The 70553-nt window shown below is 36.1% G+C and overlaps 8 protein-coding genes across 20 annotated transcripts; all 8 read left to right on the plus strand.

The window, feature by feature from the left end:
• Positions 1–6431: 6431 nt before the first annotated feature.
• LOC100263920 (pentatricopeptide repeat-containing protein At3g09060) lies at positions 6432–13049 on the plus strand. 13 transcript variants are annotated; one of them, XM_059737520.1, is made up of 6 exons: positions 6438–8919; positions 9029–9273; positions 9386–9468; positions 10693–10757; positions 11914–12068; positions 12769–13049. In XM_059737520.1, exon 1 carries the CDS (start codon positions 6818–6820, stop codon positions 8891–8893), a length of 2076 nt encoding a protein of 691 aa, XP_059593503.1. In that variant the 5' UTR covers positions 6438–6817; the 3' UTR covers positions 8894–8919; positions 9029–9273; positions 9386–9468; positions 10693–10757; positions 11914–12068; positions 12769–13049. The 13 variants fall into 13 exon arrangements, with proteins under 13 accessions (XP_019076352.1, XP_059593503.1, XP_059593502.1 ...); XM_059737519.1 differs by having other exon boundaries at positions 9029–9142; XM_059737521.1 differs by having other exon boundaries at positions 9029–9142; positions 12021–12068.
• A 561-nt stretch (positions 13050–13610) lies between these two features.
• Positions 13611–21641, plus strand: LOC100246769 (protein DOUBLE-STRAND BREAK FORMATION). The gene is made up of 5 exons (XM_019220392.2): positions 13611–14217; positions 14294–14501; positions 15048–15191; positions 19502–19613; positions 21113–21641. The coding sequence occupies exons 1-5, from the start codon at positions 14117–14119 to the stop codon at positions 21289–21291; spliced, it is 744 nt and encodes a 247-aa protein (XP_019075937.1). The 5' UTR covers positions 13611–14116; the 3' UTR covers positions 21292–21641.
• Positions 21642–21672: 31 nt separating this feature from the next.
• LOC100251897 (LOB domain-containing protein 12) lies at positions 21673–26089 on the plus strand. Its single transcript, XM_002278085.5, has 4 exons — positions 21673–21763; positions 21942–22204; positions 25293–25465; positions 25588–26089. Exons 3-4 carry the CDS (start codon positions 25310–25312, stop codon positions 25921–25923), a joined length of 492 nt encoding a protein of 163 aa, XP_002278121.2. The 5' UTR covers positions 21673–21763; positions 21942–22204; positions 25293–25309; the 3' UTR covers positions 25924–26089.
• Positions 26090–29012: 2923 nt separating this feature from the next.
• Positions 29013–30628, plus strand: LOC100241511 (zinc finger protein CONSTANS-LIKE 7). The gene is made up of 3 exons (XM_002274643.5): positions 29013–29524; positions 29794–29943; positions 30085–30628. The coding sequence occupies exons 1-3, from the start codon at positions 29063–29065 to the stop codon at positions 30127–30129; spliced, it is 657 nt and encodes a 218-aa protein (XP_002274679.2). The 5' UTR covers positions 29013–29062; the 3' UTR covers positions 30130–30628.
• Positions 30629–33545: 2917 nt separating this feature from the next.
• LOC100246845 (UDP-glycosyltransferase 87A1) lies at positions 33546–35633 on the plus strand. The gene is made up of 2 exons (XM_059737522.1): positions 33546–34156; positions 34223–35633. The coding sequence occupies exons 1-2, from the start codon at positions 33646–33648 to the stop codon at positions 35113–35115; spliced, it is 1404 nt and encodes a 467-aa protein (XP_059593505.1). The 5' UTR covers positions 33546–33645; the 3' UTR covers positions 35116–35633.
• A 1330-nt stretch (positions 35634–36963) lies between these two features.
• LOC100251984 (UDP-glycosyltransferase 87A1) lies at positions 36964–39373 on the plus strand. Its single transcript, XM_002274384.5, has 2 exons — positions 36964–37583; positions 38292–39373. Exons 1-2 carry the CDS (start codon positions 37091–37093, stop codon positions 39173–39175), a joined length of 1377 nt encoding a protein of 458 aa, XP_002274420.2. The 5' UTR covers positions 36964–37090; the 3' UTR covers positions 39176–39373.
• A 23-nt stretch (positions 39374–39396) lies between these two features.
• Positions 39397–41769, plus strand: LOC100262142 (UDP-glycosyltransferase 87A1). The gene is made up of 2 exons (XM_002278051.5): positions 39397–40042; positions 40743–41769. The coding sequence occupies exons 1-2, from the start codon at positions 39550–39552 to the stop codon at positions 41630–41632; spliced, it is 1383 nt and encodes a 460-aa protein (XP_002278087.2). The 5' UTR covers positions 39397–39549; the 3' UTR covers positions 41633–41769.
• Positions 41770–47842: 6073 nt separating this feature from the next.
• LOC100244997 (UDP-glycosyltransferase 87A1) lies at positions 47843–50114 on the plus strand. Its single transcript, XM_002278013.4, has 2 exons — positions 47843–48431; positions 49099–50114. Exons 1-2 carry the CDS (start codon positions 47906–47908, stop codon positions 50001–50003), a joined length of 1431 nt encoding a protein of 476 aa, XP_002278049.2. The 5' UTR covers positions 47843–47905; the 3' UTR covers positions 50004–50114.
• The last annotated feature ends 20439 nt before the right edge of the window (positions 50115–70553 follow it).

Below are 70553 nucleotides of genomic sequence, written 5' to 3' on the forward strand. Positions count from 1 at the left end.
GAGGAGAGCTGGTAAGGGATGAACATGGCAATGTGGAATATATGGGTGGAAGATGAGAGAGTCTAAGTTTTGAACGATCAATGACATATAATGATTTTGTTTCAAGGATTTTTGGGAAAATGAACATCAATATAGTGGGACCAACATTTTCATATACTTTCCCGTTTGATTTATATGCACTTCAACCATTGAAAAATGATGAAGACTTGACAAACATGTTTCAATTTAGTGACCGATTTGCACATGTATATATATGTTTAGCATCAACAGTTGAAGATGATGAAACGATTAAGAATGGAGGACAAGGGTAAGTTATATAAAAAAAATATCTAATCTTAAATGACTCCGTGTATTTATTACAAATATAGTTTTACTCATAATTTGCTACAATATAAAAAAAAATTATGAAGTCCTAATATTTTATAACTTAAAATTAATTTGATTAGATAAATGATTAATAATTTTAATTATTTAAAGAAAATAATGTTAATAGAAAAATTGTCACCACATATTTGTAATAAATTTTTAGAAATCATATCTCAAATCAAATATTTGATATAAATCAATTTAGTTTTTATTTAAAATGTAATAAAATATGTTTTAATAAAAGTATTTTTTTTAATTTTAAAATAAATCACTTAAATTTATTAAATGAATTTATGCTAATTTTTTTATAAAACTTTAATAAACATTATATTTAATTGTACTTATATCAATTATATATCTTAAATACACACACACACACACACACACACACACATATATATATATATATACAAATTTTGCAAATGATGTACAAATGGTTCCAAAGTGTGTTTCGAGGTGGGGATCAACCACGAATCCCTTCCTTATGGGTTTCCAAATTGAATTATGGTCCATCCATATTTAGATGGGGGTCCCAAAAGCACTAAGATCGAATGTACCAAATTTAATGAAAGATGTACCAAATTTTGTGAAGGATGTACCAAGGGTCCGAAAGTGCATTCCGAGGTGGGGATTGGTCTACAATCACTTTGTTATGGGTTTCTAAATGAAATTATGGACCATCCATGTTGAAATGGGGGTCCTAGAAACAGTCGGATCGGATGTACCAAATTTAATGAAGGATGTACCAAGGGTTCCAAAGTGCGATCTGAAGTGGGAATCGACCCCAAATCACTTTGTTATGGGTTTCTAAATGAAATTATGACCCATCCATGCTCAGATGGGGCTCCCGGAAGTACTAGGTTCGGATGTACGAAGGGTCCAAAAATGTGTTCCGAAGTGGGGATCAACCCCAAATCACTTTGTTATAGGTTTCTAAATGAAATTATGGCCCATCCATGTTCAAATGGGGGTCCCGGAATCACTAGGCTCGGATGTACCAAATTTAATAACGGATGTACCAAATTTTGTGAATGATGTACCAAGGGTCCAAAAGTGCGTTTTGAGGTAGGGATCGACACCCAATCACTTACTTATGGGCTTGTAAATGAAATTGTGGACCATCCATGTTGAAATGGGGGTCTCAGAATCTGTTAGATCGAATATACCAAATTTAATGAAAGATGTACCAAATTTAATGAAGAATGTACTAAATTTTGTTAAGGATGTACCAAGGGTCTGAAAATGCGTTCCGAAGTGGGGATCGAACCCAAATCACTTTGTTATGGGTTTCTAAATGAAATTATGACCCATCCATGCTTAGATGGGGGTCCGGAATCACTAGGCTCGAATGTATCAAATTTAATGAAGGATGTACCAAATTTTGTTAAGGATGTACCAAGGGTCCGAAAGTGCATTCCAAAGTGGGGATATACCCCCAATCACTTACTTTTGGGTTTCTAAATGAAATTATGGACCATCCATGTTGAAATGGGGTCCTAGAATCTATCGGATTGGATGTACCAAATTTGGTACATCCGAGCCTACTGCTTCCAGGACCCCCATCTGAGCATGGATGGGTCATAATTTCATTTAGAAACCCATAACAAAGTGATTTGGGGTTGATCCCCACTTCGGATGGCACTTTGGAACTCTTGGTACATCCTTCATTAAATTTGATACATCCTTCATTAAATTTGATATATCCTTCATTAAATTTGGTACATCCGATTTGACTGCTTTCGGGACCCCCATTTCAACATGGATGGTCCATAATTTCATTTAGAAACTCATAAGTAAGTAATTGGGTTCTGATTCCCACCTCGGAATGCACTTTTGGACCCTTGGTACATCCTTCACAAAATTTGGTACATCCTTCATTAAATTTGGTACATCCGAGCCTAGTACTTATGGGACCCCCATTTGAGCATGGATGGGTCATAATTTCATTTAGAAACCCATAACAAAGTGATTGGTGCCGATCCCAACTTTGGATCGCATTTTCGGACCCTTGGTACACCCTTCACAAAATTTGGTACATCCTTCATTAAAGTTGGTACATCCGATCCGACTGCTTCCGGGACCCCCATTTCAACATGGATGGTCCATAATTTCATTTAGAAACCCATAACAAAGTGATTGGGTGTCGATCCCCACCTCGGAACGCACTTTCGGACCCTTGGTATATCCTTCTCAAAATTTGGTACATCCTTCATTAAATTTGGTACATCCGAGCCTACTGATTCCGGGACCCTCATCTGAGCATGAATGGGCTGTAATTTAAGTTAGAAACCCATAAGGAAGTGATTTGGGGCCGATCTCCACTTCATAACGCATTTTTGGACCCTTGGTACATCATTCACAAAATTTGGTACATCATTCATTAAATTTGATACATCCTTCATTAAATTTGGTACATCCGAGCCTAGTGATTCTGGGACCCCCATCTTCACATGGATGGGCCATAATTTCATTTAGAAACCCATAACAAAGTGATTTGGGGTCGATCCCCACTTCGGTACGCATTTTCGAACCCTTGGTATATCCTTAACAAAATCTGGTACATCCTTTATTAAATTTGGTATATCCGAACCTAGTGCTTTTGGGACCCCCATCTGAGCATGGATGGGTCATAATTTTATTTAAAAACCCATAACAAAGTGATTTGGGGTTGATCCCCACTTCGAATTACACTTTGGAACCCTTGGTACATCATTCACAAAATTTGGTACATCCTTCATTAAATTTTGTACATCCGATCCGATAGATTTTGGAACCCCCATTTCAACATGGAAGGTCCACAATTTCATTTACAAACCCATAAGTAAGTGATTGGGTGCCGATCCCTACCTCGGAATGCACTTTTGGATCTTTGGTACATCCTTCATTAAATTTGGTATATCCTAGCCTACTGATTCCAAGACCCTCATCTGAGCATGGATGGGTCGTAATTTAAGTTAGAAATCCATAAGGAAGTGATTTGGGGTCGATCCCCACTTCGGAACGCATTTTCGAACCTTTGGTACATCTTTCACAAAATTTGGTACATTCTTCATTAAATTTGGTACATCCGATCCGATAGATTTCGGGACCCCCATTTCAACATGGAAGGTCCACAATTTCATTTAGAAACCCATAACAAAGTGAGTTGGGGTCGATCCCCACTTCGAAACGCACTTTCAGACCCTTGGTACATCCTTAACAAAATTTGGTATATCATTAAAATTGATACATCCGAGCCTAGTGATTCCGGGACCCCCATCTTCGCATGATGGACCATAATTTTATTTAGAAACCTATAACAAAGTGATTTGGGGTTGATCCTCACTTTGGAATGCATTTTCAGACCCTTGGTACATCCTTCACAAAATTTGGTACATCCTTCATTAAATTTCGTACATCCTTCATTAAATTTGGTACATTCGATCCGACAGATTTTGAGACCCCCATTTCAACATGGATGGTCCACAATTTCATCTAGAACCCCATAAGTAAGTGATTGGGTGTCGATCCCCACATCGAAACGCACTTTCGGACCCTTGGTACATTCTTCACAAAATTTGGTACATTCAAGCCTAGTGATTCTGGGACCCCCATTTGAGCATGGATGGGTCATAATTTCATTTAGAAACCCATAACAAAGTGATTTGGAGTCGATCCCCACTTCAGAACGCATTTTCGGACCCTTGGTACATCCTTCACAAAATTTGGTACATCCTTCATTAAATTTGGTACATTCGATCCATAATTTAATATATGTTAAAAATTTTTTACATTATGGTAAGAATGATTGTCCTAACATATTCTTCTTATAGAACATGACATGTAAATATTTCAAAATTAATGATGGTTGGAATATATTCCTCCTATAACATTACATCAGGTATATGTACATAGGGTTCCATATATTGTGGGAATCTGGGCAGGAATATATTCCTAACCTACACTATGTAAGTCTTATGTACCAAACAGTTGTGCATGGAAACCTATTTGAAAGGAATATATTCTCCTTATGTGTAAGATAACAAGCCATTGTCTCATTAGTAGGAAGGAGAAGGTTGTGGACGTACATATGGATGTGAAAGGAGTAAGTGGAAGATACGGCTTGCAATGACTTTGTCACGACTAAATAATACCAAATGGATAATCAATTATATGCATGATAAAAGTGTATAAAATGGGTGAGGCAACAAATAGTTCATTCCATATGTGAAACATTTACAAAGCAGCACACATTTGGAGGAAAAATTTGGAGCCTTGCTTAACGAACTCCACACCGGAAAATAGTTCAGTTTGGTAGGGTAGGTGGTGGTTGAATGTGTTTAAAAATTGTGTTTGAATGTTTGTTTTGTGTCAATATTATAACATATGATTCGTAGCTCTTGCAATCATGTCAATCCACTTTGTTCATGCCAAAACCGTAATTTGAAATGAATTATTCTTATTTTGCAATTATTACGAATGGCTAATGATGTATATTATGTAGTTTTCGTTGGTTGAAAAAGAGGTATTTACAATTCAAGGCCAGAATGTCAAGAACAAGTGGTTGGGTACAAAGGAAATGTGTATAAGTAGTACAAAACATTCGAAGAGGCTAGACGGGCTTAGGTGTTCTATGAAGCAAGGGTGAACTGTATGGAAAGCACATCTACGCCAAACCTTGGAGATGAGGTGAATTTCCCAACTCTGATGGAACAAAAAGGGGATAAGGGAATGCATTGGGCAAAACATCAACCTTTCATAACTCTTTTCATTATGGGTTGCGTTTACACAATTGTTTTTATGTGGATAATATAAAAAATTTGAAAAATAAAAATTGATTTTAGGTCCTTCATGTAATATACATGTACTGCAAAATAGAAGGGATTTAGGGTTTGGTTCAAGAGAGAAGAAGGGATTTGGGGCTTGGTTCAAGAGAGAAGAAAGGATTTGGGGGTTTGGTTTGGTTCAAGAGAGAATAAGGGATTTGGGGGGTTTGGTTCAAAGAGAGAAGAAGTGATTTAGGGTTTTGATTCAACACAAAAGAAGGGATTTCGGGTAAATCTCACTGTTATATTTTAGTAAATATTTTTTTTTTAAATATTGCCACGTGGAGTGTCTAGATGGCTGATGACATGTAAATGAGTCATGTCATTGGCTTAAGTGGAACATGGCTTTTCTGAGCAATTGATTATGTCAAAGTACATGAGGGTATTTTTGGAAGGGCCTCAATATCACTATTACAGTGTATGAAAGGTCGTTTATTTTCCACAAAATCTACTGAATTTGAAATGTAAAAAGTAAAGTTTCCAAAAGACAAAATTTTGCCCCTTGGTGTATGGTTACATAAATTCCCCTAAAAGAAATTGTATTTCATTTTTTCGATCTCTTACTTTTGCTCGTTATCTTGTATCATCTTTTTTCTCTACTTTTTCTTAATTGAGTTATTTAAAAAATGATCAACACCCAATTCATTCCCTTCTTAGGTGTATAATTAGGTTTAAATTAGTTTTTCTTTATCAACTTAAGAATAATTTAGCTAAAAATCATTAAAAATCTTTAAATATTAATTCTTAAATTTGATTAAGTGCCCTATTACACTATATATTAAGTGAAAAGTAATTTCATGTAATCAAACTTAGAATAGTTTCCTATAATTTACTTGCAATGGTAATGAGACAAGTTTTATCAAGGACCCACCTCACTCTTAATGAGACAAGTTTGGTATTAAAATAATTCAATTAAAAGTGAGTTTGAGATTTTTTTTCTTTTTTTTTTAGAAATTCAAGTTTAAGGCCGGTTAGAAGTAAGTTTGAGATATTTTTTTAAAATTTAAGCAAGTTTAAGACATGTTTAAGTATTGCTTGGCCTCATTGCAAACTCATTTGATTATTTATTATGTGTATATATAATTAAATCAAAAAAGTTTAATTTAGAGTTTTAATTTTTAAATTTTTTTTTAATACATAAAAAATAATATAAAAGAAGATACTTTTTGACAAAATGGTCATAGAAAATTATAGTATTTATTTTTAATGTAATAAAATAAATAAATAAATAGGGTGGAATGGGACAAACATGAGAGATTCTGATACTTCAAACGGGACGATGTTGGAATTAGCTGTGGGAGGTTGCGCCCGAACTCGCCTCGTTGCAATCCCCACGTTTTTATCTTCTATAATATGAAATATGATACTTCGTGTAATATTTTTTAGGGAGGGAGTCATTTGTCATCGAAGAAATTTTCATGGGCGGGTAAGTTAGCCATCGATTTCAAATTTTTGGTACAAGGAATTGGTTTTAAAAAGAAAACACATTCCTTTCTCTGACATTTTCTTTTCAAAGCCATCAGAACTCCCTTTAGCCGGGGAATCGGGTCTTTATCTCTGATCTAAATCCAGCCGCCGGAACCCTACAAAACATGCCATAACTATTGGAGAAGGAGAGAGGGATTTAAATTGCTATTTTCTACCTCATGGCCTCAGCCCCAAAATCGCTCTCTCCAAAGCGAGTTATAAAGCTCCTCAAATCGGAGAAAAACCCTCACTCAGCTCTCTCTATATTCGATTCAGTGACTCGCTTCCCGGGTTATTCCCACACGCCTTACGTCTTCCACCACATCCTCAAGCGGCTCTTCGACCCCAAACTGGTCGCTCACGTAAGTCGAATTGTGGAACTCATTCGCACCCAGAAGTGTAAGTGTCCGGAAGATGTTGCATTAACGGTGATTAAGGCCTACGCGAAGAACTCAATGCCTGACCAGGCGTTGGATATTTTTCAACGAATGCACGAGATTTTCGGGTGTCAACCAGGAATAAGATCTTACAATTCACTTCTCAATGCCTTAATTGAGTCGAATAAGTGGGACGAAGCCGAGTCATTTTTTCTCTACTTTGAAACGATGGGTTTGTCTCCAAATTTGCAAACCTATAATATTTTAATCAAGATTTCTTGTAGGAAGAAGCAATTTGATAAGGCCAAGGAGCTGTTGAATTGGATGTGGGAGCAGGGTTTTAGTCCTGATGTTTTTAGCTATGGTACTTTGATCAATTCTCTTGCCAAGAATGGTTATATGTCAGATGCGTTGAAGTTGTTCGATGAAATGCCTGAAAGAGGGGTGACCCCTGATGTGGCGTGTTATAACATTTTGATTGATGGGTTTTTTAAGAAAGGTGATATTTTGAATGCTAGCGAGATTTGGGAGAGGTTGTTGAAGGGGCCTTCTGTTTACCCGAATATTCCTTCTTATAATGTTATGATTAATGGTCTTTGTAAGTGTGGGAAGTTTGATGAAAGTTTCGAGATTTGGCATAGGATGAAGAAAAATGAGCGAGGACAGGATTTATATACGTACAGTACTTTGATACATGGATTATGTGGGTCAGGGAACCTAGATGGGGCTACAAGAGTGTATAAAGAAATGGCTGAGAATGGGGTGTCTCCTGATGTGGTTGTATATAATACAATGCTTAATGGGTATTTGCGAGCAGGGAGGATTGAGGAATGTTTGGAGTTGTGGAAGGTAATGGAGAAGGAGGGTTGCCGTACTGTTGTTAGTTACAACATACTAATCAGAGGGTTGTTTGAGAATGCGAAGGTGGATGAAGCAATTTCAATTTGGGAGCTTTTGCCAGAGAAAGATTGCTGTGCAGATTCCATGACTTATGGGGTCTTGGTTCATGGATTGTGTAAGAATGGCTACTTGAATAAGGCTTTATCAATCTTAGAAGAGGCAGAAAATGGTAGAGGTGATTTGGATACATTTGCATATTCATCGATGATTAATGGATTATGCAGAGAAGGAAGATTAGATGAAGTGGCTGGTGTCCTTGATCAGATGACTAAACATGGCTGTAAACCAAATCCTCATGTTTGTAATGCAGTCATTAATGGCTTTGTCCGAGCTTCAAAACTTGAGGATGCACTTCGGTTTTTTGGGAATATGGTCAGCAAGGGTTGCTTTCCTACTGTTGTCACCTATAACACACTCATAAATGGCTTATCCAAAGCAGAAAGATTTAGTGAGGCCTATGCCCTTGTGAAGGAAATGCTGCACAAAGGATGGAAGCCAAACATGATCACATATAGCTTGTTGATGAATGGCCTTTGTCAAGGCAAGAAGCTTGACATGGCCCTCAACTTGTGGTGCCAAGCCCTTGAAAAGGGGTTCAAGCCGGATGTGAAGATGCACAACATTATAATTCATGGACTTTGCTCTTCAGGAAAAGTTGAAGATGCTTTGCAGCTATATTCAGAAATGAAGCAACGGAAATGTGTTCCAAATCTTGTAACCCACAATACTCTCATGGAGGGGTTCTATAAAGTAAGAGATTTTGAAAGGGCATCAAAGATTTGGGATCACATTTTACAGTATGGACCACAGCCAGATATCATCTCCTATAATATTACCCTCAAGGGCCTTTGTTCTTGCCACAGAATATCAGATGCTGTTGGATTCTTGAATGACGCAGTAGATCGTGGAGTTCTTCCAACTGCTATTACATGGAACATACTTGTCAGGGCTGTACTTGATAATGGGGCTTTGACATGATTATTTGGGCATGAAATATCTTGGGAGTAAGTTTTTAGCTTCTTGTGTTTTTTCTTTTCACATATATATGCCAACATTGCTGCTTCTGGTTATATTCTGCATAGAATGAAAAACCTATTAATGACCATAATATAGGCTTTCATTCTCTTTTCAGATTCTGTTTGGGGTTAGATTTGATGTGACAAGACCTTGCCCTAAAGGGATATATGGAACCAGTCTTTGTACCTGCATCCATGAAAGGAAATCCGGGTATGCAAATGAGATATTTTGGGTTTGTAAGTTTATGTTCCTCTTTTCACAAGTTTTCACGCCTGCATCCATCCCAAAGAATAACTGGTGGGGATATTTGGACTTGAAAGCTTATGTTTTTCATTTTTAAGGTTTGTGACAAGCTCTCAAGTCCCCTTGATGTTCAACAGCCTGTTCTCTGCTTATTTTTAGTTTCGGAGACTCTACGGAAGTCATTTCCTAATTTTATGTGCATTATTGCAGGTTGAATTTGATATTTTGGACATTTTTGTCAAATATTAAGAGTCGATACTCCAATTCATCCAGTCGATGAAATGATCAGTCAGGTGAGATAGTCGGTCTGCCAAAACAAGACTAGTGCTTGGCTCTCATTGAATGTCATTCATGTAAGTCTAGGTATCACCAGAAGCTCAATGGAAAATCATTCTTTGCTTAAATGAATTGGAATGACAAATAGAGTGGTATGTGTACTTGCCTGCAGTTGTGCATTCTCCGTCCAGAAGCCAGGTAAAGATTAGGGGCATCTACCTGGTCTTATAAACTGCATGGATCTCTAACATGAACAGTGTTATGTTTGGGTGGGGAGGAAGGACTTGGTGGTAGGAGTGGGTGTGGGAGATATACCTCATTCTGAGGTTTTAGTTTCATGACAGAGACCTCCTTATTTTTAAAAAAATACATTAAGTAATCTAGAAATGAAGTGCAACTATGTCATATACCTTTTTCATAACTTTATATTGTTTGTTCTCTCATATGAATGATTTATCCAGAGGTAAAAGGGTTATTAATTGAAAATAAAGCATGGCATCAACAATTTCCGTTAATTTAAGTGACAGTTGATGAAGGGGAGATTGCTGCAACTGTAACTAAGCCTCAAGGAAGGGGAGAGTGCTCTTTTTATAATTGAGGGAGGTCCCTAAAACTCGACTAATTTCACCAAACAGGGGTGTATTTTTGGGGTAGCTTGAAATAGCTTGTCAACTTGGATATCTCAGGTAGAAAGCATTATGCTTTTATTTGGTATTTGGATGAGATGCAGAAAATCTACATGCAATCATGTAGCTTGTCCACACTAAAAAAAGGTGTCAGAAGAATATAAATATGTATTTAAATCTCTTTGCATCAATCTCTAGATTGTTCTGCCCACTGAAAACTGATATATAAGCTTAAGTTATTTCTCCCCTTTTTTTTCAATATAACGATGAAGCGGAATTCATCATTAAGCATCATAATGTGGTAACCCAATTACCTGGGTTTTGGTGATTGTAGAGATATCACCAAGATCAAATCTTGATGATGCAAAAGCTAAGTGGCCTGATGTATCAAACCCAAGAAGTGAGATTTTGGTTGGGTTTATTAACTCATGCTATATTGATCCAAGATGGTGAAAAATGATTTATTAGAAATTAATTTACAGTAGAGTCAATAAAGGACTTTACTTTTTCTCTTCCAGTCTTTTCCTTTTCTGTTTTTTCTGTCTCTGATGATATCCTCAGCTCATAGATGAGTCTCAAAGCCACTAAAATTGCCCCCTGAACTGCAACTTTCAGCCAATCAGATGGACAAGAGATCAAGTGTCAGCAATCCCGATGACTAGCATGACAACTAATGCAAGGTAAATGTTACTTCTGATTTTTGATATAGAATTTTCTTTGGTAAGCTCTCTAATCTTCTCAATTTCCTCCTTAGTTTCTGCTTTTTCTTTAGGTGTTCTTTGCCTCAGGTTCTTGAAGAACAGCCCTTCATTCTGGTCTTTCTTGATTTGAACTTCAAAGTCTACTAAATTCATCTCACTCCACTCATACAAAAAAATTAAATTAATGGCGCTTCTAAATAGTGTCATTATTTATTCCTCAAAATGGCTATTATTGGCACTTGCACGTCCTTGGCACTTTGTAGGGAGAAACAATGATGCTTTTTAAATAAGGGCGTTTTTAGAAGTGTTATTGTACAATGAATTTTAAATAATTGTGCTTCTGTAAGCTTTGTTGTAGGAGAAGCTTAACCTTTTTCACACTTTAAAAGCACCACCTTCTTTTTATTTTAGAAATACCTTTACTTCCAAATTACAAGAAAATACAAACAGTCCCCACATTCAGGCCATGTAGTCCCAACACTCGGTACTTGATATCCATATTCAACTCCCATTGGCAAGTCCTCCTCTGACTCAACCAGTAAGCTACGGCCGATCTTACACTGGGAAAGTGCACTCACCGCTCTATTGCACTTTTTAACCATTTCTTGATATTGATGTATTCACTCTAGTTATTCTATTTCAAATATGTTTATTCAATTCGTGGGCCAGTTTTTTCCATTAAAGTTGAGCCTTCTTATAATCATTCTCTGATTACAGTTTGGAGGAAATATTCTCAAATTTAGAGGATGAGAATCATGTACAATGACAAAAAGCATTGACACCATCTCTGAAGAGCAACCACCTTGGTTTTGTCAAATCATTTTGGGAAGTAAATCCCTTACATGCATAAATAATGCCTTTTGGCATGTTCTGACTATTTGATACTTGATAAGTCGGTCTTTAGGATATTGTGTTGACCTTTTATTTTCTGATGAAACAGAAGCACTCTGGTGCTTTATTTGTAAACAGAAGCACTCTTCCTCAATCTGACTAGAAAGCCTGTATTTGTAAGATTTGATTACATCAATCCTGTTGAACGTAATAGCACATTTAAATAATATAAGAACATACTAACTTTGTTGTAGGAATCACCTATGCCTTAAAAATAATCATGTTTTATTTTTATTTTTATCAGAAACAAAATATTTGTTTATTATGGTTAAAAGGAACATGAGAAGGATGAGGAGTCCGCCCCACAGTTACAAAAATGTGATCATAAAAATAATCATTCCTTTTTCACAGAGCTTATTTGAATCTCGCTGGTCCAAGATTGCTATTGAAAGTCATCAGGTATCTCTCTATCTTTGTTCATTTATTTTGTTCAACAAGTTCATGATATTTATTATAAATTTGAATTTAGTTTTTTTTTTATTGGAATTTATCTCAAATAGTTGTGGTATAACTTGGATTTTCTGAACTTGTCGTAAATAATTATGCTCTCTTGTTCATCATTCAGGTAAATTTGTATGTGAGTTACTGTGTGCATGATTACATGTCCAAGTTGGAAATAGTTTTCATATTTATTTTTACTGTGGCAGTGGCTTAGGTTGTTTCAAGATGCAATTGTTGCCTTTCTGATTTACGAAATTGATTTTTTATTTCTTCCAACTCGAACTAAATTGTTGCCTTTTCAACCCTGTTTCTGCTGTGAGTTGTTAATTCGATCCAGACCATGTCATCTAGACTTAAAAAAAAAAGGAGAATAAATTCATTTTCAAATTTAAGATTGTCAGTGGATGAGTTTATATAATTTCCTTCAAAATGATTAGTTTATCTAACTTCAAATTCGAACCGTACATGAATTAGTGTGAATTTTATCTTGAGGAGGAGCAATGGTTTTGGCGGATGGAGGTGTTGTCTGCATTGATGAGTTTGACAAAATGAGTAGACGACAGATAATTTAAACTAGAATGGATCTTGATACCACTCTTTTTCCTTTTACATCATCGTAGTTACGTAGTTCTGACAAGTTCATCTTTATGTGGTTCAGAGTTGCCATTCATGAAGCCATGGAGCAGCAAACCATATCCATTGCCAAAGCAGGAAGAGCAACTGGGCCTAATTCTAGAACTTCAGGGATGATCTTAAGGTCCATGGCTCCTTTCTTGCTCAAATTGTTCTTTATTTCTTTTTGAGATGAAGAGAGCACTTTGAATATCCAACTAGTGCTGCAATATGAAGAACACTTCTTACATCTTATGTGCCTGTTCTTCGGTAACAATAATAATTCATCCTTTCTTTTAAAGAAAATTAATTTTCATATTTTCAGGATGGAAAGGCTTCTTGTTTCTATTTCCCTTGATAGACTTTTTCCTTTTTCACTGTCAAAAATTCATATACAGCTTTTGGTCATGGGTGTCAAAAACTCCTTTCGTCCAACAATCAATACCCGTATGGGATCTTTGTCTCCGATGAACCATCGAAACCTTCTGAATACATGCACAAAAATGAGAGGAGGAGAGGGATTTAAATTGCTTTTTATTTGTTTCAACTTTCAAGTTTAATTTTTTAAAACTTTAATTAATTAATTAATTATAATATCTTTATAATATAAAGAGTAAATTAAAATTTTAATTTTCTATGTATTTATTATTTTATTTAATGTTTTAATTATAAAATATTTTATACATTTACGATGAAATATATAACATTTTACATAGTTATTTAATTTTTTAAACATATTTATAATTTAAAAATATATTTAAAAAAAATTTAATATATAAAATTAATAAATTTGTAAGAGTTAAATCAATAAAAAATGAGTTAAGCCAAAATAGGATTAATTTGACATGATTAAGTGGGTGTTAGGTAGAACTTAATACTTATTATTTAACCATTTAAGTTGATTTTAAGTTAAATTATTAATTTGAAATTTATTATTTAATTCTTATTTTTAAGTATTAAAATTGTTTGATAAAATTAACTTAAAATTTATTTTAAATCATCAAATTGATATATTTATCTTTATAAATTAAAATTTGGATAAAGAAGATCAAATAACAATGGAAGTTGTGGAATAGTAAAAGAGATCGTGAAAGTAATTATGACAAATAAGAATAAAAAAGTAAAATAAAGATATAAATTTAAGAATAAATTAATTATTTTTATTTATTATTTAAAATTATTTTTTACTTTAATTCATATAATTAAAATATTTGATCAAACATACTTGATTTACTGCTGTGGTGCCGCCCCATTGAATTACATATTCTCAACTAATCAACTTTACAAGACAGCCAAATTGGGCCTTGGACCAACTAACTCGTTTTTCAAGTTCGAACTCCATGCCCACAAGACACTAAGCCTACCGGGCAGGGCCCAATTAGATCTCCATTTAAATGCACCCAAATCCAAAATCTCAACCGCCAATTCCCTCGCGAATGTCAGAGAGCGTCTCGCAGCAATTCTCTCTCTTTCGCTCCCAGATCAAGAGCAGAAGGTTTATTTTCTATGAATTTCTATCTTTCAAATTTTTCATCTCCTTTCGGAACCAAAATAACTTTTTATGTTTGCAGATTCGACGATGGAACTCTACGAATTCTTGAATCCGTTTTGGTTTCCAAGGACGTGAGATCGTTCCTTGAAGTACGATCGAGCTTGCGAGAGTTCATGAGATCTGAATCTCTCTCTGTTATTCGTGAAATTGCAGAGAAAAACGTTGAGCACAAGATTTTGATTCTTGATTTTTTCGTTCGTGCTTTTGCTCTTGCTGGCGATGTTGAGGCAAGAAATTTCTACTCTGCACTTTTATAACAGATTATATAATTTTAGAAATTGATGTTGTCAGTTTCTTTTTCTTTCTTGGAAAAATAATTTCGGCAGTATAAATAGCAGATTCTCTCTAATTAGGTGTTTGCTTGATCAGATGTTTATAGAGGAGCAGATTTACGAGCGTTCATTGTGAATACTGTATGTGTTCTGAAATAAAACTCCATTGTGGCCCTGGAATTTATTGGTTAAGTGACAGTGGTCTGTTAACCGTTGATTGTGCTATGATGATTTCTTATTGTTACTGTCATTATTTTGAAGGTTAATTTTTCAAATAATGATGGTATAAATAATTCCAAACTCATTAAAATTATAAAAAACTGCTTTCTTGTTTGCAGATTTGGTAGTTTGCATTTTCTTCTCTATAATAATTTTTGGTTATGCATGTATTGTATTGCAAATTACTATGCCATCGTAAAATTTTTGTGCCATTAAATCTAAATGTGTAGAGTTTTACACTAATATTTATTGCTAAGAGGTTTGTGTTTTACTTGATTTTAGAGTTGCCTGGCTTTGAGATATGAGGCCTTAGTTTTGCGGGAGCTCAAGTCCACAAGTTACCAATGGCTGCAAGTTTCACATATAGAATGGCTGACCTTTGCAGAGCAGGCACTAGATAATGGTTTTTATTCAGTTGCTGCAAAGGTAATTTCTTATTGTGGGATGCTCAAAGTTGAAAAAGAAAAGTATTCCTTTTATGTGAATGAATTTGTTGATATTATGTTGTTTACAGTATAAAAAACTATGAGTGCTTTGTGAATCCAATAGATTATACACTTGTTGTAGGTTTGACCAACCCTTTGCCGATACACCTGTAGCTTATTCTCTAGATTAGTTCTCCTCTCTTCAAGCCCTTTTGAGATCCTTGAGCCTTGAATGACTATCCATTCCGAGCTCACTGTCAAGGTCTGTACTTCCAAAGTTACTGCAAATTCAATTTGGAGGACTTAGGAGGGCAACTTAATGTTTGACCATTGTTCCCTTTGGCACCTTCTAGGATCCTTGAGAAGAGGGCCCTTCCTAGGCAGCCATCACCAAGGTGGCATCCACTAGCATGAGCAATAAGAAGCCTTGGAAGGTGGCATCACCAAGGAGTGGGCTAATCTGCCAAGGTGCCACAGTCCCTAGAAATAGGATGGCATAGAACATTTTTGATAGGGATGAGTACCTTTCAAGATGTATTCAAGAAAAAAGAAGGAAATGAAATGAAAAAAAAAAAGAAGAAGAAAGTTTTATAATTTGGGAAGTTTTAGAATTCTCCCTAAAAAATGTGAAAAAAATCTTAATTTCCTAATATATATATATATTTTTATCTTAAAGTTATTATTTTGAATCTCTAGGATCTAGAAGTCTTTTTTCTTAGAAATTTTATTATTAAAAGTTTATAGAAAGTAAGTTTTTAATTCTACAAAGAAATTTTCTGATTTTTTAAAAATATTTAATAGTTTTAGCCTTTTAGTAAATGAATAAGAGTCCTAATTTGTTACTACATAGGTTAGATTTAATTTTTCATAGTTTTATTCAAACTATAGTGTCTTCTAAAGCCTATAAATAAGACTAATTGATGTATAAGAGATTAAGTATTGATGATAAATATTATTAATATGCTTATTATTTTTTGCATATCTTATAATTCTTAATGGTGAGACTCTATTGATTTTCTTCTAGCTAGGATTCCTAAAAGGTTTTAGTAAGATTCTCTCGTTTCTCTCCTTAAACCCTAAAATATTGAAACCCTAGTTCATCTGTTTCATTGTAGACCAATATTCTAGGGTGTTTTCTTATATTAGTTTTGGTATCAGACTGAAAGTTCTTGACTTGAAGGTGCATGTAACTAAGGAGTGGGACAAATTATTCGAACATAAGTTCTAAGAGTCTAACTAATTAAAATGCTATTGCAACACGTTTAGAGGAAATTTATGCTACACAACATTCTCAACAAGAGGCCGTCATAAGAATCAACAACCAATTAGATGAGATTGTGAGATTATTGGAAAGAAGTCAAGAAAAACCATCCATTAAAGATGAAGGTGGGAGTCATCACTGGGACCAATCACCCAATAGAGGACGTGAATAGCGAAGTAGTTTTATGATGGGTAATTGACCTAGGGGTACACTAGGAGATATCCATCGTAATATGGATATAGAGAGACTTGCAAACTTCAAGTAAAATCGTGACAAAAAAAGGTAAGCATTGAAGTTGCTGAATTTTCAGGGAAATTGAATGCAAGAACTTTTCTTGATTGCCTCAAGTGTTCTTCATGTTCTTCGTGTGATTGACTATAAAAAAGAATGTCATCAAAATAAATAAATAACAACAAATTTCCCAATAAAATGACATTGTACCTCATTCATAAATCACATGAAAGTGCTTGGTGTAATTGGTTAAATCCAAAGGGCATGAGAAACCATTCATATAGTCCATCCTTGGTTTTAAATGCTTTCTTTCATTTGTCACCCCACCAAATACGTATTTGGTGATACCCATTTTTAAAATCAATCTTTAAGAAGATCATAAATCCCACCAACATATCTAGTATATTGTCAAGCCTTAGAATAGGAAATCTATACTCAATTGTAATTTTATTAATTGCACGACTATCCACACACATTTTTTATGATCCATCCTTCTTAGGAGTTAGTAACTCATCAATCTAACTTTTCAACTCTATATGCTTTGTTGGGGCATTCGGTAAGATGGTAAATTTGGTAATGATATGTCAGGAACCAGATCAGTAGCATGTTGTATATCATGCAGCGGAGGAAGTTCATTAGGCAAAGACTTAAGTTTGAAAAATCAACAAGGTTGGTTTTTACTTTGTCCAAAAATTCTTTTATTTATTTATTTAGGCTCATCCATTGCCCAAGTCAGTAAAGTGAAAATGATATAAGTCTTCCTTTTCAAATTGACACTTGGTAAACCTTTTTTTTATTGTTCCTCCTTTAACTTCTTAAATGGTGGAACTTCTTTCCTTGGACGGAGAATTTTCTTACACCTCTTCTGTACAAGTGCGTTAAATCTTTTGGTAGTCATCAAGTTGCACTCTTTGATAAAAAAAAGCTATGGTCTTCCAAGCAAGATATGAACAACTTTCATGAATGGAACATCGCGCCATACTGTTTGTTCAAAATTATTACCAATGAGGAATATAACCAAACAATGAGATCTTACTGGAACAAATGTATCATTCACCCATGCTAGTCGATATGAATTTGGATGCATTTCATTTTTAGATTAAGCTTTTGAACAAGTTCTTGTGAAGAGATAGTTTGAAGTGCTTCTTCCATTAATAATTAAGGTGCATAGTCATCCTTAGTAACAAACACGAGTGTAGAAGAAGTTAGTTCATCACCAATCTTCTTCCTTTTTGATATTAGAACAACCGATAGATGCCACATTACAAGGCTATGACCTTTAGTTAAAGCATTATAATAATCACCTTCTTCTCCGAGTTGCTCTTTGTTGTGGCTCTTAGTTTCCTTTGGATCAACTTTGGATTCAAGTTCTAAAGATTGAATACAAAAGTGTAGCCCTATACTTAGACAAACAATAGCATAATGACCATGTCCCCCACACTAGAAGCATAATGGAGTTGTACCAACCCTTATAGGAGCTTTCCCCTTATTCCCTTAGCCACATTCGACCATTGTTGATTGCGGCCTCCACCATTCACACAATGAGGAGTGTTATTGTTTATTGTATTTAAGGGTTTATTTGTAGTTCGATTAGAGAAAGACCATCCACTTTGTGACCTCATCTCATTCCATGTGTTTGTAGGCAGTTGGTTAGTTCTATCGAGTTTATTCAATGTTATGCCACAAAAAAAAGAAAAAAACACATTGTGACTTTTAATTTTGCCTTCACAAAATGAACCTTGATATTCTTGAGCATAGCATACCATTCAAAGCAATCCTCCATAGACATAAGTCAATTAAGAAAAGCTATTGGATTCAATTTTCTTGAAAATTCAACGACTTCAATGCATACCTCTTTGATCGCATCATGATCTTGCTTGAAGTTTTTGAATTTCTTCATACCCGTATTAAGATGAATGTCTCCTATTATGCACTTGGCAATCATAAAATTACCTTGCTCTTCATGTGCTCTATTATTAGGTGATTGGTCATATTGATGGCTTTCACTTCATTCTTCAATGGATTGTTTTTCTTGACTTTTTGCCAATAGCCCTACTATCTCATCTAGTTGATTATTGAGTTTTATGATGGCCTCTTGTTGGGATTGTTGTGTAGCAAAAATTTTCTCTAAACATGTTAGAGTAACATCTTGATTATTAGGACTCTTGGAACTCATGCTTGAATAAATTACTCCACTCCTTAGTTGCATGCACCTTCAAGCCAAGAACTTTTGCTCTAATACCAAAATTGATGTAGAACAACCTTAGAATGGTTGTCTACAATCAACTAGGTGGGCTAGGGTCCGAATCTTTTAGGGTTTTAGGAAAGGAACAAGGAATAAAAATTTATGGTAGTAAAAAAAAGTAAAATAAAATATAAGGAAAGAAAAATAATAAGAAGAGATAGAAATTTAGAATCTCACTAAAACCTTTTAGGAATATCACCTAGAAGAAAATTAATAGAATCTCACATTGAGAATTGCAAGGTATGCAAAAGAAACATAATATCATTGATCATCAATACCTCATCCTGTTTACCTCAATTAGCTTTATTTATTGACTTTAGAAAACTCTAGAATTTGAATAAGAGTATGAAAAAATAAAAGCTAATTTATGCTGTCTCTTAATCCTTTCCTAAAAGTTATTTTTCTTTTCATTTTGAATTATTTTTGTATGCATGGTTCATACTTCTTCCGTAATGGATCTTCATGTCTTAGATATTCTAATGCAAATTAATGTGGCCTAGTGCTTTTGTGACCCAATCTTACTCTCTACCTATTGATTTTGTAGGCATGTGAAAATGCACTTTTATCCCTGCAGATGAATGATATTGCTGAGCACAGAGCTGACGAGTTATCTGGAAATGTGCAAATTATTGAAAAAATTAAGAGACTCAAGGATGTAGCTCTGGCTTCAGTTGTTTCACTTTCTGGTATGTCCTATTTAGTGCATTAGTCAGCTGTAAATCATTTGGGGGAGTGAGAGATCCCAATTTCCAGATCTCACATGGTTTGCAGTGAGTAAAGGTTTAACTTCTAATGGTGGAAAATAATTTCATGAAAACATAATTTCCTGTGTCATCATTGTCCATCTACTTATTAGCCTATGCTTGCAAAACATGATTTGAACCACATGACCTAATGATGCATTAGTAGTCTTGCATTAACTGGTATTCATCTATCCATTAGACAAACCCAGGATTTATGCTGAATTACTATGGTGCGATCTCTTGAAGACACCTATGCGTTGTTCAGATCTTTAATGGCATTACTTATTAGTGTCATCCCCTTTAAGACTCCCCTTGTCCATGAATCAAATGCTTAATCTCTCAATTGGAAATTAAATTAATGTAGAATCTGCACCTATTGGTAATGATTTATATTTCATTTCTCCTGAAACTGGGCATCTTCTATTCTCCCAACTAACTCATACCATCGCCAATCCCATTCTGGCATGTAGGGAATCAAGTTTATTGGATTTTTTAGTTAAATAACTACTGCTTATGAACTTCCTCATGTATGTGCAAAAAGAAAAAGGAAGAAGGAAGAAAATATAACAAGCTTAACAACTTCCTGTACCTTTCTTGGTTTAGAGGTTGAAGTTTGGACCTTAATGGCTTAGATTTTGGTGGTGATAGGAGAAACAGAAGTAAAATTTCCAAAGATTATAGTTGTGATATAATAAGCTTAAGCGTATTAGCATGGAACTTCATATGGGGGAAAAAGAGGGCATCTCATGTTATTTCTCAAACTCCATGGCTTCTGAAACACCTTCTTATACTGTAATATTCATTTTAGAAGCCATGCAGAATAGGCTATTTGACCTGAGATCAGGTTCATTCTCAATGAGGTAAAAACATGCAAACCTGATTCTTGGTATTGCATCAAGGTTGTAATCACCAAAGTTTATTTTTTTACAGTAGTAGTTATGCTGTTAATTTGACACTACCTTTGGATTCTGTACTTTAATGTATCATAAAGGAAGAACTGTACACTAAGTAAATGGCACAACTAGATGGATTTGCAAATCAAATGAATGAATCCCCTTTGGCATAATGCTTTTTTCAGTCCTGTTATGATATTTCCTTGAATTCATCTTTGATCCAAGTTGTATGAGATGACATTGCAGTTGAATTTGTTAGGAAAACACTGAAGCAACTGAAAGCATTCTGTAAAAAGGACTTCAAATTATTTATAAATAAACCAGTTTCAGACCTCATTAGGATGAGTTTTATTGGTAGTGGTCAATAATTAGGTAATCTGGATTTTTGCAGATCTATATTCATTTGGTTAAGATATGTGTTGGCATTTCTTTTTCTCTTTGCAAATATTGTTCATATTGAAGATTTGTTTCAGAATGTTTTAGATGGGATATATGGCCAATGTGCGTGCGTTTCTGATTATTGCAAATTCTCTTTGCTGATGTTATCAGTTCAGGCACAGGCAACAGAGCATTTGAAGAAGAAAAATCAGAAGAGCAAAAAGAACTTTTTGTTCAATAAAGGAGCACACTGTTTAGCAAGCACACTGTTCACAAGTGGAATTAAGAAGCAGAATGCTCGAAAATTGCTTGAACACCAAAGGCTGCAGCCGTTTACTTATCAATCTTGACGTCCTTGCCAGTTCTCCTTTTGCACATGGGAGCTTATCTGACAAAAAAATTGCGGGCTATCCCTAGATGCAAGTCTGTGATGCTGGAATTGTGGACATCCTTTTGTATATATTTCAAAACACTTACCTAACCAAAGAAGATAGCAATTTTCCCACATGGATGGCTGGCATTACTATACCCTATTGTACCATGACTGGGACACTTTTTCTCAGAGATGGGTCACACCTTTATCTCCTCCTGCCCAAAAACAATCCGCTCCATTTTGTTACTGTTTTCTGACTCCCACGTGATTTGTCACTGTTTTGAATCTAAACACCGGCTAATCAAAAGAGGGTAGTTGTATCATGAATGGTCATGGATCATGATTGTCTGCTTCTGCTAATGTTGATTTCTTTTGCATAGGAGTGCCTGAGAGCGGCCCAAAGAATTGTGTCGATGAGCATAGCAAAGCTGGGCCAAGCATCTCTTGAGGTATAAGATTGTATCTGTGTGTATATATAAATATTTATTAATGAATAATGGTGATTATAGTATGAGGTAATTAATTATAAAATTTAGCATTACCAAGCTGGATGGACTTGAATTTGTAGAGTTTATAAGCCCTTGCATTGGTGCCAATGTGACACTGCCAAACCTATCCAATGTGCAGGCGGGTGTACACTGCATTTCTTTTAATATATGAGCACCTGACATGATCCTCTGCAATGAGAGATTCTCTAATTTATATTTCATAAAGAAAAGTACTTCTGCAACAACAAATTAACATGGGGCTGTGCTCTGATCACGTGCCTTGGACTCTCTCCTACCCCAACCTTCTCTGCACTGAGACGATAACGATGACTTGCAACCCAAATAGAAATTGCCCCTGCATTGGAAATCCAACGCTGTTCTCTTCAAGCAATTGAAGTTCAGGTCAGTTGCCACATCAACCCTTTTCAGTTTTCCCCTACTAGACAGGTTGGTTGGCTTTGTCAAACATTACTTCTAGTCTCCACCGCTTTTGATTTGAAAACCATGCACATCTCAAAACCCGATCGAATCTTCCATATTACCAAGTGCATTCAATGCTTGCATTGGAGCTTGCATGTTTTTATTTTCTCTAGGATGATGAAAGATGTCTGTTTTTTCTTCTATTTTATTCATTAATTTAAACCAACACAGCAAAACAAAGTTTACAAGGTTCCTTTCCTGTCTACACCGTCTCTTATTCCTAGGGTAAAGAGGTTTGAAAATGTAGCTACGCGGTTTGTGAGGTAATACACCTAAGGAAATTCAACCAGAGGCTCTATTTTTTTATTAATTAGCAAATAAGATTAGGTTCTTAACAGAAAACATAGACTTGGTTTATAAGACCAGTGCATACAAAAATGGATATATAGAAATGGGATGACAACTAGGGAAAGAGAGCTGTTCTCCTCGGAATCGAAGATTAGAAGCTTGGAATCATGTGGAGGACATTAAATGAGGAGAGTGGGAATAAGTCATAGGGTTCCCCACTCCTACAATTTTAGTTTCAAATTGGTTTCCTTTTAATAGTCTTTAGACTCTTGCTTCATGTCGGATCTATTAACTGGTTCACATTAATTTCTTGGTGGGTTACTGCTACTATTATAATAATAGCTAGGTAGAGATCATGAGACGACAATTTACAAGTTTGGCAGCATCTTTGGTCCATTGATCCAGATAAAAAAAAGGGAAAAAAAACATCATGGGTAATTCCTATAGCTAGAAACCTGGGGTTATGTGTTTGATTGAATAGAAATGGAAGTTCTGAAGTTGGGATTGGAATCTTTCGTCCAGTTTAGTAATGATTTTTTAGAAATGGAATTCCATTTAGGAATTCAAATATGAAAATAATTTTTTTAAAGTATTCTTTATGAAGGTATACTAAAAACAGTTGAAAACATTTTAAAAAGTTGCTCTAAACAAATTTTCAAAATGTTTACTATTATCAAGCATGATTTCTAAATTTGAAAAGTGTTTTCTTGTCCAAAGAATGAAAAGCGTTTTTAAAAACAGCTTTCAAACGGATCCTTCACTTCCAATTTCTTGGTTTTTTTATATACCAAAGGATTTGGAATGGAATTTAGATTTTTAGATACCGAAATCTAATTCTCTTGTAAAGCAAAACTTTCTGGTACAGTTTGAGTTCTGCACGTGATAAACCAAACTCATTCAAAACTCCTACATTCCTCAAAATCTTGGTTGTCACAAACTCATGGTATGCCTTTAAAGCAATAATCATATTAACACATTTCCAGCTTTGCAGACGTTATTGATTTGGATGCGATTTACCTAACATGCCCCCCACCATACGATGATTAGCAAAAATCAATGCAAAAAAATAAAATAAAATCGGTTTTATGTTGTTAACAAAGTCCTTAATCATAATTTAATGAGATGGAGGATTTAGATTTCTGCCTTAATTTTCATTTTCACTGTTTACCAACGGCGGACGGTTGAAAATATGAGCAGATGGTCATATCCGTGTTTGGTTTTTGTGGATGAGTGAGGATTACTTCATTGACCAGCGGATGCATGTGTGAATGCATCCATGTCTGGGAACATGTATAATGTATTTCCCTATTCTACACTATTAACATGCTAGTCTCTAGATGGGTACTTGCATGTTTTTTATTTTATTTCCTAATTAATTGTATGAATCAGCGATCATAGACATAGACATAGAGACTCAGGCATGTTAAGACTATAGATCATTAGCCAATTCATGATAATTGTACATAAAAAATGAAAGCTAGAACTAAAAGCATCAAATCTAGTATTTCCCTTTTCATGTTTTGTGTTTTTTTATGGTTCATGTGGTAAATAAAGGTTAAAATTTTAGTTGTGATTTAAGGAAACATTTTTAATTTTTTTAATACTTGAAATTTTTTATCTTTTTAAGTATTATAAATGTTAATAATACTTATTACAATCATTGTCAAACGCACTTTAAATTTCACTTTTGAAATTTGGAAAATATACTTCTTAAAATTTTATAAAAAATCTATTTAACTTTTGTTAAAACTTGATGACTCAAATTCTATTTGATTCAACCTAAAAAGCTCGTAGTGTGATATATGCGGTGAAGAAAAATTATGAGATTTTTTGGGGGTTTGTAGGATTTTTATGTAAATTGTTGTATTCTTATTTTGTTTTATATTTTATTATCTATTCTCGTTCTTTCATCACAATTTTGAAAAAAGAGTTGAGTAAAAATAAAAAAGATAAAAATGATATTTGATGAAATCTCGAACTAATAATAGCCAAGTGTATTTAATCAAACTCCTGGTTGTGATTATCAAACAATGAGTTCATCAAGGATGGCTTGTGCTTCATGGTATTGGGTTGTGATCATCACCATTCATAATGCAATGTTTATTGGCAGGAGATGTATATTTCCACGTGAATGTTTCGCCAACCAACATTCATGTCCACTCCACCTCTTGGTCCGGGTTAGGGTCCCACATCGATCTCCGCTATATTAATAAAACCCTAACCCTAGTTGCTCCTGGCTTTGAAATTAATTGCCTCACTCTACCCAGCATTTAAATAATACTACCCTTACCAGTGTAGAACATGGAAATCAAAGAGTGTATGTGGTAACACAAAAACGAAAACAAAAAATAGTCAAAAGGCAACGTGGAAACTAGACCTGCATGAATATATTGACAACCTATCACGCGCCGAGGCGGTGGTCAACCCTCTCAGCAATATTGGCTACTTGCCTTTTCCAAATTCCACGAATATCCAAGTCTCGCACACAGACAACCCGGTTCATATTGTTTGATTATGATAACCTAATGACTTTTTTTTCCCTATATCATATATAATATATAGATCCATTCTTCACTAGGCTAGCACCTTCTTTACCATTATAAATATGCGTCCCAAGCTCATTCCCTTCAACACTACGCTTGTGTTCCCAGTTATATTTCCCTATATCTTCTTCTTTTTCTTCTTCTTCCTCCTGCATAGAAGAGAATCCCTCTTTTTCCAGGTGGTTTTCAACACAAAATGGGCGGATCTTCTCCCTGCGCTTCCTGCAAGTTGTTGAGACGCCGCTGCGCCAAGGACTGCATCTTTGCTCCTTACTTCCCTTCCGATGACCCTCACAAATTTGCCATTGTTCACAAGGTTTTCGGTGCTAGCAATGTCAGCAAAATGTTGCAGGTATCCATCTTCTCTTCGTCCAATCCATCTTCAGTTCCTCCACTGGTTTGATAGCTTAAATGGAACCTCAGTGTAAACTAGATTTTCTTTTTTCTTTTTCTTGTTGTTTGTTACATATACAGGAGCTTCCCGTTCACCAGAGGATAGATGCAGTGAGCAGTTTAGTTTATGAAGCAAATGCAAGAGTGCGAGACCCGGTTTATGGATGTGTTGGGGCGATTTCTTACTTGCAGAATCAAGTATCTCAGCTACAAATGCAGCTGGCAGTGGCTCAAACCGAGATACTTTGCATCCAGATGCAGCAAGAGGAGCCTGCCTTACCAACTCAGATGGATCAAGATGAGAAATCGCTTCTTCTATCCAATAACAGCTTCAACAACCTTCAACACTACCTCAGCTTTGCTTCTTCCAGCAATGTAATCCAAGATCCTCTAAAGAGAGAGTCTCTTTGGACCTAGCTAACTTGCTTACATATATTTCTAAAGAATTGCTTGTCTTGACTCCTCTTGTTTCTTAATCTATATATAGTGTTTGAATTTGGTGTGTACCATAGAGACTGGGAGATGATCCTTGGTTTATATATACACACCATTTTCCAAAACTAGAAGAGCCGTCTTGTTCCTGCTGTTATGATTTTGAAAATGACAAAATTTGTCAACTAGACTCAGGTCTGCTTTTCCAAAGATACACTGACATAGATATATCTTCCGTAACTGTTTTTAAGATTAAAAGTACTTATGAACTGTCTATCTAGTAGAAGCCATCTCAAGAATTTATTGAAAACCTGCAATATGAATCCACCATCGACTGTGATAAAAATCTTCAGATTAATCTATAATCTTATTCCTGGTGCTGTGTGGCAGATGGGATCCATTAGGCAGATGGAATTCTTACCCCAAACCAGTGGGGGTACTCGTCGGGTTACAAGCCTAGCTCCAATTTAAAAGGCATCGGCATTCCAATTTGAATTCTTTGTAGAGGGAGCTTGACCGGAAGGGCTATTCTTTGAGTAGAGTTTGTCTATACAATTATATTAATATCCCAAATTAAGAGTGGAGTAGCAGTTAAGTACCTTAAATAATATACTGGGATAATGTCAAACAATGCCTTTGCGGGAGAAACCATCAAACCCTAAAGAGACACCCTGTCCTACATGGTTTTAGTATTTTTCTTTTTCTTTTAAAATTTTGGAATCTTAGCCTCTAGGTTTTAAATTCATGTTACTGGAAGCCAACTAATTTATGACCTAATTTAGAATCGTTTGCTAATTTTCTTAGTAGGTATAGCATATATATACATATAACTGGATTATGATATTCAGGTCTGCCCACCACATCCTTGGTCTTGTCATGTGGTGGGAACTGTTCAGGAAGGTGCTTGGTTCATGGAAAGAATCTAAGTTAATACTCAATAATATCACAATAATCACTCTAATTTCTACTTTCATTCAATTAGTCTGTCCGTGATTTTTTGTCTCAGATCAAGTAAGAGTTGCACCAGCCTGAACGAAGAGCTGAAAGTACATACCACACGTGTATATTGATTCACATATCTAAAAGTTAGATGGAAGTCATATCGCCTTGGTGCTTCCGTTCTAGTAGCAAATTGTTTTCAAAAGGGTTTTTAACTCAGAAAACAGTTTTGAGAAATTTTTTGGCAATTTAAAACATATCTTAGGTATTTTTTTCGGTTACTTTTTATAAAGCATTTTGAGTAATAATTGAAAATATAAAAAATATTTTAAAAACATTTATATGGGTATCTTTACAAAATGTAATCATGAAAATTGTTTTTCATATTTGAGTTTATAAATAGAATTTTATTACCGAAAACAATGGAAAGTTGGTTTTATGAATAGTCCTTAAAAATAATTTTCAAAAACATTTTCGGGCCTTAATTCTTGATATAAGATCAATCTCACTATAAATTGGTTTACAAATTTTCGAACAAATTAACAATCTATTTCAGCAACATCCTTTAAATAGGCTAATGTTCAAGAAACATGGATTCTTTATAGATTTGAGTTTCTAAAGGGAATTTTTTATCACTAAAAATAATTAAGAACTGTCTTTTTCTGAAAACATTTCCAAACTAGCCTTTAGCTGTTTAATCAAAAGTTCATTTGGAATACAAATTTTCAAACAAACAATCTATTAAGCCACTTCCCTAAAACAAGCTTTTCTCTTTTGACATGTGCTCCTTTGGAGTCATTTGTTGACTTGGGCAGATCGATGTTATGATAGCAGCTACATCATTTTCCTAAGAGGCACACAGCTTGGCACAGACCATTTATTCAAAAACCCGTGGCAGGAATGGAAAATATGATCACCTGACTAGTCTACCCCGCGGTATTGCTTCTTCCATCTTGACTAGAGAATCCATGAAAGAGGCCTATCATAGCATTGGTGAGGTGACTTCCAATGTCGGTTCTTCTAACATACTAATGAAAAGATCACAAGGACTAATTAAATATTCTCTTTAGTTGATATAGTGAAGAAAAATTCCTCAGCTAAATGTACAATAAAATCTAAATTGTGAGGTGATGACACAAGTATTCAAGATTAAAAGATAAAATAAACTAGATTATAACATAAAAGGATGAGATCAAATTACAAAATTATGACATCCAATTTAGGTACACAAAATAACGAGGCCGAAAGTATACATATGATACGATATGATTTATAGGTACCTAATTGATATTGTAATGGACTTATACCATAATTACCATTGCTCACATAACAAAGAAAAACATGAGCATAAAGCGTGCACATCGTACGATATGGTTTATCTTGTTCTTTGATATGTATCCCCACTAGTAACAACAAAGAAGAACGTGGTACATGAACCCATTAACATAAAGACACATACCTTTATGTGGTGCGCCATATTATTGATATCCCAATCAGCTTGACACCCATGATGAACCAAAAATGCACCATGAGAGTGCTGTTTTGTCGGTGAATGAACTCAAAATTGTCGGATCAAACAACAATATGCCACAAAGTATAATGAATCTGGATGCAACCTTGAAATTAAGTGGGTAATCACAAAAATTGTCACTAAGTGTAATGCTTTCTAAAAAAATTTGTCCTTTTAATTTCCTGCCTTTAATAGTACTGGCCTCTGTAGCAATTCTATTCTTCATGTCCTACGCAAAGAATCAGCCTTTGGAATTTGGAGGAAAAATGAACAGCATTATTATTCTAGAGAGGGGTGAAAGTGGAGAACTTGCCTGCGCTTATACCTTTCAAATTGTTTGATGCTGATTGGCACCCACCCATTTTCATGCCCCACCCACATACCAAAAAGACTTCCCTTTATGATTTTTATCGATATTTTCCAATCACGTGCCTCTTGATACAAACATTTCAACAAGGAAACTTGGGCCCCTCCTAGCTGGAGTCTTTCAGCCTATGAGGAGAAGTAGGCCATGAACCAACCAATGGGGGGAGGATAAGGTACCACGTCAGATGACAGCAAAAGCAAAAAATGAAAAAAAAAGAAAAAAAGAAAAAGATTTATTTTATGATTTTCAGCTGCTCATTTGTTATATTCAAATTGCCATGCATAGAGAGACAAAGGTAGGGAGAAAAGATGATGAGGTACAACTCTTTGTTAATTAGCCCAAAGAAGGAAGAGCAGCAAGTGCCAGACACCATCCTCACCAAATTCTCTGATGCCAAACAGGTTTACGGCCATGAAGACATGGATATTATGGAACTGGAGGGCTTTCTGGGCATTGATGAAGAAGACGAAGAAAAGATTCCAGGAAAAAGTATGTGCGGTGCTGGTCACCTTAATTGGGACTTCATGGACTGGGAAGAAGAATTCCCAGTTGGAGAAGAAGAAGATGAGCAACTAGGAGAGCAGAAGTTCAACGAAGAAAACCATTATGGGAAAGTCATAAAAAGAGAGGATTTTGGGTCTGGGGATGGTGATGAGAAGATGATGTCTCTGAACTTAAACTTGAACTATCAAGAAGTCTTAGAAGCCTGGTCCGATCGTGGGTCTCTTTGGGCTGATGATTGCTCTCTTTCCTTCAAAAACACTAGCTATGTTAGTATTCGATTCCTACTCCTCTGTTCTTCTCTTCAATTTTCATTCTCCCCCACTTCTGCTCAGTCTCTCAAATTCTCTCCATTTAGATTTACCTAAGTCTTGTTGAAAAGAGTTGTTTCCACTTGTGAACAACATCAATATTGGGAGGGTGAGCCACTGAACTTTCTTGAGAAACAAACAGTACTGAAATTATAGAGGTGTGGTTTTACTTTTAGCTATGTGGATTCTTTCTTTGAATTTAAGATCATTTACTTATTGATTTACAGATGGGAGAGGTGCCCGTAATGGAAGAAGAGAAAACCAGAAGAGAAGCCAGTGTTCTCAGATACAAAGAGAAGCGCCAAACCAGATTGTTCTCCAAGAAGATAAGATATCAAGTGCGCAAACTCAATGCAGATAAAAGACCCAGACTCAAGGTTTTCTTGTCCTCTCTCTGACTTTCTCAATCCATACATTTATATGTCCAAAGAAAATCATTCTCTGACAGACAATATCACATGCTTAATAATATTATTACTTGCTATTGAACTGACAGATTAATATTCCTTTGGTTGCAGGGTCGATTTGTGAAGAGGGTTCCAGAGAAGATGCTGAAAACATGATCAGAACTCTCAAACTTGTGAAATATCTCACAAAAATATCTCAACTAGCTGTGGACTTTTGCTAATCTTTGTGCTTTGTCTCTCAATGAAAATATCTCTCATTCTCTCTCGAAGTTTTTTCTATGGCGCCTTTTTGTGGAGCTTTACATGGTGCAAGTGAGGTGTATCATGGGTCAATTGACCCTACCGTGCATACTCTGACATGGGTCTATCCTCTCTCTTTGCTCTATTGTGATGGCCCCCCAAAGAGTTTAACCAGCAGTGATGAGCTTGGCTGTGGTCCATTGATGGTGATGGTGATGGTGGTGGTGGTGGTGGTGGTCCTCATTCATGTCTATCCACCACCGTTTTCATACAACTCTGTTTTTTTCTTTTCCCTTTTATGAGGTTTAATGGCTATAGTGTCTTTTTTTCCATAGCCTCCAGCTTCTTCCAGAGAATTGTCATTATTAATTTTATTTTGCATGGTAAAATATTTTCTGAGGACAATTTTCTTTCACTCGCTATGTAAATTATTTTGTATGAATCTTGTTCACTTTCTTTAATTTTCCTTTCATTTGATGAGATAGATGGTCAGATAGTTCAGAACAAATAACATAGAAGTTTCTAAATTATACTTCATATTTTTTTTATTATTATTCAAAATATGATATGAAAATATAAATAAAAACACCTTGAATATATTCCAAAAAATAACATTTTTCACAACAAATTTTTAAAAATATGTTTTTTTGTCAAAAAAATTATTAAAAAAAATTCAAAATCAGTTTCTAACCAACTTTTTCAAAGAAAATTTAGTAGTTAGTACTTAGATTTTGTTTTTATTTTTTGGGGGGGTCAGTAACGTACTGGCCATGGCATTGAAAGTGTGTCACGCATTGGTTGAGACTTGAGAGAAAACGGGATTTATATTCCATAGAAGCCAAATAGAGGGAACCCCACTTAAAAAATTTCCAACCTTTTGGTGGATTGGTAGATATTTTTGGGAGACACTTTCTAACTAATTTTGGACCTTTTCAAGGTGGTCCTACAAAAGGGATGGGAGGAGAGTCAGGAGACACAGTATGCAATTATGGGATGTAGACTAGAACTTTTTGTGGGCATTTTGAGAAGGACTGATGTTGATGCCTTCCTCTGGTTGGGTAATTTGGGCCAGCACAAAGGGACTACCAAAATTGCTGAATGGACATGCCTCCCATTCCATGGAATTTTGGGTCCAGTTGGTCCTTTACCTATAGGCATGTATGTATTCAAATTATTTTTTAAAATCATATTTTAAAAATATGATTTTTTTTTTTATAGAAATTAGAAACCCATAATTTCAAAATATGATTTCTAAATGTCCATTAAATCCATTATTTCAAAATATAAGATAAAATATAACATATAAAAAATAAATAATAAATGATAAATAGTATAAATAGTAAATAATGTTTTCAAAATAGAATCAATGAATTGAAAAAATTATTGATTTATAGTTCATTAGTCAAATCATGATTAAATTGTAGTATAATCGTGATATCATAAATATATTATTAAAATTAAAATTAATTATAAATTTTAAAAAATATATATAAATAAATTAAAAATCAATAATATTTAATTTTTATCTTATGCATAATTACAAATATATTAATATTTTAAATTTTATTAAATGAAATATGCATAATATTTAAATTAAATGTGAATATATTGAAAAAAAATAAAATTTAGTTATTTAATTTTAACCAATTTTATAATTTAAAAAAAAATTATATTATGTTTATTTGTTTTTAACAAAAAAATATATTCTTTTTGCTATATGATACAATAAATTGGATGTAGCCGAGTGGTGTTTCAACTCATTTTACGTCACATCTTTTAGGTGAGATTTTGAGTTAAAAACATTAAACATTTAAATCAAATAGAAATTGTTTAATTGGGCCTTGGGCCTTTTAATGATCAAAAAGGGGGGGGGGGGGGGGGGGGGGCAGCTGGGGGTTGTCAGGGCCCATTTAATTATCAAAAGGGAGTGGGCATCTAGGAGGTGACATTCTAACAGTTGGACCGAACCCGACCGGAAAGGTCACCGGTCGGCGATTGGACCGATGGTCCAGTCCGATTTTCCAAATACTGATAGTAAGATGATATAAATATTGGTACTTTTCTAATGCGATAGAAATTTTCTTTTTAAGTTTTAATAATCAATGACATGAATATTCCTTAATTAGACAAAATAGTTTGATCATCAACAATACCAAGTTCTTCAAATAGATTTTTTTTTTTTTAAGAGACAATATTGAATACTTTTCATGTTGTCAAAAGTAATATAAAGGAAATAATTTAAAGAAGTTGGATCTAAAGTCAAAAAATTAATGACATGTACTGGAAAAATAAATGCTGAGACTGATTGAAAATAAAAATTATTTGGGTTGGTTGGCTATGTCTTAGGATCAATTATTTTTCCTAATGAATAGTCTATTTGGTTTGTTGGGCCAACCACATCAAGGTGGTCTTCATGGACTTGACCACTCAGGCCAGGCCATGTGAGATAGAATTGAAACACAGTTGCAAAATGGAAGAGCAGACAACCTATAATCAATTCTCCCAAAAATGCAGGTGTGTGTCAGAAATTTAAGGTACAAAATGGTAAGTCTCCCTTATATGCTGTGTCAGAAACGAAAGGGATACCCTAGAATATGCTACATCATCCCACCTTCAAAAATCAAAATTATCCCACTTCAATTATTTCACTATCAGTAACATCATACAAAAAATCTAGGCCTGTTTTGAAAAGCATTTAGTATGATTCGGCAAATTACTTATATTGTAAATTAATTTAATTAAAATCATTTTTAATTTAATCAATATAAATTTAATGATTAAGATTTTATTATTATTATTCAATTTAATGCTTGAAAAATGGAGACAAGATGACATTTGTTATTTTGTCCCAAGTAGAATATATTTGATTTTTTTTAATACACTTTTTTTATTATTTTAAATTTTCTCCGTCTGAATAAAAATCTGTTAAAAAGCATACTCTCTATTTTCGGATTCTCTGCTAAAAGTTATTATAAAACAAAAAAAAAAACGCCTAAAAACACAGGTTCCTTATGGTTAAACTTTCGGGAGTAATCCATTTGGGCCAAATTTCGAGAAGTTGGCTTCGATGGGCCCAAATCTTGAATGCACCTAATTCAGCAGCAGACGGTCCACTGTGGAGCTACACGTGGCCTGGCCCAAATAGCAGTTCGAGAACCAGACAAAGCGCACAAAAAAAAAAAAAAAAAAAAGAGAGACAGGGGATTTCCATTCAAAATTTAATTCTCTCACCCACCAGGAAAGGGTCCAAACTTAAGGGGCCATGGGCCCAGCCCAAAGACCAAGCCGGTTTGACTGTCGTGGCCTGAGGGAGATTTGTGAAAAAAAAAAAAGGGGTGGTACCTTCATAAATCATAAATCATCCTCTGCAACATCATTGTAGCGTGTGGTTCTCCTATCGCAATCGGTAACAACGGTCAGACAGTGGCGGATATGGATTCCGGCGACGGCAAACGGACCACAGGTTGCCACGTGGTGGCCATGCCTTACCCAGGTAGAGGCCACGTCAACCCCATGATGAACCTCTGCAAGTTACTAGCTTCAAGACAAGATGATATCCTCATCACCTTCGTTCTCACTGAAGAATGGCTCGATTTGATCAGCTCCGAGGATAAGCCGGAAAACGTACGCTTCGCAACGATCCCCAATGTGATTCCTTCGGAGCAAGTTCGCGCGGCGGACTTCCCCGGCTTCGTCGAAGATGTCTCGACGAAAATGGAAGCTCCTTTCGAGCAGCTCCTGGATCGGCTTGAGCCGCCAGTTACTGCTCTCATAGCTGATACTCATGTAATGTGCGCCTTCGTCGTCGGGAACCGGAGGAATATCCCAGCGGCGTCGTTGTGGCCGATGTCGGCGACGATGTTTTCGGTGTTCCACCATTTTGATCTGCTCATTCAAAACCAACATTACCCAGTTGATTTGTCAGTTATTACAAAACGAGAAGGTCTCAAATCTCAAATCTCGTTATATAGATTCTCCATTTACTGATGAACAAGTGTGGATGTGACAGAAAGGGGCGAGGAGCGAGTGGGCTACATTCCTGGAATTTCTTCAACGCGCATATCTGATCTTCCGACAGTCTTCTCCGGCGACGGCCAGAGAGTCTTGAATCGGATTCTGGAAATGTGCTCTTGGGTGCCTAAAGCGCAGTATCTTGTGTTCACTTCTGTGTACGAGCTTGAACACGAGGCGTTGGATGCTTTGAAGCGAAAGTTTTCGTTTCCCGTCTACACACTTGGTCCTACTATACCTTACTTCAATCTGGGAGACGAGTCCAAAGTTGCCACCACTCACAGTGACCTTAACTACATGAAATGGCTGGATTCTCAGCCGAAGGCTTCCGTCTTGTACATCTCACTGGGAAGTTTTCTTTCTGTTTCGAGTGCCCAAATGGATGAGATTGCAGCCGGGTTGCGGAGCAGTGGCGTCCGGTTCTTGTGGGTGGGGCGTGATAAAGCTTCCCAGTTGCAGGAGGGTTGTGGGGATGGAGGATTGGTGGTGCCTTGGTGTGACCAACTGAAGGTGCTGTCCCATTCTTCTGTAGGGGGGTTTTGGAGTCATTGCGGGTGGAATTCAACTCTGGAAGCTGTTTTTGCAGGCGTCCCAATGCTGACATTTCCTATATTTTGGGACCAAGTCCCCAACAGTAAGAAAATTGTGGAGGATTGGAAGATTGGGTGGAGAGTGAAGAGGGAGGTGGGATGGCAAAATTTGGTGACCAGAGAAGAGATTAGTGGGCTTGTGAAGAGGTTTATGGATTTGGAAAGCATTGAGGTGAAAGAGATGAGGAAAAGAGCAAAAGACCTTGAGGAGGTATGTAGAGGAGCAATAGCAAAAGGTGGTTCAACTGATACTAATCTTGATGCCTTTCTCTCGCACATTTCACAATCCCGCCGCCGCTGATCACACAGCTCTGAATTTGGCCTTCGGAGGTGAAATTTTGTTTTCACGTTGAAGGCCACACAAAAATTTGATTTCTGTGTGGATTTTCTCTTCGGTTTCCTCTTGGAATTAAAATAAAATTGCCATGGATTATGGATTATGGATTATCTTGAGGAATTTTTTTTATATTCTAGAAAAAGGGGAAATAGGCAAACCCCACCTTAGTAGTCTTAACTCTTACGCAAGGGTTTGGAGTCTGGACGACCCAATTCAATTGGGGAAAAGCTGACTATGCATGCTGTACTCTATTGGGCCAAGTTGGTTGTCCCATGTGGCCCCACTGGACTATTATTATATTGACTGGCAATATTTAGTGGCCATGTGAATGAATGTTTTTGTTGTGGGATAATTTTTGGGTGTCATACTGAAAAGTAGTCACCAATCATTGTACCTTAGCCTATATTCAAATCTGTACTTGGATCATGAAGTTCTGTATATCACCTATTGGGAGCAGAAGCATTTTCCTTTGGTCCATGTTACATCTTTAGCCTGTGAAAAAATTGACTTTAACCATACTAAATTTTGCTTTGTTATAATCATAAAACACATGAAAACTTGTTGAAAGGAAAACTATTGGCAGGCCCCAACCCACATGAATTGGGCTTTGTTGGACCTGAATTTCTCATCTCATTGTTTTGGTGGTGATATCAAGCCCCACGTTTACAAATTGGCCCCCAACTTGTGGGCTCGGTCTAGCCCAAAGCTATTACGCTGATGAGTTAGGGTATTTCTCATGTGCTGTAAAGCTCTCTTCTCGTCACTTTAGGCGACAGTCGAACAAAATAAGCGATACCATCTTTTCCATAAGTTGAGTTTATTAATGAGCAACTTGCAAAAATTTTAATTTTCAATTAAATTAAGAGAAAATTAATATAAATGATTAAATATAATTTTCTAATAAAAAATATATTTTATTTTTATTTTATATAAATACAAAATTAAAAGTTTTAATAAAGTAAAATATTAGAATCACAACCAAGTTTTTATATATTTTTTAAATTAAAAATATTAAAAATTTTAATTTTAAAAAATTACAATTACATTAAAGTAATCATAAGTAAAAAGTTTAAAAATTAGGATAATTGATTTTAATTTTCACATGAAATTTTTTATAAAAAATATAAGCAATAAAATAATATAATAAATATATTTTTATTTAATTAGTATATGATAAATATTTTATTTAATATGAATATATAAAATCTTATGTTTTAAATTTCCAAAATTATTTATTATATATTAATGTTTATTTATTTATTATTATTATTTTATATTTAAAGTGTATATTAATAATTAAAATCAATAAATATGAAAAGATCAAATGGTAAACGAGAATAAATTTTTTTTAAAATGTATTATTTTCTAGGTAAAATGAAGAAAGAGGAAAAATAATGTCACATGGTTAGTAATGTGTGAAACAAGTACGTATGATGGAGTTTTTTTTTGACTTATTATTTTAAGGTTTTAAAAAAATAAAAACATATGGAATAGTCGGGTAACAGAGAGAAAAGTAGGAGGAGAATTTTAAAATTTGAATGATGTTATATGTTTATTGAATTATTTTGTAATAATTCTATTTTTGGATAACGTACCGTTACCATTACATGATTCACCCTTTTAAGTTTGGTTGGAGTGCGAAGAACCGTCATCACCTTCATTGTTTACTGGACCCACCTTCGGGATGTGGGCTTTGTTGGGCTAGATATCTCATTCGGTTATTCAGCCCAACACTCCACACATTAAGAGACGTGGTGAAACAGCAGTCTGAAAGCTTTTTCGGCTGGTCTGTGCCGCACAAGTAGCCATCAAATGAAGGAATTCTATCTGAAATTGAACTGCGTGGAAACTCAGGAAAAAAGGGAAAAAGAAAGAGCCATCAAGGTGGTGGCTGCGGGGACTTTTCTTATTTCAGTGTCTTCCACAGAAGAAGCCTGGTATGGACTCCGGCGACGGCGAAGCAACCACTGCATGCCACGTGGTGGCCATGCCATACCCAGGTAGAGGCCACGTCAACCCCATGATGAACCTCTGCAAGCTACTAGCTTCAAAAAAGGACGATATCCTCATCACCTTCGTTCTCACTGAGGAGTGGCTCGGCTTGCTCGGTTCCGGTGATAAGCCGGATCAGGTGCGGTTCGAAACGATCCCTAATGTGATCCCTTCGGAGCGAGTTCGCGCAGCTGACTTCCCTGGCTTCATCGAAGCCGTGTCAACGAAGATGGAAGCCCCTTTCGAGCAGCTCCTGGATCGGCTGGAGCCGCAGGTGACTACTATTATAGCCGATAGTAACCTGCTGTGGCTCGTGGGAGTTGGACAGCGGAAGAATATTCCGGTAGCGTCGTTGTGGCCGATGTCGGTGGCGGTGTTTTCGGTGTTCCATCATTTTGATCTCCTTGTTCAAAACCAACACTTCCCAATTGATCTGTCGGGTACGTTAGGCGACATCTGTACTGAACGAAACATTTCATATGAGCCAAAAAATAAGATTCTTAAAGTACGATTTGGTAAAGAAACTTTCTAGACAGTTGGCTTAGGTTTGATTTTTTATAATTATTCAAAATTTCTTGTTTAAATATTACAACTTTTTAATGATTTTTAAAAAGGTTATTAAGTAATAAATTATTTAAAAAGATAAATTAGCATGTAAAATTATTATGAATTGGATTTTTAATAATAAAAAAACTATGAAAAGTTTAAGAGGAAACAATATTTCAAAAATAATTCTTAAAAGACAGCTTTAAAGAATAATTTTTTTATCATGACTAAAATTTATTGGAGAATTTAAATATAAATAATAGTTTAGATTTGTTTGAAAAACCCTTTAGAAAACAATTTTGAAAAACTATCTTGTTGAAAGCAATTTTTGAAAATATTTTCTAATATTTTTTAGAACAAAAATCCACTTAAGAATTAAAAAAAAAAAATTATTTTTTATTTTTTTTATTTTTTATGTTTGAAAACTAATTTTATTTTTAATCTTTCTTAATATGCATATTAAGTAATTTTCTATTTAATTTATCGGAGAAATGATAATTACCGTGATAAAAGAATAAAACTTCAGTTTGGTAGGGCATATAGATTTCAAATGCCCAATATCAATGAACTTTGCTTTGCTTGTGCATGCGGCTCTATGGCAGAAAGGGGAGAGGAGCGAGTGGAATACATCCCGGGAATTTCCTCAACGCGCATATTAGACCTTCCGTCAATCTTCTACGGCAACGGCCGACGAGTTCTGCATCGGGCTTTGGAGATCTGCTCTTGGGTGCTTAAAGCACAGTATCTTCTGTTCACTTCTGTATACGAGCTTGAACACCAAGTTGTGGACGCTTTGAAGTCAAAATTTCCATGCCCCATCTACACGGTTGGCCCTACCATACCTTACTTACGTCTGAGAGACGAGTCCACAAGCCCCACCACCCACAGTGACCTTGACTGCATGAAATGGCTAGATTCCCAGCCTGAAGCCTCTGTCTTGTACATCTCACTGGGAAGTTTTCTTTCAGTCTCGAGCGCCCAAATGGATGAAATTGCTGCTGGGTTGCGAAGTAGTCGCATAGGGTTCTTGTGGGTGGCGCGCGAGAAAGCTGCTCAGTTGCAGGAGAGTTGTGGGGATAGAGGCTTGGTGGTGCCTTGGTGTGACCAATTGAAGGTGCTGTGCCATTCTTCTGTAGGGGGTTTTTGGACCCATTGCGGGTGGAATTCTACTCTAGAAGCTGTTTTTGCAGGCGTTCCAATGCTGACACTTCCTATATTTTGGGACCAAGTCCCCAACAGTAAGAACATTGTGGAGGATTGGAAGATCGGGTGGAGGGTGAAGAGGGAGGTAGGATGGGAAAATTTGGTGAGCAGAGAGGAAATTGCTGGACTAGTGCAGAGGTTTATGGATTTGGAAAGCGACGAGGGGAAAGAGATGAGGAACAGAGCAAAGGAACTTCAGGAGATGTGTAGAGGAGCAATTGCAAAAGGTGGTTCTTCCCACACTAATCTTGATACCTTTATCTCCCACATTTCACAACGTTAAGCCTAGTGTTGTTCCATTATTAATTTATTATTATTAGTCTCGTGCAATTATGTATTCCCTCAAGTGGGTCCCTGGAGGCCATTATCTTCTATAAGGCGGCCTATATTCCAGTTGAGTTCGTCACACCCCTAATACTAGTCTTATCAAAAGGCTGTGATTTTAAAGAATAATGGTAATAAAATATTTAATAATTTGACACATTGCTCAATTGCAAGGTGAAAGTTGAATTATTGTATTGTACTACAGCTGGGGTAATTCCTGTGAATTCTCTATTAAATAAGCCCTTGTTAGCAAATTGGTCAGTCACGATCTTCCTCTACTACTTCCTCTATTTTGGCATCTGCTCTAGGGACTACGTTACGAAACCGGAAAACATGCCTTCCAGCAACGTCTCACGGTCCAGATCATGCCACGTCGTGGCCATGGCCGTCCCCGGAAGAGGCCACATCAACCCCATGATGAACTTCTGCAAGTTGCTGGCTTCAAGAAGAGATGACGTACTCATCACCTTCGTCGTCACGGAGGAGTGGCTGGGGCTAATCGGCTCCGACAGTAAACCGGATAACATCCGCTTCGGCACTATTCCCAACGTGACCCCCTCGGAGAGAGTTCGCGCCACCAACCTTCTTGGGTTCTTGGAAGCTGTTATGACGAAGATGGAAGATCCGTTTGAACAGCTCCTGAAGCGGCTTGAACCGCCGGTTACTACAATACTAGCTGATACCTTTCTATTCTGGGCGGTCAGCGTCGGGAATCGAATGAGTATTCCGGTAGCCTCGTTCTTTCCGATGTCGGCATCGGTGTTTTCCATGTTCCACCATTTCGATCTCCTTGTGCAGAACGGCCATCACCCGATTGATATCTCAGGTGGGTAACTACAGTCAGCAAAGCATTCCTTTCCACACTTTTTTTCCCTTTTTATTTTTATTTATTTATTTTTAAAATTACACACACGTGATAATTTTAATTTACTTTTTGAAAGATTTTCTAAACAATAACGATAACAAACTTATTGAATATTTTTGTGTATGATAAATCACAGCCGTACAACGGTTTTTTTCAATGTTGTCTTAAGTTTCAACTTTCAACCGCCTACCACCCAGGAATGCATAACAGTCAAAAGGAGGTGTTTGGCAATTGTTTAATTATTATTGTTTTACTAAATATAATTCATTAAAAAATTATTAAGAGAAAAATGATTTTTAAAAATAAATTTAAGATAAAAAATTAATTGAAAAAATAAAAAATTTAAGCCAACAAATTTGATTGAATATTTAGAAATCCTTATTTTCCATATTCTTAAGATAACTTACTAGGAAACAAAGAAAATAAGTTCTCATTTGTAGCCGCTTTCAAATTCAATTTGATACTAATTCTTTAAAAAAAAGAAGAAGAAAATTAATTATTTTAAAAAACAAAATGATTAGAACTCAAATATGAAGAAATAGTTTTAAATTTTCTTCTTCACAAAAATCTAATTTTTTAGAATGGGTTTGAAAAATTGCCAAACAGCTAGTCCAAAGTTTCTCATGCAGCTGATACATTCTTAGTTGTTGCATTATGGCAGAAAGGGGAGAAGAGCGCGTGGACTACATCCCTGGACTTTCTTCAACCCGCATCGCAGATTTTCCATCATTGCTCCACAGGCAAAACCCAGCTTTGACTCGGTTCGTACAAGCATATTCATGGCTGCCCAGAGCTCAATGTCTTCTCCTCACTTCCGTCTCTGAGCTAGAACCCCAAGTCATCGACTCTTTGAAATCAATGTTCTCATTCCCCATCTATCCCGTTGGCCCTGTATTACCTTATTTCAACATCAGAGATAGTTCGTCTGTGACTATTGGTTCTGATAACCTCAACTACTTCCAATGGCTGGACTCCCAACCTTGCAACTCGGTGCTGTACGTCTCCTTCGGAAGCGTTTATTCGGTTGCGAGTGCACAGGTGGATGAAATTGCAGCTGGGTTGCGCGACAGCGATGTTAGGTTTTTGTGGGTGGCGCGTGGGGAAGCTTCTCGGGTGAGAGAGGTGTGTGGTGAGATGGGGTTGGTGGTGCCTTGGTGTAATCAATTGAAGGTGCTGTCACATTCTTCTATAGGCGGATTCTGGACGCATTGTGGATGGAACTCCACCGTCGAAGGCCTTTTTTCTGGGCTTCCTTTTCTGACTTTTCCGCTAGGAATTGATCAAGTTTCAAACAGTAAGGCAGCTGTGGAGGATTGGAAGATCGGGTGGAGGGTGAAGGGGCAGGCGGGAGTCGAAACTTTGGTGAAGAGAGAAGAAATATGTGGGATTGTGAAGAGGTTTATGAATTTGGAAAGCAATGAAGGGAAAGAAATTAGGAGCAGAGCGAGAAAACTTCAGAAGATTTGTCAAGAAGCAGCTGCAAAAGGCGGATCCTCGGAAACTAACGTGGATGCTTTTATCAGATATATCACACAACTTCCCAGCCATTAAACAGATTCCGACTGCGTATCGAAGCTTGCCTATTACCCTGAAAATATTTCATGGATGACTATTTCATATATCTTGTTGATGAAAAGACGTTTGCCTTGACATTTGAATGGTTTGGACATGAGTCCATCTTCTTGATCCATAATTTTAATAAGGTCCGCTGAATGACTCCTAGGTTTTTATAGTAAAGCCATAGTTGTTATAAGCTTAAATAAGTTCATTTTAAATGTAAAAGATGGTACACTTGAGCTAATAATGGTTGTCACGTAACGTTCAAACTTCATACATACGATGTTTGAACCAAGTAAAGATGTTTGAATGCATATGATGGTTCTGATAGACGATACCTAGCTGATCAACAAGAAAGTAACTGTCCGGGGTCAGCTGCAACAAACCGAGATCAGGTGCAACAAACCAAGGTTAGCTGCAACAAACAGAAGCCGGTTAAGAACGTCTTGAAGAAGGAAGTTAGTTATTTAGGTTGTTGTAGATATAAATATAAGAAAACGTTAGTGTACAAAGATGGATCACCTTTTCTAATGGACAATGAGAAATATTGGTTTTTCTAAACCCAGTTTCTAAAACTTTCATGGTATCAGAGCTTTGGTATTTTTTTTTTACAAGACTTCTTCTTCTTCTTCATATCAGTTTCAGTTCTTTGTAGATAACCTCCATTCTATTCATGATGAGTTCAACACAGTCATCAGGGTTACAAGCTGGTACCCTACCTTCATCTACCGGTGCTACTCAAACAATGCAGATGCTGAATCATGCATTGTCGATCAAACTTGATAGAAACAATTACATTCTTTGGAGAACAAAAATGGAGAACGTTATCTTTGCCAATGGTTTTGAAGATCGTATTGAAGGTCTGAAAATTTGTCCACCTCAGAAAACAAGTTCTGGAGAAACAAACCCAGATTTTGTTATGTGGCGACGATTCGATCGCATGATCCTTAGCTGGATCTACTTCTCACTCACTCCTGAAATCATGGGTCGGATAGTTGGCTATCAATCCTCTCATGCAGCCTGGTTTGCTTTAGAACGAATCTTTTCGGCTTCTTCAAGGGCTAGGGTGATGCAACTACGCCTAGAGTTCCAAACCACAAGGAAAGGATCATTGACAATGATGGAATACATTCTTAAACTAAAGAGTTTGGCCGATAATTTGGCGGCCATTGGAGAACCTGTGACTGATAGAGATCAGATCCTCCAACTTCTTGGAGGTCTTAGGGCAGACTACAACTCCATAGTAGCCTCTCTTACAACACGTGAAGATGAGATGTCTCTCCACTCTGTACACAACATTTTACTCACCCATGAACAACGACTTAGCTTTCAGAATTCAGTTGCAGAAGATAACGTCATCTCTGCTAATCTTGCTACACCACAATATCAACATTTGAACAATAAAAGATCCTCTGGTCAAAATAGGCAGTCTGGGTTCAACAAAAGAAGAGGTACAAATGGTGGGCGCTCACAATCATCTCAGCATCGACCATAGTACCAGCTTTGTGGCAAGTTTGGCCACACCGTGGTTCGCTGCTACCACAGGTTTGATATTAACTTCCAAGGCTACAACCCTAATATGGACACTGTTCAAACCAATAAACCAAATGCCAAGAATCAAGTGCAAGCTATGATGGCATCTCCTTCCACTATATTTGATGAGGCATGGTTTTTTGACACTGGTGCTACACATCACCTATTACAAAGTGTTGATCCACTCTCAGATGTACAACCATACATGGGTAATGGCAAGGTGATCGTTGGGAATGGTAAGCACCTTCGTATTTTACATACAAGCACTACTTTCTTTCCTTCCTCTTCTAAAACCTTTCAACTGAGACAAGTACTTCATGTTCCTGATATTGCTACTAATCTCATTAGTGTCTCACAGTTTTGTGCCGATAATAATACTTTCTTTGAGTTTCATCCTCGATTCTTTTTTGTCAAGGATCAGGTCACCAAGAAGATACTTCTTCAAGGAAGTCTTAAACATGGCTTATATAGAATTCCTGCCAGATTTGTGCCTTCACCTGCAGCTTTTGTTTCTTCTAGTTATAACAGGTCTTCCAATCTTTCTTTAACAACCACAACTACACTTTGGCATTCTCGGCTTGGACACCCTACTGATAATATCTTGAAACACATTCTTACCTCTTGTAATATTTCACATCAATGCCATAAAAACAATGTCTGTTGTGCTTGTCAATTTGTAAAAAGCCATAAATTGCCTTTCAATGTGTCTGTTTCTAGAGCTTCTCATCCTTTAGCTTTACTTCATGCTGATCTTTGGGGCCCTACTTCCATTCCGTCCACAACTGGTGCATGCTACTTCATTTTGTTTGTTGATGATTTCTCTCGTTTCTCTTGGATTTATCCATTGCACAACAAAGATCAAGCATTATTTGTATTCATAAAGTTCAAAAGTCTAGTTGAAAATCAGTTTAATTTTCGGATACAATGTTTACGGTCTGATAATGGTGGTGAATTTAAAGCCTTCTCTTCATATCTTGCTACGCATGGTATTAAAAGTTAGTTTTCTTGTCCATACACACCTGAACAGAATGGTCGAGCGGAGCGCAAATTACGACATATAATTGAAACTGGTCTTGCTCTATTAGCCACTGCATCCTTACCTTTCAAGTTTTGGCTATATGCATTTCATACAGCTATTTTCCTTATAAATCGGCTACCTACTAAGGTTCTCAATTATCAATCTCCCTTTCAAATTCTTTTTGGCAAATCACCAAATTATCACATCTTTAAAATTTTTGGTTGCTTATGCTACCCTTATATTCGACCATACAACAAAAATAAACTCTCTTATCGCTCCAGTCAATGCGTTTTCCTTGGCTATAGTTCCAATCACAAAGGCTATATGTGTCTTGACCCATTGTCAGGCCGTCTCTATGTTACTAGGCATGTTGTGTTTCATGAAACAGTGTTCCCATTTCAGTCTACTTCGAATCAATCCTCATTTGTAGTTACTGTCCCCACTCCAGCCCTTCTTCCTTGCTCATCTCCTCTTGTGTCCTCACTACCTTCCCATACAACTCTTTCCACCTCAAGTCGACTGTTAACTAATATGCCTTCCTTCACTACTTCTTTACCAGACCTGATACAAGTTCCTTTTGCTGACATCTCCACTTCTAAACCTCACCCTACTAATCAGCATCCCATGGTCACACGTGCAAAGAATGGCATCAGCAAGAAGAAGGTCTACTTCTCATCTCACATCTCTGAACCTACTACATTCACACAGGTTGTTAAAGATTCAAATTGGGTTCTTGCCATGGAAAAAGAGTTTTCTGCTCTCCAAAGAAACAACACATGGCATTTAGTTCCACCACCCTCCAATGGCAATATAATTGGTTGTAAATGGGTCTACAAACTCAAATATAAACCCGATGGAATAGTTGATCGCTATAAGGCTCGGTTAGTTGCACAAGGATTTACTCAAACTCTGGGTCTCGATTATTTTGAGACTTTTAGTCCAGTTGTCAAGGCTTCTACTATCCGCATTATACTTGCAGTTGCACTCTCATTTAATTGGTCAGTTCACCAACTTGATGTTCAGAATGCCTTTCTCCATGGAGATCTTGAAGAGCATGTGTTTATGCATCAACCCCTGGGCTTTATCAATTCTCAATTTCCTTCTCATGTTTGCAAGCTTAACAAGGCTTTATATGGCCTTAAGCAAGCCCCCCGGGCATGGTATACCAAACTCAGCACTTCACTTCTTGGCTGGGGATTTCAAGCTTCTCGAGCTGATAGCTCGATGTTTATTCATCATTCAACACATGATGTTCTTATTTTACTCATTTATGTAGACGACATACTAGTAACTGGCAGCAATTCAGCTCAGGTTTCGTCATTTATTACTCGGCTCAATTCTTCTTTTACTCTTCGTGACCTGGGCTATGTCAATTATTTTTTGGGCATTGAAGTAGTTCGTTCTGGTACTATGTTTCATCTCAGTCAGCACAACTACACACGAGACCTCTTATCTCGCACAACCATGTTAGAATCCAAGCCTGCTACTACTCTAGGATTGTTAGGACAAACATTATCTCATCTTGATGGTGAACCTCTCTCGGATGCCACCTTATATCGCAACACGGTTAGTGTGCTTCAGTATTTTACCCTTACCAGACCGGACATTTCTTTTGCTGTTAATAAAGCTTGTCAATTCATGGCTACACCCACTACTACTCATTGGCTTGCTGTGAAACGGATTTTGCGATATCTCAAAGGCACTTTATCCTATGGCATTCAGATGCAATAGTCCACCTCGTTGGATATTCATGGATATACTGATGTCGACTGGGCATCTTGTCCAGATGACAGAAGAAGCACCGGTGGCTATGACATCTTCCTTGGTTCGAATTTAGTGTCACGGTCTTCCAACAAACAGAAGGTTGTGTCTCGCAGCAGTGCAGAATCTGAGTATCGTGCTCTTGCGTCTGCTACTTCAGAGATTATTTGGATTCAATATGTTCTACAAGAACTTTGTCTCTCTTCCTTCTCTCCACCTCTACTTTGGTGTGATAATAAAAGTGCAGCTCACTTGGCTGCAAATCCCGTGTTCCATGCTAGGACCAAACACATTGAAATGAATCTTCACTTTATACGGGATCATGTTCTTTGTAAACAGCTCGTCATTCAGTATCTTCCTTCCGCTGAACAGGTTGCTGACATTTTTACTAAACATATTTCAAGCTCCCAGTTCCTTAGTTTTAGAACGAAGCTTTCTGTTGTTCCCTCTCCTGTGAGCTTGCGGGGAGATGATAGACGATACCTAGCTGATCAACAAGAAAGTAACTGTCCGGGGTCAGCTGCAACAAACCGAGATCAGGTGTAACAAACCAAGGTTAGTTGCAACAAACAGAAGCCGGTTAAGAACGTCTCGAAGAAGGAAGTTAGTTAGTTAGGTTGTTGTAGATATAAATATAAGAAAACGTCAGTGTACAAAGATGGATCACCTTTTCTAATAGATAATGAGAAATATTGGTTTTTCTAAAACCCAGTTTCTAAAACTTTCAGGTTCGACCTCCTCTTCATGAAATTTATAGGTTTTGTTATATTTTTTTATTTCTTTTCCTTAGAAGTTAAAACCATAATTTTTAACAATTAAAAGCTTATCCTTAAATCTAAATTTATGGATAAAAATACAAAAATATGAAATTTTATACAAATAAATGAAACCAAAATATCAAAAAGAACAAATCAAAACAATATGATATGATTGATTCCACATTGAAGGGTTTACTCTAAGGTGCTATATTCTTAATATTTATAACAAAATTTTGTGCACTATGTAATTTTATATTGAAGATGCTCAAAATCTTCGTGAATAAAAATGAGTTTATTTCTTCCTATGCAAGATACAATGAGGGATTTTTTTTGAAGGAGAGGACTCCACTCTCTAGGTTTGGGAAAAAACTGTTTATATGCTCTTTGATTAGGAAACTTCTCGGAAGTTACCTTTTTTTTTGTTTGTTTATTATTTGCAGGCTCTTACACAAAGTCAAAGTTTGAATGAGATGTGATTCCTAGCAATTTGTTCACACTTCATACATGATTTTTAGTACCGCCCTTAACAAGTCATGGCACCAGCCGCCTCTTATCTGAGATGATTTTCCAACCCTCTATAAGGGAATCAATACGTAACAATGTCATCAATTCTATATAAACCCTTCAAAAAATACGAATAAGATATATGCATACTCATATGCTAATTCTTTCCTACAAATAGTGAAAATTATTCTTATTTGACTTAATTTTTAAAAGGACATACATGAACCATCCATTCGAATATCCTTTTATAAAATAAAAAAAACCTATTTGATTTCTAAATATAACTAAATGAATTCTTCAAAAGATACGAAGTAAGGAATAAGTCTACCTAACTTCAATGAAATTAAACGGACCTGACTCCAATTGACTTAATATATATAGATAGAGGATAGTGCTTTGGTATGATATGCTTTTTCTCTGCTTCATATTTCCCCCAAACATAATTAACGTTGGTAGGTATACCAAACTTGACGGCCACCAACCTTTAGAAAGCATGGTATTTTTTATTTTGTTGAGACTCCTAAACTCAGTCTTATTAATGGACTGTAGTTTTGATCAGGAATCGTATTCGTAATCAAGGATTTAATGGTTTGACCCGTTACTGGATGACAAGGTTAACCAGTGAAGGTTGAATTGTTCTATCGTACGGGCAATTTCTGCTAATGCTCCATTATATAAGCCCTTTTTAGCAAAATGATTACAGACTACATTACTAAACCGGGAAACATGCCTTCCTACAACATGGGACGGTCCAGATCATCCCACGTGGTGGCCATGCCACTCCCCGGAAGAGGCCACCTCAACCCCATGATGAACTTCTGCAAGTTGCTAGCTTCAAGAAGAGATGACGTACTCATCACCTTCGTCGTCACGGAGGAGTGGCTGGGGTTCATCGGCTCCGATATCAAGCCGGATAACATCCGCTTCGGCACGATTCCCAACATCATCCCCTCTGAGCGAGTTCGCGCAGCTGATCTGTCCGGGTTTTACGAAGCTGTCATGACGAAGATGGAAGATCCGTTTGAGCAGCTCCTGAATCGGCTTGAGCCTCCGGTTACGACAATAGTAGCAGACACATTTTTATTCTGGGCGGTCGGCGTCGGGAATCGCAGGAATATCCCGGTAGCCTCGTTCTTTCCGATGTCGGCGACGTTGTTTTCCATGTTCCACCATGTGGATCTTCTTGCGCAAAACGGCCATCACCCGATTGATATATCAGGTGGGTAACCACGCATATTCTCCAAAGCAGTCCTTTAACACCAATTTTTATTTTATTTTATTTATTTATTTTTTTAAACATTGCACACATTTTTACAATTTTAATTTAATTTTCAATATTTTTAAAAAAGAAAAACAATACTATATTTGATAAATTATTCTTTACTTTTTAAAATGACCACTTTACAACAAAAATTGTACTTTTAGGTGGGTATATGGTCACATCCCATGCCAAATAGGAAGATAGGAAAATAAAAACATTTAATTATTGTTTAGAATATTATATAAAAAATAATTTAAATGCCTAAAATTTATTCTAAAATATAATATACTTTAAGAATAAATTCTTAAAAAATAATTTTCTGTCTAAACCTTGTTTGGTATCTCGAATTTGTTCTACTATTTTAAAGTTCAATTTTCAAACATCGCATAAGGGACAAATTTTACTTGTTTTAATTTGCATGTCATCTTGCTTGAAATTCAACGCTTGGAATATTATGATTTTTGAGAGTTTAATTTCAAACCTAATTATTTCCTACAAACAACGCAAAATTGCTGTAAGTATTCCCAAAAACTGATTTTTTTTTAAAAAAGAGGGTTTGAAAAATTGCCAAATAGCCCAAGTTTCTTATGGATCTGATACATTCTTCATTGCTGCATTGAGATAGAAAGGGGAGATGAGCGCGTGGACTACATCCCTGGACTTTCTTCAACCCTCATAGCAGATTTTCCACCATTACTCCACAACCACAACCCAGTCTTGGCTCGAATCGTACAAGCATTTTCATGGCTGCCCAGAGCTCACTGTCTTCTGCTCACTTCCGTCTATGAGCTAGAAGCCCAAGTCATCGACGCTTTGAAATCAATATTCTCATCCCCCATATACCCCATTGGCCCTGTAATACCTTATTTCAAACTCGGAGATAGTTCCTCTGTAACTACTGGTTCTGACAACCTCAACTACCTCCAATGGCTGGACTCCCAACCTTGTCACTCGGTGTTGTACATCTCCTTTGGAAGCGTTCTTTCGGTTTCGAGTGCACAGACGGATGAAATTGCAGCTGGGTTGCGCGACAGCGGTGTTAGGTTTCTGTGGGTGGCGCGTGGAGAAGCTTCTCGGCTCAGAGAGGTGTGTGGTGAGATGGGGTTGGTAGTGCCCTGGTGTGATCAATTGAAGGTGCTGTCACATTCTTCTGTAGGCGGATTCTGGACGCATTGTGGGTGGAACTCCACCGTGGAAGGCCTTTTTTCTGGGCTTCCTTTTCTGACTTTCCCGATAGCACTTGATCAATTTTCAAACAGTAGGGCAGCTGTGGAGGATTGGAAGATCGGGTGGAGGGTGAAGAGACAGGCGGGAGTGGAAACTTTGGTGCCGAGAGAAGAGATTGCCGAACTTTTGAAGAGATTCATGGATTTGGAAAGCCATGAGGGAAAAGAAATGAGGAGAAGAGCAAGAAAAGTTCAGAAGATCTGTGAAGAAGCAACTGCAAATGGTGGATCCTCGGAAACCAATATGGATGCTTTTACAAGAGAAATCACACAACTCCTCCTCCCCAGCCATGAAGAGATTTGAACTGCTTATCAAAGCTTGCTTTATTACCTTGGAAATATTTCATGGCTGACTAATTCCCAACCATCTCTGCTCTTAAACATTTAAATGGCGGGATGTTTTCTTTTGTCCTATTATATTCACTTTCGAAATAATAATTAAGAAAATAATTTGATAGAATTTAATTACATTGTCTTCATGCCATTGTCCCATCCAGAATTTTTAATTTTTATGATTAATTTTAAAATTTTAAGTTAACAGGACACGTTTTGGACCATATTTTTCACGTGCATCACCATTCGACAACGAGACTCATTTTTTATTTATTTGTGAAAAAATTGATTTTTAGAAAAAGATTTGGAGTTACTACTTATTTTTGTTTTATTTTTAAAAGAAAAACAAAATAAGAAAAAAAACCCTGTGTGACTTCTTATTTAAAAAAGACATGTCCGTAAAAATCAAGTCTAACTTCGGGGGTCATGTTACTTATTGGAAAAATACGATGGTGAGTTGTACCACTTTCTAAGCTCGTATACATACGATCTCTATTAAATGAATCGAGAGAATTATAACAATTAATTAATTAATTATGAATACTAAAAAAAATAATAACACAAATGAGTATGTACAAGTCATGGTGAAAATCAATATACACAAAAATAACGATAAAATCTGATTACAAGAATGCACAAAATAAATGACAAGAGAATTATATAAAATGATTTATTTAACTTACAAAAATATTTTAAAAGAATTAGTTTTCAAAAAATTTCAAAGAATTTTGTTAAAAACAATTTAGAATTAATGATTTTAATTTATTTATTTAAAAAAATTAATTTATTTTTTCAATTTCATTTGTATTCAATTTTCAAAAAAGTTATTTACATTTATTGTATCAAAAGAATTTATCACAAAATTTCAATTTGGGTACAAAAATTATTTTTACTTGCTTTTACCATAAAAGAATGAATTTTTACAATTTTATTTATAAAAATATTTCAATTTGTTTTCATTTAAGAAAGTGAATTATAAAAATGTTTTTTTTTAAAAAAAACTTTATTTGCAAAAGAATTTTTTAATTAAAAAAAAGACTTATAGCTTTATTTACAAAAAGGTTAAAATTAAATCCAATTTTATTAAAAAAAATAATTTCTATAACTTTAATTTGCAAAAATAACTCTCATCATATTCTCATCAAAAAAATATATATTTAAATAATCTATTTCTAAAATTTACTTTTAATTACATTTTAATTAAGGAAAAAGAATTTATTTTTAAAAAAAATTTGGACAATTTTATTAAAAATTAATTTTTGGGACAACTTTATTTATAAAACAATTTTCAAACAATTATTATTAAAAACAATTTTTTTAAATTTTATTAAAAACGATTTTCTAGATTTTCCTAAAAACACTTTTCTATATTTTTATTAAGAAAACTTACTTTTATTAAAAAGAATCATTTTTAAACTACTACTTTATTAAAACATGTTTATTGAATTATTATTCTTATTTAAACAAAATTTTTGGTTTGTTCGATATCTAATTCGGTATATATATATATATATATATATATATATATGTAGACCCCCCCTCCCCCGAGGAACGGGAGCTAGCTTTGATGATTATTTTTGCTGTTTTTCTGAGTGCCTCTGAAGTAGGCTGCTTTTGGGCGGCAGATGGGACGGGGGGTACGGGGATGGCTTGCGGAGGAAGAGAGGAACAGAGGGAAAAAGAAAGGGAAAGTTGGCTGGAGAGGGGGGTTTTGGGGCTGGATTTTTAGAAAAAAAGCTGGCTGGAGAGGGGGAGTTTGAGCTGGATTTTTTTAGAGAGGAAGCTGAGGAGAGGGCAGAAGATTTTTAGGAGAAAAAAACAGAGGAAACGAGGAGAAGGGAGAGGTATGATATTTACCATGGCTCTTGAACTCATTTGATGTACATGATCTCCTTATTTTTCTCTTAATAGTTTCGAGTAAATATCCTCCGAGCATATGTTTTATTTCATGGTTCATAGTTATGGTTTAGATGTTGCTATCTCTTTCGTTTTTTTGGGTTTGTTTGGAGAGCAATGAAGCTTTGTTTTAACCCCACATTCCATGCACGGCCGCCACCCTCACCCATCTTCTCCATCACTTTTTCTCTCTCTAGCCGCCGTACTCCTCCCTCACCCACATGAGCGGAACTTGGTAGACTTGGCTGCCCACCATGTCCACGTTCAGCTCGCCTCCACAGGAACCCCCAAAGCTGCCCGTCTACACGCGCGTGTCCTATGCATGCAAGCCGCCCCATCCCTCATTTTTTTGTTGCGTACGTGGTGCCAACAAGGCCCCTGCTCCTCACCAGCCGCCATCACCCGCTCCAGCCAAGGGACTGCCGCCGCTGCCCATCTCTCCATGGTGCTGCCGGCGTTGGGAGCCTCCATCTGAAGAGGATATCCAGGCGGAGGGGCAGGCCATAAGCACCAAGCCCAAGCTTTGAAGAAGATGATGCCTTGGGCTTAAGTTAAAGCACCAGGCCCAAGCTTTGATGGAGATGATGCCTTGGGCTTAAGTTGGAGCCCAGACCTAAGCTCTTGGTGATGGGTTTGGGCTTGAGTTGGAGCCCAACCCAAGCATGTTGATGAAAGGCCCCATGCCCCCTATGCTAGCCACCCTCACTGGCCCATGCCCACATCCATTAGCCCATTAGGTTGCCCAAATCCAAATAACTCTCTTAAAATCCTCTAATATCCATAATTAATTAATCAAATCACTTCCTTTTATTTGTTATCTTATTTTTATCTTAAAGACAATTAAAAGACAAATTATTATTGTTAATTATATTTTTATCTTGAAGCTTATATTATTCAATTTCACCAGTTTAAACATTATGATTGTTAATTATTATTATTACTTCGTACGCATCTATTTATCATCTTTTAAAAATCTCAATCATCAAAGTTAAATTCTAATCCTTGAAAAATCCCTAATCCTAATCTAATCTTCCAATAATCTATTTAAATCTCATTTTCATCAATTAAGAATTGTCTTCACGCATTTATCTAGCTATTTAAAGTCCAATCCTTCGAAAATCCAATGTCATAATTTAATTTCCAAACCCCTAAAAATTCCACTATTCTTTTTATTCGGTTTAAATGTTATTTTCCTTAATTAGTATTATCATCCTATATTAGTCTACTTATTCAAAATTCAATCCTTTAAAAAGATCCAATGTCATAATCTAATTTTCAATCCTAAAATTCTACTATTTGGCTAAATGTTATTTTCTTCAATTTGAGTTAGTATCCTATATTCGTTTACTTATTTAAAGTCTAATCTCTCGAAAATCTAACTCCCTAGCTTAATTTTTCAATTCTAAGAATCCCGCAATTCGCTCAAATCTTATTTTCATTAGAACTATTCTCTCCTATTTCCCTGTCTATTTAAAGTCTAATCCTTCGAAATCTTTTTCAATAATTCGTCTAAATCTTATTTCCATTAATTAGAATCATTATTCCCGTATTTATTATTTATTCAAAGTCCAATCTATAAAAGAAAATCAAGATCACATGTTTTAATTCTTCAAATACTCTTTTAAATCTCATATTTATCAATTAGAATCATTATCTTATATTCTCCTATTTTATTCATACCAATCCTTCAAAAATCTCATACTTATCCTTCAAAAATCTCATACTTTTAATTTAATTCTTCAAATACTTGCTTAAATCATATTTTCATAATTCGAATTATTATTCCCGTATTTATTATTTATTCAAAGTCCAATCTATAAAAGAAAATCAAGATCACATGTTTTAATTCTTCAAATACTCTTTTAAATATCATATTTATCAATTAGAATTATTATCTTATATTCTCCTATTTTATTCATACCAATCCTTCAAAAATATCATACTTTAATTTAATTCTTCAAATACTCGCTTAAATCATATTCTCATAATTCGAATTATTATTCCCGTATTTATTATTTATTCAAAGTCCAATCTATAAAAGAAAGTCAAGATCACATGTTTTAATTCTTCAAATACTCTTTTAAATCTCATATTTATCAACTCGAAAACCCCATGCCTTAATTAAAACTTCAATCCCAAAAATTCTACTATCCATCTTTATTCACCGAAATGTTATTCTCGTTAATTAGTATTGTAATCCCATACCTACCTATTTATTCAAAGTCATATCCCTTAAAAATCCAACACCCTAATTCAAATTCTCAATTAGAAAAATTCCACTATCCTCTTTTTTATTCGTTCAAACATTATTTTTGTTAATTAGTATCATTACTCCATACTTATTTACTTATTTATTTCGATCATTAAAATTCAATTCTTCAAAACCGGACCTCCAAATTTAACCTTGAGACTAAAAAATTCCACCATTCTCTTTTATTCATTCAAATATCATCTTTGTTATCATTGTTATAAATTCCACGTTTACTTATTTCTTTCTTCTAAAAATTCCAATAATTAGAGTCCAATTATTCAGAGATCCGACTTTCAAACTTAATTTTCGAAATCCCACTATTCACCATTCATCCGTCCAAATATCGTTTTGATTAATTAACAACATTATTCCATATTTACCCATTTATTTCTCTTAAAAATCTCAATCATTAAGGTCAAATTCTTCAAAATTCCAATTTCTAAATTTAGCTATTTGAAACTTCAATTGTCCAATCTCCGAACTTGATTTTCAGTTTCCCATGCTCCAATTCCCGTATTTATCCCGCAACTTATTATTATCATTATCATTATCATCTTATTCATTATTTCTATAAATTCCGCCTTCGAATGATTTCTAGGATTTCCAATTTTTACACATCAACTTTTCGTTTTCAAAATTCCAACTTCTTTCGAATTCAGTTTCTAAAAATTCTCATTCTCACATTCAATCTCTAAAAGTCTAATCTCCAAATAAATTCTAAAACTCCAATTTTCTAGTTATCTTCGAGATTCCAATTTTTCAATTAAATTTCAAAAATCTAATTTTCTCCCGAATAGTTTTAATTCCGCTCTGGCTTTCAAACAATCTTCTGCTCCTCTGGACTTTAGTAAGCAAGAACGAATCTTCATAATTCCGAAATAATGGGATTCGTGAGATTAATTCATGCAATATAAATCGGGCTTTGGTGGGGGCCCCACATACATGATCTTATGATCTATTGATTGATTTGATTGATTGACTCGGCTATCATACATGATTTATTTATCCTGCTCTCCGACATGCATGCTATTATTTCTTACTTGTGCACTAACCTCTCTCTTGATAGCGCATGGTGGCTCGTCGCCCAGGTACACACCTACTTTAACTCTGGTAATTGTTCAAGCATATTTTGATTCTCACGTGTGCATGATTTATTCTGGGTACTCATTGATCTACTCGTCCACTGCCATGATTGCTTCATTTTATTAGTAGAGACTCGTTTTTAGGGACTTAGAAGGGTGCTACGGTTTTTACCGTACCTTCCTAATAAGTAACCTGGCCCCCGAACCCGATCCGGTCTTTCACAGACCACCTTTTCCAAAACAAGGAGTCACACTTAGGGTTTTTCTTTCTTATTTTGTTTACCCTTTAAAAATAAAACAAAAATAAGTGGCGACTCCAAGTCAATTTTTCTTAATCAATAAATATCAATTTTTCGAAATCAAAATCGAGTTTCACCATCGGGTGGGAAACGCATTGAGCCGAAATGCGGGGTCCACAATATCAATAAATACTTACAAAAACCAATAAAAATAAAACCAAATAGTAGTGGAAAATAAAACGAGTAATCAAATAAGCCTGCAATAAATTTAATACTTCATTTACAGTTTTTTGAGTTTCATTTTCTCCCTTGAAATTGAAAAAGAATGAGAACGAGAGGAAAGAAGAAAGAAATAGTAGTGGGATGAAAAATGGATGGAAGGGGAGGTGGTCATCGGTTGTCGACGACAACTTGGCAGTGATGACTAGCTAGTTATGGGTATGGAGATGGGTTGCACGGAAAATAAAAAAATAGAAAATAAAAAAATGAAAAAGAAAAATAAATGAAATGAAGAAAAAATCAGGGGGATGTGTGGCAGTGTGTGGAGAAAGAAGAGGAAGTGGAGAAAGAGAAAATAGGGAAAAAAAATGGAGTCGGTCGGTGTATGTACAAGTGGGTGGATGAAAAATGGAAGAAAAAGGAAAAAGAAAAATGGGGGAACAAAATTGGAAGCAAAATGGGTAGGAAAAGAAGAACAAAAAAAGAAAGTATAGGGGGTGTTGTGGCTGTAAGGAGTGGTGTGTGGTCTTGGGAATTGGGAAAAGGTATGGAAAGAGAGAGAATAGGGGAGTAAGTGGGAAGAGAGAAGAGAGATGAGAAAGAAAATAAAGAGAAATAAAAAAGAAATAGATAATAATAATAATAATAATAATAATAATCATAGTAATAATAATAAAATAAAATACAAAATAATAAAAATTAAGAATTAAATGATGAGTGGGCAAAAAATATCATATGTAATCAAGATTTAAATCTAAGAATAAAATTGAGCTCAAAATTAATATAAAAATAAAATTGAGACAAGTTTTAAGGTATACAAATATGCCCATTTTCGATAAAGTTCATGAGTAAAGTGAGTGTATACACAAGCGAAACAAAGTGAACTTTGTTAAAAAACAAGAAAGACCACAAAATTTGTTCCAATATGACATAAGCTCTCTTAAACTAAAACAAGAAGAAAAAGGCTCTAAAACCGTACAAAAATGGCAAAAATGGAAAATCATAATGTAGACCCTCAATTTTGTCCTCCTATCACATGTTCTATTAAGTATTTGTTCGGTACTTTATGGCAGTTCCTTGGTGGCCCATTACTACTCATAATATTTACTTTTTTTGAGCCACCTCGGAGACTCGAGTTGAGGGATTTATCTAACCTCATTGTAATTCTTGGCAGTCCTAATTTAGACTTAGGTTTTTTCCTTCCTTTTTAGGATAGCTTTTAGGTGCACTTTTAGGTTCACTTAGACCCATCGAGGGACACCTAGCCCACTTGGGTCGAGGGACACCTAGCCCACTTAGGTCTACTTTGACCCACTTAAATTCACCTAGGCTCATTTAGGCCCATCTAGACCTACTTTGGTTCGCTAGGTCTACTTAGGCATTCTGACCCACCTATGTTACCTTTTAGGTAATTCCTACGTGACTTGCATAATTTGTATGATTTGCATTTTTAACGCTTGCATGTACTTGATTTCTTATTTCTATTTATTTACTTACTTATTTATTATTATTTGGTTAGTTATTTGCTTTTATTTATTTATTTTATAGAATATTGCATGAGATTGATAATTTATTTCCTAAACTGATGTCTTAATTATTTTTGTATACCTATGAGAGACTTAGGTGGTGTTTGTTTTTTTGGCTTTTTGCTGAAAACCATTTAGTTTTAGAATTTAGGTTGTTTGTTTTTTTACTTTTTCATGACTTATTATAAACTTTTTACTAAATAGAAAAAGTCAAAATATGTGGTTTTTTCTAAATAGAAAAAATAACACAATGGTTTTTTTTACTTTTTAATACTTAATAGAAATAAAATACTACAAAAACAAACAACCTAGTATTTAATACTATTAAGTATTAAGGTTCTATTTAGAATTAAGTAAAAAAACAAACACCACCTTAATGTTTTTTAATTGCATAATTTTAATTAGTTTAAATTTCCAATTTCATGACATTTACTAATTTTAATTCTTATTTTATTTTGGTATGAGATTTGAATGCACACATTAGAGAAGATCCTTAATGTACACTGTTGCATATATGTGGGGATATTATATGCGACATGGAAATAAGATTTTTATTGTTAAAAAAAGGGAATGCAGATCAGGCTGAATGGAGGATGGAAAGAAGATTTTTATTTTTCTAAAAAGGTGGTTGACTACGTATTTGGAAGGGGAGCAAAAATAGGGAAAGAAGCCACAGGACAGAGATGAAAAAGAAAGAAATCCCACTGGGTTTCGAAGAGAGGGGATTTTGAGCATGGGAGGAGGGATTTTCACCGTGACTTTGGTGAGGAGCATCGGCTAGTGGTGTTGGGAGGCCGATGAAGAGATGGACGATTCACTTGGAAGTGAACACGAACAGCGAAGAGAGAGAACCACCAACCTAAAACCCAAAGCTTCTTGATCTAGGCGCAAATTTTGAAATTAACAATCGTATTTTCAGTTTTGAGTTGGATGTACATCTGCTAAAGTTCAGAGGCACCAATGGAGGATTCATCCTCTGGTCCCGTGAGCTTTTGGACCCAAGCCAACGCTTCGCTCAGAAAGAACTTAACCTTCCAGAAATGAAATATCAGGACGAAGATTTGGCTCTTTTCATTTCCTATTTTACTCTGTGCGCTACTCGTTGTCATCTAAAAAAAAAAAAAAATTGGTCAACAATGAATTGGATAAAGCCGAGAACAAGTGTGGCTGCATTTTTTTACCAATGAAAATGGTCAAATTGAAAAGAGGTGTGGGATTCAGTACTCAACTCTGGATCAGGTGGGCACTTGTCCCATTCCTAGCCTTCCAGAACGGCCTGTATTATTACAAGTACCAGCTCCTGAATATCGTACAGTGAGAGCCGATTTTATTCAATTTACAGGTTTGCCAGATGACTCATGCACTAGGACAGGGTCATGTCTTGCAACTATACTTTTCATTGGGAATAATCGATCTCTTGGATTAACTTTGGTTGGGAACATGTTCTTGAGTTCTTCATCTCTAAATTCCTCCAATATTCTGGGTAATTTATCCAATTTTGTGCTTGGATCTGAATCAATGCTCTTGATCCTACTTTCTTCTCGGATCCTCCCATATATATCATATTGAACCTCAGTGTGCACCAAACTCAGCATTTTCGGTGTCTTTCTCTTTAGCATCCACTAATGTGCAACAAGAGGTACAATGTGTTCAAGGCTTACATTCGTGGTGCAATAGTTTTTCTAAGATTAATGATGAGTTGTTTAAAGGTTACCATAAAGGAAATTCAGAGAATTGTTGCAGCATATGATTTCTTAAATTCGAATGGGAATAATTTTAATGTGAGTATATGGTACAATTCAACCTACAAGAATGACACAGTTGCTAGTTGTATCGCATTAGTGAGGGTTCCACGCTCAGTGAATCTAGTATGTGTTTTGAAATGGTTTTGAGATAACCAACTGTTTACCCCGCTAGAGGCAGTTGTTGTTGTTCTCTACTACAGTCCCTAAAGAGGCTCGCTGAATATCTCAACTTGTTTTGAAAAGGGAACACGCTTTTGTTGATACAGTGGGTCTGGGTAATGCAGAAACTCATGTAAAAGTTAGGCAGTCTTACTTTGTTGCACCACATAAACTACATTTTCAAATTATATACCACTTTTTGAAGGATCATATATTGTAAGTGCCAGATTACAAGGTCATTGTTTTCTGTACAACTGCAATGGTAACATCACTCGTGTTTCTACTTCTTCAAGAGATGAAACTGAATCTCTGGGAGATACATTCTAGAAAGCCTCAGATATATCAAACTCGCATCTCTGAGGAATTCAGGGAATCAAAACGTTTGGTTCTTATCACATCCGATGTTTCAGCTCATGGTATTAATTATCCTGATGTTACTTTGGTCATTCAGATGGGTATTCCTTCTGATCAAGAAAAATATATACACCATCTTGGAAGAACTGGACGAGAAGGCAAAGAAGGTGAAGACATCTTGTTGGTTGCACCATGGGAAGAATATTTCCTGGATGAAATAAAAGACCTGCCTATTGAGAAATTTCCTTTACCATTATTGGATCCAGACTTAAAGCTCAAGGTGGGCTGCCACTTATCGGAAGGATCATGGTTGGGATTTTTTTGGTTGAGAGATATGGCTCATTGGAGACCAAAGTGGAAACGACTGAATTTACCAAAAATAAAATAAGGAGACTTCTTGGAAGGATCATGGTTTTAGAAAGCAAGACACCGCGGAGATCTTGAAGGGATTTTTACACGTTAAAGGTGGAAAATTTTAGGAAAATATGGATCACATATGGGAACCAAGGACAAGGGGGATTCTCCACCACAAGCGGCATCTTAGTGGACTACCACTTTCCAAAAAGAATAGCATGCACAAACAACCAACTTATAACATGCATCATGGATTCTCTAAGGAGGAGCAACCACAAATTCTCTTCAAAGTGGGCTGCCACTTTCCCCACGTGGAAGCACACAACCGTATTCCTCACCATCAAGAAGACTAGCATGCATCACAGATTCCATTCAAGACACGCACCAACAACAGGTCACTCTCTGGGGGAATCTTCACGGCTGCATCTCCGATGGCATGAGCGCCCATGCTGGTCAAAACTTTCTCTCAATTGACTCCCCCCTCAACAATATATCCATCCCATTGACACACCATTCTCCAAGCAAGGAAGAAATCTCCTCCATGCAGCCACACACATAATTACGGAAACAACACAGCTGCCATCCAAGAGAGGAGAAACATGTCACGGGTTGTAGAGACTTTTGAATGAAAATCATACACTGACATTGTGTAGATCTTCGACAGCTGACATCTTAGAGGAGCCACATACAACCCACTTTGCGGGATTTTTTTTTCTATGAGCAACACCCCATTTTGGGAGCCGACACACAACCATAAAAAAGAGGAGAGCATCCCACAAAATCTCCACAAACAACGGTTTATAGGTAAGTGACGGGCAAATAGAAACCCGATTGCAACACCCTCATGGCTGTCTTCTGAGAAGCAAAGTGACCTCCCCATGTATTTTCATGGCAATGATTGAGGATCCCCTGTTGCTCTTCTTCAGGAACACACTTCCTTATTATCTGATCCGCACAATACTTGAATAGAAATTACTCTTCCCAATAGTAGGCATGAATTTTTGCAAAGAAGTACTTCTTATCTTGTGCTTTCCACTCACTTGAAACTTCTCTTGTGACTAGGTAGTTAGCAATGTGAGCATACCAAGGAGCAACTTCCACCAACATGAGAGACTCCTCTGGAAAATCATCATTAATGGGCAAACCATGGGAATTATGTGCGATAACTAGCTTTGAAAGGTGGTCTACTACCACATTCTCCACTCCTTTCTTGTCTTTGATCTGGAGATTGAGCTCTTGAAGCAAGAGGATCCATCTAATCAACCTTGCTTTAGCATCTTGTTTAGTCAACAGATACTTCAAAGCAGAACGATCAGTGAAAACCACAATGAAAGACCCCACCAAGTAAGCACGAAACTTATCAAAGGAAAAAACTACAGCTAACAATTCTTTCTCAGTGGTTGTGTAGTTTCTTTGCGCCTCATTCAATGTCTTGCTCGCGTAGTAGATCACATAGGGTTTTTCATCTTCTCTTTTCCCAAGAACAACTCCTATGGCAAAGTCACTGGCATCACACATTACCTCAAAGGGCACTTTCCAGTTGGGAGCTCTCACTATTGGTGCGGTTGTCAGAAATAACTTCAATTCTTCAAAACTCCTTTGACATCTATCATCTCGGCAAGCTTAGAGAAATCCTTGATAAACCTCCTATAGAACCCGGCATGGCCAAGGAATTTCCTTACTCCTTTGACATTTGTTGGGGATGACAACTTGACAATGAGTTCAACCTTTGCTTTGTCAACTTCAATGCTTTGCTTGGAGATGATGTGCCCAAGGACAATCCCTTATTGTACCATGAAATGACACTTCTCCCAGTTAAACACTAAGTCTTTCTCAATGCATCGGTTCAGAACAGCTTCTAAGTTGACCAAACATTCATCAAATGCACTTCCATATATGATGATATCATCCATAAAAATTTCCATAATACGCTCCACCATATCACTGAAAATGCTTAACATGCATCTTTGGAAAGTTGCGGGTGCATTGCATAAGCCGAAAGACATTCTCCTGTATGCATAGGTGCCAAATGGGCATGTGAAAGTAGTCTTCTCCTAGTCTTCAACATCAATTTCTATATGAAAGTACCCTAAGTAGTCATCCAAGAAACAATAAAAAGGATGCCCAAAGACCCTCTCAAGCACCTGATCAATAAAGGGCAATGGGAAATGGCCATTCTTTGTCACTGCATTCAATCTCCTATAATTGATACATACTCTCCAACCTGTAGTAAGGCGTGTAGAGACATCTTCTCCCTTATCATTTTGCACCATCGTGATCCTAGACTTCTTTAGCACAACTTGAGTAGGACTCATCCATGGGCTATCTGATATGGGGTAGATAATACCGGCCTGAAGCAGCTTAAGAACTTCAGCTCACACAACCTCTTGCATGTGAGGGTTCAACCTTCTCCGAAGTTGACAAACTGGCTTAGCTTCATCCTCCATGTAAATATGATCGGTGCAGACTAAAGGATTGATCCCTTTCAAATTAGAAATTTGCCACCTTATTGCCTTCTTACATCTTCTAAGGACTTCAAGTAGACAATCATCCTAATGAATGGTAAGAGCTGAAGATGTAACAACAGGGCACTGTTTGTCTTCTTCCAAGTATGCATACTTTAACTCTGTGGGTAGTGGCTTAAGAATAAACTTTGGGGGCTCCTCCTTAGTAGCTCTTTGTGTCTCCTTCTCATTGAATAAGGGTAGAATTTCTTCTTTCATCCTCTAAGGAGACAGGTTAGCAAGCAAATTTGAGGGTTCAAGTAACCCTTTATCAAGATCCCCAAGACTCTCAATCAAATCCTCCTGCATTCTCTGATCACAATGCTGCTCCACTAAAGTGTTAATCATGCACACTTCCTTTGGACCTTCTTCTTCTTTCAGATGGATATGTTTCTTGCACAAATGGAAGATGTTGAGCTCTAATGTCATGTTGCCAAACGTGAGTTGCATGATTCCATTCCTACAATTGATGATTGCATTTGATGTAGTCAGGAATGGTCTTCCAAGTATGATAGGAACATAATTCGTTCATTTGATAACTGGATCCGTATCAAGAACAACAAAATCCACTGGATAGTAGAATTTGTCAACTTGAACCAAGACATCTTCGATCATCCCTCTTGGAATCTTCACTGATCTATCTGCCAGAGATAGAGTGATGGATGTTGGTTTTAACTCTCTAAGTCCCAACTGCTTGTAGACAGAGTAGGGTAGCAAATTCACACTTGCTCCCAAGTCCAACAAAGCTTTCTTCACACAAGTCCCTCCAATACTCACTGAGATGGTAGGGCAACCTGGATCTTTGTACTTCACTGGAGACTTGCACTGTATGATGGCACTCACTTGCTCAGTCAAAAAGGCTTTCTTGTTCACATTGAACCCTCTCTTTACAGTGCACAAGTCCTTCAAGAATTTTGCATATGTCGGCACTTGTTTGATCATGTCTAGCAAGGGGATATTGATTTTCACTTGCCTCAACACTTCAAAAATTTCTGATGCATTATTGGTTCTTTTTTTGCCATGCAAAGCTTGGGGGAAAAGATGGAGGCATGTGTTTCTTCATCATATCTTCCTTGATGACTATCTTCTCGAGATCTTCATCCACACTAGAATCATGGTTATCTTTCTTTGTACTTTTTCCTTTTCTCTTTCCTTTAATTTCTTCACTCTTTTCTTTTTCTACTACACTCTCTTCATCATGCTTTGACTTGGATGTGGGCTGATCAACCTCTTTACCACTCCTCAATGTGATAACTATTTTGACTTCCCTCACTTTTGAAAATTCTCCCTCTTGAGCCTCCACTTCATGGATACTCTTGGGATTTTGATGAGGTTGAGAAGGAAACTTTCCTTTCTCTTGTACTGTGTTGAAGTTGGTAAGCCTTGAGATTGCGTACTGGACATTGTCTATCTTCTGAGACAAATCATTTTGCATCCCATCCATCATTTTGTTCAATGTACTCTCCACACTGTCAATTCTCTGATTTAGTTGAGCATTGATGGACTTCTAATCTCCCACAAAGTCTTCCACAACCTTGCTAAGGTTAACAATAGCTTGTTCAAGATTCGAGGCTTGTTGAGGTGCTTGAGCAGGTTGTGTGTACTGAGGTGGCTTTGGTTTCCAAGAGAGATTTGGATGGTTCCTCCAAGTTGAATTGTAGGTGTTGCCATATGAGGCATTGTTATTGGGCTTGAATTGACTAATAACATTTGCTTGATCACCAAACATCTCTCTCACTACTGGAATGGTAGGACACTCCTCCACCAAGTGCTCATAAGATTGACAAATGGAACAAGGCATAGCTTGCACTGATGTCTCAGAAATGGCTTGCACTTCTTGTACCTTCTTCATTTCTAGTTTTTCTAATTTCCTTACCATAGCTGCAACATTTGCCTTCATGTCAATATCTTCATTCAAAACATACATCCCACCCTTAGCATTGGGTTGAGACTTCATTATTCCCATCTCTCTAGCGTTTGGTTCATCCCATTCTCTTGAAACTTCAGCCACATAACTCAAAAAGTCCATGGCTTCCTCTGAATTCTTACTCATGAAGTCTCCTCCACACATAGTTTCTAGAAGTTGCTTCATTGAAGAAGACATACCATCGTAAAAATAGCTCACTAAGAGCCATGTGTCAAAGCCATGGTGAGGACAAGCATTTATAGCTTCTATGTACCTCTCCCAACACTCATAGAATTTCTCATTCTCTTTAGCTAAGAAGTTCGAAATTTGTCTTTTCAGACCGTTGGTCCTATGAGTAGGGAAGAACTTCTTGAGAAACTTGGCTTGCAAATCAGTCCAAGTTCGGATACTCCTTGGCCTTATCCTTCAAGGTGAAAAGAAATAGCTTGAGCCTCATCAAGTTAATTGAAGCTCCTCATTCTTGGAATGTATTACAAACCTCCTTGAATTCCTTAATATGCGAGTAGAGATTCTCACTTTCCATCCCATGGAAAGTAGGTAGGAGTGGCACAATGTGAGGTCGGATTACTAGCTGCTCAATGAGAGACACTATGCATGAAGGTGCACTCATATGAAGTGGATGCATACGGTCCCTCATGGATCGGTATGCATTGAAATTATCCTCTTGACCATGTTGGCTATTCTGGTCTTCGGGTGGAACATCCATGATGTTCAAGCACACTTCCAACTCAGTTTCTTGAGGAGTTTCAATCTTCACAAGTCTTCCCTCAATATCTTTTATCCAATAGGGCATGCACAACTAGAGATCACTGAAACAAAAACAAAAGAAATACAATTCTAGGAAGAGGTTAAGGTTAGCTAAAAACTAAATAAAAGATAAGCTAAAATAGAGACAAAGAAAAAGAATTAGTAAAAGAAAAATCACCAAACTTGTGATGAAGATCACAAGTGTTCACCAAAAGTTATGTCAATGTACTTTGGTACCATCCCCGGCAGCGACGCCATTTGATTCTTGCGCCAGACGAGTGTTATCAACAAAATTTATAAAACTTAAATCACCTTACACTAGGATAGCATGGCTACTATAGTATAGTGGCTCTAGGATAGTCCACAGAGATTGGTTTTCTTCGTACAAGTGACTTTAGTGAAGGTAATGAAATGAAGCTTTTCCTTATGAAAATTAGCTTTTAAAGAAAATGGAATTGTGGTTGAAAAAGTTGATTTTAAGTTAAGCAAAGATATCAATTGAAGTTAACTACAAAGATAATGTCTCTTGGAGCTTTAGGTCACTAGGATCGGGTTCCTTAGGCAAATGGGGAGATTCCGGATCTTCTCCTTGCATTGGGGACAATAACATAAAGGATGGTTATCTCCCGAATTGGTTTTGTATTTAGAAATTACGATTTGATCCAAAGGGTTCATGAAAAATGGTAGTTGCTTCCCATTAATGGCTTCAAACACTAAATACCCTCACCTTGAACCACCTTCCAATGGCTCATACTTGATAACTAATGAACATCCATAGATCTAGCAATAAGCATCCATAGAATCCGGAAAGCTTACCAAGTATTGGCCATTCAAGATGATTTTCACCTTGAACCGCCTTCTAATGGCTAGTACTTGATAACTAATGGACATCCATGGATCTAGAAATAAGCATCCATAGAATCCGGAAAGCTTACCAAGTATTGGCCATTCAAGGTGATTCTAAGGGATTTAAAGCTAAACCTTGAAATAAAAACCATTAATAGTTAACAACTACATTCATTTAAAGCAAGGAAAACTCCCACCTTTGCATCCAGGTCCTTCACCTAGTTTCCATCACTCCAAGAAACGTAAAAATTAGCCACTCATTCCCTAAGAAATCATTCTCAGAGGTTATTTGGGTAGAAAGAAAAATGAAAACAAAATGAGAAGGAAAGACAGAACAAGGGTTCTATATATTTCTTCCTATGGGAATTACAAGTGTCGTATCTTCAAAAGATTATACAAAAATATATATCGTATAGAAATGTATTTCCAACCCCCCTTTATAGTTCCTAACCAAGAAATCCTACCATTGGTTGATTACAAGGAGAAAATAGTAATTTACACAAAAATCTGGAGATAAAAATCTAACGGAGTCGGTGCACAAGAAGATTTTGCAGACCATGCGAAATTTCGCATGGTGTGTGAAATTGTTCTTCACTTAGTCCTACAGCTGCTCCTCTTGATTTCGCATGCTATGCGAAATCTTCACATAGACATGGGAAATTGCAACATGTTGGATTTCTTCCTCTAGTTTTCTTCTTTGCATCTCTAATTGGCTTGACAACCTATCGCCAAGCTTGGCAAAGGGCTATGAAGTGCTCAAAAACTCAGATTCTTCATGTATTTGAGCTTCAACTTGCATTGTCATGGATTGCACAAAATTCTCTCTCATTCTTTGTTTGTTTCAATGATAAAAAAACTAGCCAAAAACAGATTAGTAACCCTTGCTAGGTTCCTTAATGTGCCAATTGAGTTAAAAAGTATTAACTACTACTCAAAAGTGTTTAAAATAGTTAATTTCAAGCTATAAAAGAGCATTTTTTGAGTAGTAATCAGGTATTGATTACACATTGAGAGCTTTGATATGTTTATCTGTGATACATGTTTGGTTATTATTATTCATTTGTGATATTGACATGTTGACTACATCAATTGATTCTCTTGCTTGCTTTAGCATATGACTTTTCTTGTTATATAATTATCTTGCTCTCTTTGACATGTATATTCTCTTTTTTGTATATCTCGTTCATATTGGCGTGATTGATTCTTTTTATTATATATTATCTTGTTTATCTCAACATATTGTTTATTCTTGTTATATACTTATCTTGTTTCTTGCTTAGTTTGTGTGTAGATATGAATGATATACCTGTTATTTGCTTGACTACCTGTTACATGACTACTCTTTTTTTGCATGATGCATGTATTGTTTGTTTGTGTGATGCACACATCTATCCCATTACCTCCAATTCTTTAGTCTCGGTTGACCTTGTTTCCCTTGATCTCATATTTGATATGAGACTTGTTACTTTGTTTGCTCTTTGACTAAGCTAGTGATTCGGAGTAGGGTTTAGTGATGGGTTATATCTATGTTTGGGAGCATTTTGGGAGAAGTCGACACATTGATGTTGATTGGAGTTTGATATTTGAAGACTTGTATAGCCTAAAGCTAGATTTCAAGATATTTGTGTGACCAATGTGTTTTCTTTCTACTTAGTTTGATAGGATTTTCGAATGCACCCACACCATTCACTGTGCACCTTAGATTACCACTGAGTGCTGAGAGATGTGAGAGTCGTCACCATTAGGAAACATTTTAGGATGTGAGATAGTGCATGTGTGGAAGTGATGGCCACCTTGCATGGAAACGTCCCCGTCTTTTCGTAGGTGTGAAGAAGGTTGTGTACCATGGGATGATATAATTGCTTCTGCTATGGATCTTTTAAAGTCCATTTTTTTTCTTTTTAAAGTCGTCTTGACCTTGTAGGTTAAGCCTTAGATATTTTTATTAGGATTCTTTTCCTACATGTGGGTGCATTTGAGAACTTTTGGGGCTACTTTAGTAACAACTTGGATCCAATACTCCATTTTTTGGTCTCTAGTTGAGAGTGCTTAGAGATTAGTGTGAGTTTGAGTATTAGTTAGACTACCACTTGTCATTGTAGTGTTGACTCCTTCTAGTTTTTTTTTTTTTTTTTTGTGTCTAGAATACTTTCTCCTTAGGGTTTTAGATAGTCTTCTTTTCTTGAGTTGACACATTCTTTCGGTTTGTTGTCACTTTCTGCTTGACGTTTTGGGATATGCTCATTGATTATGTTCATCCCTTTACATTTTTCACCTATCATGGGCTTGATACTTCATTCTTTGGTTGACTCACTTGATTCTATTTTCAACTTAATATTTTTATTCCAGAAAGGTGAAAGACATGTTTTCACATTCACAATGTTTTTTAGAGGTTCACCTTTATCACCTTATCATTTTTCTTTATGGAGCTTGGGTTGAAAGTGAATCATGGATATTTTGTTATAGATGGAGTATCAATCTCATTATAGTGTTATTTTTCACACTTTATTCATTTTCCGGATTATTGATAAAATTCTTTAGTCACATTTGTAGCCATCTCACAGTGGACACCTTTATGACCTTTGAGTTTCTATCGTTTATCTAGTCTTAGATTGTCATTACAGAACTGTATATCATATGATGTGTTGTACTTTTGACTTGAGACATCTATTCACTTACACGTTGTGGTCTTGAGGTTTGACCTATCATGGAGGATATTGAGCCTATTAGCCTAGGACCAGAGATTTGACTTAGGGAGTTTGAGACAATAACCCATCTTCTTATGATCAGAGCAGTGCCTTACTCACTCTCACATTGGTTTTGTCATCCATCCATTGTGAGCTTTACACAGTATTACCCTTGACACCATTACACAACCTTTTTATTCCTTGTTGTTCTAGCTTTGCACATCTCATCTCTAATCTGACCAAGTAAAGTGTGAGGAGTTTGAGGTCGAGATTGATATTGTATGGTGAGGGATGACTTATGATCTTTGGTTGGTTTATGATGTGAGGATTGGTCGATTGTCTAATGGGACTGTCACTTATTCCGCTATGAGTATAGAGATTGATCTTGCATGATGAGAGTTAGTTTGCGATGAACACTTGTGTTAGATGAAATCGTCGTCTATTTTACTTTGAGGAGATCATCTTTGAGATTATTATTGAGCATTTGGAGTAGGGTTTGACGCATGATTTCAGAGGGTTGATGTAGTTATATCAAATGGACATCAATCCTTAGTATTGATCATTTGAGGGCTTGAAAAAACGATGTTTGAGACTGTGGTCGTAAGATGGGTGACCTTCATTTCATTTAGCTCACACCATATTACTTTTATTGACATCTGAATCGTTGCAAGCCTTTTGAGCCTCACATGAGCATCATAACCTTTTCTTTCTTATAGCCTTGCTCACCTTTTGCACCAGGATAGGGGCTCTATTGTGTATATATGCTTTATTCGGGAGTTTCATGAGTCGTGGACTTATTGACTCATCTTCTTCATTATTATTTTTGTTGTCCTACCATCATTCTTCATCATACCTCATTGTTTATATCATTCATTCCATTTTTTTTCTTTTTTATCACGTTTCTTTTCATGTTTTGAGTAATGATTTTTCACATTTTAATGCATGGAGGATGGTCATATCCATTTCTACTCCCATCTCATGGGCATTGGATTGGAAATCCTTAGTTGAAAAGGTCATTTTGTCAGAAAGAGTTTGTATGCGTCATTGTTTGAGAGTATATCCATTTCATTATGTATTCTCAGATGAGCTCTTTTATTGATATTCAGAGTATGCACGGGTAAAAGAAAAAAAAAAAGAAATAATAAGCTCAAGTATTTATGTATGTATACAATGTCATTCTTCATTAAGTGTATATATTGGTCATTGAGGTTTGCTTCATTGAGTCAGTTTCTTATGAGAGTTCATGTGTGAGCTTTCAAAGACCCATATCTCCTTGTGCCTATCTCATTATGTATCTTATGTGTGAAAGAAAAATGACATCATCCTAGGGATTTCGAATTATTGTCTCATTCATCAGTCTATACGTTAATGATTTGACTATTCTTCATGTTTGATTTCAGTAGATCAATGCTCATTCATTTTCCTTTGATCTATTTGTTCTTCTCATGATATCTCATTCACCTTGTCTACATTGTTCTTCGTTCATATTGATTTACATTCCATGTTCGATATTTTCCACATATCATTCTTATACATCCCATCAACAGTTTCATATTCTTTATTTCTTCTCTTTCATCATTAATATATTCATCTTAGATTCTTTCTTCCTCACTGATATATTCATATTGGACGTCCTCAAATCTATGGTTTATGAGATTTTCTATACATATTGCATTTTATACAGGAGGGTATGGGATTTGATCATTGGGTATTTGAGCCTAGTTTCCTTTTGTTTCTTTCATCCTATCACCCTATCACCCTAGCCTACGTTACGTCCCAGGTCTTAAGACTACCTTAAGGCCATGACATCACGTATTGTGTTTGATAGCTCTCACATGGGTGATATTTGAGATTGGTTAAAGAGCATTTTGATTGTGATGGACCAGGAGTTGTGGTATGACCCTACATTAGGGCATAGCCACCTTAGAAAGTTTTTAGCGGATATGCAACTATTCTGCTTGATACATCGCATTAGGGCAAACCTT

This window comes from Vitis vinifera, chromosome 6 (assembly GCF_030704535.1).
Source record: "Vitis vinifera cultivar Pinot Noir 40024 chromosome 6, ASM3070453v1".
Taxonomy (NCBI): Eukaryota; Viridiplantae; Streptophyta; class Magnoliopsida; order Vitales; family Vitaceae; genus Vitis; species Vitis vinifera.

Excerpts from the sequence above, each read along its gene's own strand:
- LOC100263920 (XM_019220807.2), top strand. The coding sequence starts at position 6,818 with ATGGCCTCAGCCCCAAAATCGCTCTCTCCAAAGCGAGTTATAAAGCTC.
- LOC100246769 (XM_019220392.2), top strand. The coding sequence starts at position 14,117 with ATGCACCCAAATCCAAAATCTCAACCGCCAATTCCCTCGCGAATGTCA. Across the intron at positions 14,502-15,047 it reads CTCTTGCTGGCGATGTTGAG|AGTTGCCTGGCTTTGAGATA; the intron begins GCAAGAAATTTC and ends ACTTGATTTTAG. Across the intron at positions 15,192-19,501 it reads TTTATTCAGTTGCTGCAAAG|ATGAATGATATTGCTGAGCA; the intron begins GTAATTTCTTAT and ends TTATCCCTGCAG.
- LOC100251897 (XM_002278085.5), top strand. The coding sequence starts at position 25,310 with ATGGGCGGATCTTCTCCCTGCGCTTCCTGCAAGTTGTTGAGACGCCGC. Across the intron at positions 25,466-25,587 it reads ATGTCAGCAAAATGTTGCAG|GAGCTTCCCGTTCACCAGAG; the intron begins GTATCCATCTTC and ends TTACATATACAG.
- LOC100241511 (XM_002274643.5), top strand. The coding sequence starts at position 29,063 with ATGATGAGGTACAACTCTTTGTTAATTAGCCCAAAGAAGGAAGAGCAG. Across the intron at positions 29,525-29,793 it reads CCTTCAAAAACACTAGCTAT|ATGGGAGAGGTGCCCGTAAT; the intron begins GTTAGTATTCGA and ends ATTGATTTACAG. Across the intron at positions 29,944-30,084 it reads ATAAAAGACCCAGACTCAAG|GGTCGATTTGTGAAGAGGGT; the intron begins GTTTTCTTGTCC and ends CTTTGGTTGCAG.
- LOC100246845 (XM_059737522.1), top strand. The coding sequence starts at position 33,646 with ATGGATTCCGGCGACGGCAAACGGACCACAGGTTGCCACGTGGTGGCC. Across the intron at positions 34,157-34,222 it reads AGTTATTACAAAACGAGAAG|AAAGGGGCGAGGAGCGAGTG; the intron begins GTCTCAAATCTC and ends TGGATGTGACAG.
- LOC100251984 (XM_002274384.5), top strand. The coding sequence starts at position 37,091 with ATGGACTCCGGCGACGGCGAAGCAACCACTGCATGCCACGTGGTGGCC. Across the intron at positions 37,584-38,291 it reads CTTCCCAATTGATCTGTCGG|AAAGGGGAGAGGAGCGAGTG; the intron begins GTACGTTAGGCG and ends GCTCTATGGCAG.
- LOC100262142 (XM_002278051.5), top strand. The coding sequence starts at position 39,550 with ATGCCTTCCAGCAACGTCTCACGGTCCAGATCATGCCACGTCGTGGCC. Across the intron at positions 40,043-40,742 it reads TCACCCGATTGATATCTCAG|AAAGGGGAGAAGAGCGCGTG; the intron begins GTGGGTAACTAC and ends GCATTATGGCAG.
- LOC100244997 (XM_002278013.4), top strand. The coding sequence starts at position 47,906 with ATGATTACAGACTACATTACTAAACCGGGAAACATGCCTTCCTACAAC. Across the intron at positions 48,432-49,098 it reads TCACCCGATTGATATATCAG|AAAGGGGAGATGAGCGCGTG; the intron begins GTGGGTAACCAC and ends GCATTGAGATAG.